General features: G+C 43.6%; 2 protein-coding genes across 6 annotated transcripts; one reads left to right on the top strand and one right to left on the bottom strand.

Annotated features, from left to right (window-relative positions):
- Nucleotides 1-381: 381 nt before the first annotated feature.
- On the bottom strand, nucleotides 382-35,290 carry smchd1 (structural maintenance of chromosomes flexible hinge domain containing 1). The gene is made up of 48 exons (XM_035413817.1): nucleotides 34,870-35,290; nucleotides 33,773-33,848; nucleotides 32,256-32,414; nucleotides 32,035-32,117; nucleotides 31,805-31,938; nucleotides 31,245-31,359; nucleotides 30,677-30,796; nucleotides 30,173-30,339; nucleotides 29,414-29,507; nucleotides 28,705-28,915; nucleotides 28,440-28,557; nucleotides 28,170-28,353; nucleotides 26,376-26,573; nucleotides 26,138-26,251; nucleotides 25,738-25,844; nucleotides 23,411-23,493; nucleotides 23,078-23,191; nucleotides 22,577-22,654; nucleotides 22,319-22,438; nucleotides 20,278-20,422; nucleotides 19,785-19,884; nucleotides 18,883-18,955; nucleotides 17,435-17,574; nucleotides 15,850-15,984; nucleotides 14,548-14,775; nucleotides 14,084-14,232; nucleotides 13,145-13,233; nucleotides 12,570-12,688; nucleotides 12,036-12,197; nucleotides 11,538-11,666; nucleotides 11,003-11,082; nucleotides 10,650-10,807; nucleotides 10,265-10,380; nucleotides 9,953-10,014; nucleotides 8,727-8,814; nucleotides 8,292-8,423; nucleotides 7,857-8,006; nucleotides 7,504-7,636; nucleotides 7,210-7,329; nucleotides 7,007-7,092; nucleotides 6,726-6,848; nucleotides 4,121-4,302; nucleotides 3,569-3,678; nucleotides 3,020-3,090; nucleotides 1,808-1,982; nucleotides 1,243-1,401; nucleotides 921-1,035; nucleotides 382-787 (listed from the first exon to the last, which is right to left on the bottom strand). The coding sequence occupies exons 1-48, from the start codon at nucleotides 35,056-35,058 to the stop codon at nucleotides 736-738; spliced, it is 6,045 nt and encodes a 2,014-aa protein (XP_035269708.1). The 5' UTR covers nucleotides 35,059-35,290; the 3' UTR covers nucleotides 382-735.
- An 86-nt stretch (nucleotides 35,291-35,376) lies between these two features.
- mettl4 (methyltransferase like 4) lies at nucleotides 35,377-46,516 on the top strand. 5 transcript variants are annotated; one of them, XR_004764826.1, is made up of 9 exons: nucleotides 35,377-36,218; nucleotides 36,432-36,497; nucleotides 36,611-36,971; nucleotides 38,091-38,160; nucleotides 38,839-39,013; nucleotides 39,208-39,314; nucleotides 39,427-39,518; nucleotides 45,446-45,687; nucleotides 45,968-46,514. XR_004764826.1 is itself a non-coding variant. In XM_035413819.1 (8 exons), exons 1-8 carry the CDS (start codon nucleotides 35,913-35,915, stop codon nucleotides 45,631-45,633), a joined length of 1,353 nt encoding a protein of 450 aa, XP_035269710.1. In that variant the 5' UTR covers nucleotides 35,377-35,912; the 3' UTR covers nucleotides 45,634-46,514. The 5 variants fall into 5 exon arrangements, 3 of the variants coding, with proteins under 3 accessions (XP_035269710.1, XP_035269709.1, XP_035269711.1); XR_004764825.1 differs by having other exon boundaries at nucleotides 45,446-45,757; XM_035413819.1 differs by having other exon boundaries at nucleotides 35,377-36,206; nucleotides 45,446-46,514.
- Nucleotides 46,517-60,948: the final 14,432 nt, after the last annotated feature.

The raw sequence follows: 60,948 nt of genomic DNA, 5'->3' as shown, positions 1-60,948 counted from the left end.
TTTCAGTGATTAAAAGTGATGTATACATTGGGAATACAGGGGATCTTGTATGCACAAGATCCCCAAACAAAGCAGTGCGTGCTGCACAAAGCACATGAAATAATAATAATAAAACAACAGCTTGCCTGCATGGGTAGCCAGTCAGGCGAGCAGAGTGCATGCACACCCATGCTTACGGAAATGAAAATGTAAGGAAATCAGAGAAGCGTCTTCCTGCAGTGGAAACCACTGCTGTTTTCCTAGGGCCGTCTCAGAGGACCAACTCAAGCCAGACGAATGAGGCTAAAAGCTAAAGGAGAGAAATGGTCTTACAGCATAGGTAAAAATGTGTTGTCCACCAAAAATCACACCATCTTAAAATAACTTTGCTGACACAAACCATAAAATAAAAATAATTTTATTACAAAAGAATTTCAATAGAAAAGTGTACAAAGTATTAAAAGTGCCGCAGTTACAGGGACCACTTCAGGACTAAACAAGGAAAATACACTTCCAGTGTGTGTAAATTCTTTCCATATTTCATTTAAACATGAAACAAAAAAGCGCATATGCCAAAAAGGACAATGTCAGTAGGCAACTTAAAATATTTACAAAAAAAGAACATATGACCTCTGTCTGGAAAGTATTAGAAACGGAATTTTAACACAATGTTTCAGAAGCGTTTGCCAATATTGTTTGAATTTAAAATGAAAAACTTTAAGAAAACATGAAATTAATATGCATATTCATATGCCATTATGGTGTCCTGTTCCTTGTCACCCTTCCAGGAGTTACTGCATTTTCCAAGCTGCAAAAAAGAAGAAAAATTTTACACTACATATATCATATACATACATCACAGCATACATCAGGATTCTCTAGAACAAACCATTTCAGTACAGCTGGGATGCTCTTGCCAAGGCTGAGTATTAGATACGTACGCTGAAGCCCTCTCCCCACGACGGGCTCTTTTTGAATTGATTCCGGAAGGTTCTCCAGACTCCACCGCAGGGCGCTTCACCGCAGAGCCACTCCCCCTTCTCGTAGGGCTCATGCCTGAAAACACAAGCCATGCTGAAATCTGCCGTTTTTCAACCGCCAAAATAAAAGCTTTTGATTTAGCCGCCGATAAACATTTTGGCCTTCCCCGCCTTGTGTGAAATGGAGGCGCGCGGTGCTCGGTACTGTCCCGTAACGTGATCTTGCGATCGGCGGTTGAGAAGCGAACGCGCGAAGGCCTGACTAAAAGGGTTTCAGCCTCACCGAGCTCGTGCTCGATGCCTTTGAGCTGCGCCTCCTGCGCCCTCATCTCTCCCTCCTTCGCCACCATTTCCGGAGACTGCATGTACTGCATGTGCACCTCGTAGTCCTCCCTCACTTGTTTGCACTTCGCCACGGCAACACGGTACTGCTGCAACAGCTCTGCGTCCAGCAACAGAAATGAAAGCATGGGAGATGAGAGAGATATAGCAGTATAATAGAGCCTACCAGAGGCCTATTTCTGATTGGTCAATTGCATCACGTGGATTATGGACGTTAAAACCATTCTTAACAGAGCACAAGAAAAATAAAACTGAGCTGGCTAGTCAGGATTGCCTGTATCCATCTAGAGGTACATATGTTAGCTAGCACCCTGCAGCACTTCACAAACATGGGCCTAACGTCATACAAACCCCGGGAAACCTGCTAGCTCTCTTTGACATTACCTCAAGACTTGATAATGCAAACACACACTGCACAGAAAGCATCTTTCTCTTGAACATGTGCCAAAGAGGCCACATCAGTTTAATGTAAGTGGAAGCACAGGTGTTCCCGGAAACGCACTGACCGATTTGCCTGTGGAGCGTGTAATACTGTTCCGGCAAGGGCGCGCCGAACACCTGCCCTCGCAGCTTCTCAATGGACGGAGCCTTGTTCTGCAAGCCTCCGAACTTCCCATTGCTGCGAACCCGCTCGCCTTGTCTGGTCAGCAGAGTGGGGCACGGCGTCTTATTCTGCACCACCTGCAGGAGGACATTTCACAATGTGAACCAGACAAAAAAAGCAGCAAATTATAAAATGGTACAAGGACAAAAGCAAAGAAAAGACGCCATCGTTTGTCTTTCAATCCCGGCGCCAAACACCGCATAATCTGTGAGCTATGGCATCTGAAGACAAGGAAATGTTTCCAAAACATTCTCAGGCACCGAAACTATCAACAAACGAAAAGAACAACTTGAAAATTGTGAAGAATGAACATCTGATATTACAGTTGGCCCAGAACTACTAATTAATGTTCAGGAATCTAAACAAAACAGAGAACAGTAACTGTGCTTGTACAGTTAGGTGCTCTCACAGTCATAAACAAAGCACTGAGAACTGATAATTTCAGAAATAACAAAGAAAGCCATTTAAGATGTGATCTCATCCTCCTCTTATTTTGAGGTCTCCGGCCCAGGCCAGTAATCCACATTGGAAAACATGTTATTCCATATAATAACAGAAAAGCTAACTGGCTGGTATGCAGGGCTTTCTAAAACAAGAAAATGTCCTTTGTTGCATGGAGAGACCAGTTTGATGGAACACCGGCCCAGGTCAAAGTTCAACATATTTGAATTCTCAACAGTCATTCTGGCAGAGCAGAGTGCAAACTGAGTGTACACTGTCCCATTAGAGGATGGGCTGTAAACTTTTACCTAGGTGGTTGTGAAACGGTTTCACAACAGAACCAGAACTACCCAATCTCATTTGTAACCCAGTACAGCCTGGCTTCAGAATGCCATACATAAGTAAACTAGCTACGCTGGCTAAATAACAACCACATTAACAGCAGTTATATTCCAAATGACACATTAGGTAATGTCAAAACAGGTTTTTATAGTTCTACAGCCACGCAGCTAGTTAGCTAATCTAGCCAAAGGAAGGCCACAGAACAGCATTGAATCAACTGCAAGTTAGGTTAATATGTATGTGTGCAGCATGCTCAGAATTACAGTATAAAAAAAGAGAAAGACTCCAAGCTTGCAGGCTGATACAGAGGCACACAATGCAGCCCACTCACCCCCTTGCGATAATGGTTAGCAGCATCCAAGTTGTCCACCAAAATGGTATCCCCCAGAAGATTTCCAAAGACTGAAACACAGCAGCAGGAAACAAGCAGCCATTAAGTAAAAACACCACTGTGAGTCAACAGAAATGCCGCAGCAGCCATTGGGTCTGGAGTTAGTCAAAGCATTACAAAGGACAAGACCGCCAAAAACACAGAAGGCATGTTGATAATGAGAACAAAACATTCACAGCAAACCATAGACAATTACATCTCATTTACTTTAAGGACACAACTGGTAACAGACCACTCTCATGATCGTTGGGAGCAGCCACATGGGGACAAGCTCATTAGAGGCCGAGGGGAGGCGGGAAGGAGAACCCAGTCTGGAACCATTTACACTAAGGCCTGAGCACACGGCCCAGAGAACAGCACGAGGACGTTCCCCAACCACAACAAGGGCAAGAACACGAGAGGGACGAGGACAACGGCACTAAGCGGATTTCGTCAAAAGGCCCACAGCTCATTTATCCCTGAAAAATCGCACCGCTGGTGTGCACTCACCGATCCGGCAGCTTTCGGCGTGTTCTGGGAAAATGAGAAGATCACGGACAAACACGGGGTTTCCAACCGGCGCAAAGCTGTTCTGCCCGTTCCTTATGTGAGGCAGGGGCCTGCGTTGCGAGAGAAACACTTACACACTGGGTCTACATACCAAAAACCCAATAATCACCTCGATGTTGACCAAGTGTGACCTCTGGCGATATGGGGTCTGTGGCTCGTCACACGCAAATGGAAAAGCAGTACATAACGGAGGCAGTAGCACGCTTTTTGAAGAGAACGGGAGAAAAAAAATGAAGTCATATATCCATAAGTACTTACAGCACCATGGTGCTGACTGACACAGTCTAAACAATTGTCTAGAGTGGGGAACATTTGAGGGGGGGAACTGCTCAGACAGGGAGGTGGAGGTGGGGGTGGGGGGGTGGATAACCTAGTTTCACATGGAAACAAATTCACCAACCAGTAGAACCCCATAAAGGTCAAAGCAGAAATAAAGATGGTGGGAGATCGGTCACATTCATTGAAGAAGTCGGCTGAAGAGTCAGGACCCACCTGTTGCTGCTCCTCCAGAAGACCGAGTCCAGAGGCATCACCTGCTGGCGGCCCTGGGTGTCCTCGTAGATCTGCCGGGCGGCGGCCGTCGTCAGCGTCACCACGCAGTCCATGTCCCCGGACAGGTGCCAGGAGATGACCTTCGCCACGTCATTGTCCTCCACCCGCGCTAGGTGGGCAACCTGAGTGTACAACCATGGCCTTTCCATTACCAGCAACTGATGGCCATTTTCAGGCACTATACTGCACCACTACTACTTAAGACCGTAGAATTATACTAAGACCTTAGCAAAACGTTCTGCTTATTAAAACATTCAGCTATAAAATAAAATAAAATAAAAAAAAACATTTACCGCTACAAATACATTATTTTCCACTGTGACAGAGTATACTGTTGGAGGACTGAGTTCAATAGTTGGATACAACATTGTATTATTGTATTAATGTTACCTGCCTAGGGACAACAGGGTAAATTTAGCTTGATAGTGGTGCCCAGCGCTTGCAATATGCAGAAGGAAACAGTATGGACGTACATAATACTGCAGGACTGCCAACTCTTACGCTTTTGAGACGCACGCTTTCAGGTCAGGCGTCACACTCTCACGCTACCGAAACACATTTCACGCCAAATAAGAAGACTACAAAGCCGCTTCCTGATTAAACAAATAACATATTCGCTTGCAGGACAAAGTAAGGTTGGTTCATACACAGCAGAGAGAGACTGTCGATTGGCTACCTATCTTTGACAGAGCCCCGCCCCCCGGTCTTCAATCTCTCCACCCCCACCCTGTAATGAAATAAATCTGATTCTGGCCAGCTGAGCGAAGCTGGCAGCCGTACCAGTGCGGCGGTGTGGAATTCTGGCTCGGGGCTCGAGAGTGCTGGGTTGCCGCCTCACATCCCAGGTGAGGCACTGCTGTTGTAGCCTCGGGCGAGACACTTAACCTCAGCGCTCTCTGGGAGATTCGTGTTGTATGAAGGCTAGCGTGCAAAAGGTAAACCGTCAAAATCACCTGGGATAAAGGCTTGTGCTAGCATATCCATCAATAGTGAAAATTACAATTTCTTGCTTTAAATCACAAACTCGCGCTAGCCCAGCTTCCCCCACCAGCCATTACAAAGCCTGCAGGTCAGCAGAAACTTCTGTGAGTACGTAACGTGTCCTTAATTGCACACAGCCAATCCACAACAGACAGCAAAACTGAAATAATATAAAAACTCGAGAAAATGAACTCTCGCTTCAGCAGTAATGATGGCGCATAAATAATGAATAATTGTCAAACGAGAGGGAAGAACATCTGGGGGAAAAGGCAGAAATGTGGCAACAGGCCAGGAGCTCCAGCAGTATCAGAGGAAACGCTTGGCCGTTGAGCTCAAATACACTGTCCAATACACTTGAGATATGCAGCATTTCTGGGCCGTTCTGCACGTAGCTTTAAAGAATAAGTACTAGGAGGGTCTCCTGGTCTGCATATACGAAAAGGCTCTCTTCTTTGCTTTGGCCCTTTCTCTTTTTCAGTTATTAGTAATCAATCTTCTGCAGGGGCTAGGGGAGAGGAAGGAGGTGGGGGGCGCCCAGTATTTTCTGGGTCACTTAAAAAAGATTACTCTCTATTCGGGCCTGAAGCATAGGTCATACGCTAGCATTTACCTCGCCGCTTTGGCTAATTTCACCAAGATGCACAACACCTCTAATTATTTCATGGCCTGAGACTCTGTAGATGTAAAAAGACGTACGGAACCACAGGTAGCTCTTAAAATAACATTTCTGCCTTCCAGGGTTTTTGCTAAATGCATATTCCATTGGCTGAGCATGCTGGCTTAATTAGGTCCCAAAATGCCCCCTTAATTCGGTAATTAGGTCCCAAAATAAGTCCCATAACTTCTTTGACAATAAATTACATTATAATAACAACAGTCGAAGTACACACATTTGAACATATTCACAGCCAGTGGTTATTAGATTAGAGCGGTTATACAGATTTCCCCTCTAAAGAAAGCCCATGTCTTGATTTATTTTCCATCCATGTCCTCCTCTCTGCTTGTGGATCTCAGAAGGTGCAGAGTGAGATCGAGCAGCTCTCCGGTATGCCTTGTGATGTGTTGGGGGGGAACAGATGTTTCACTGCTAAGGAGTAGCTGCTATTCTTTGACCTTAGGCATTGAAAACTTTGGCTTGGGATGCGTTCCAAAGGTCATGCTAGAGTTTAGTAAGCGGGCTAGCCAGCCTGTAATTGAAGCGTCTTCAAGTGACTGATTTGCGGCGCGGGTGTGAACATTAGTGAAATAACCATGTCATGCAGCTGCTGCTCCTATGTAATTATGTCCTATAAGGGTATGAGGAACATCACCCACGGCCCCTAAGGAGCAGCCAGAACACCCCAACGCACTCCATCAAAGACCCACATTTCCCAAAGTACTCTACCAAAAAGTCAAGCATCCCAAATGTACTCTATCAAAGAGTCACAGCAGAGATGCATAGTGTTCTTGTGTCTCCAGTGCAAGATAATTAACATTTGCCCTCTGACTTTTTAACTCTGCATTTGGTGTCTTTCACACATTCATGGCTTAAGCATGGAGATCGAGGGAAGTGTTCCGGCATTACCTTTCCCAGGACGTCTGGGTTGCTTCTGAAGATGTCGGGGATCGTGCATGTTCTTCGCGGCTGCCTCCGTATCCTCTCCTGCTCCGCCACCTTCTCCCTGACTAGCGCATCGATCTCTTCCATCTGCAGTGAGAAACATGTCAATACCGCTGCAGCCGCTAGCGACAGGACGACCAGCAGAAAGAGAAGTGCAAAAGCACAAGAGCACACTGCCGATTCAGCTGCGTCTGTTACATTTTTCATCAGACATTTACAGGCAGAACATGGCATGCAACACTCACAGTTCCCAGCTGTGTCATATTTATATGCATTTTCCTGAGGTCAGATTTCAGATGAGCCTCTTTGTTGGTAGCATCCTGAAGCTGATCTAGATCAGAAAAGGCAATCAGAGTGACATTAACCAACACGTTAATTCTGAACTCTTAGGAAACTAATGACTGTATTAGAAAAACAAAGCATGTGTTTTCTCAAAAAGAAAACCTACCTTTCATCTCGGAGATCAACTGATTGTTTGTGTCAAACAAACTTCTGTACACAATGAGTGACTGGGAGAGTCGGTCCTTTTTTTTGGTCAAGGTCGCCATTTGCTCTTGGTTCTTGGAATCTGTTAGGCAGAAAACAGTTAAACTGTTGTATAGCAATGTTAAGACAGACAGTCACAATCTTAACTTATGCTAACAGTACACCAGCATGCATGGGAACCAACAGGCGTTGCTACATACACATCTTATGAGATAATCTTTTCCCTTGGCTCATGCTATGGAATTCCACTGCTCACCATTATAAAACAGGAAGGGAAGCTCAAACGGTTTCAAATCATTTTCTGATTTGAAACCAGGAATGACGGGCTGGAAGTGCAGGATGTACTCTGTCCCATCAGTGCCAGGACAGTTCTCCATGATGATAAGATTCTGCAGAGAGGAGGGACGAGCATTAATGCTGAAAACATTCTAAAATGAAAGAGAGTCAGATGCAACATTCACTTGAATAACAGAAAAAAACATTTTATTACACAAATTACACATAAAAATGTGAACATACATGCTAGCGCTTTTAGTGGTTCTGTTTGCATTTATCTTACTTTAGAACTGAGGGTATTATGGAGCAGACTATGGAGAGGGAGCAACCCACCTTGATGTGGGCCACGCCCTTGCAGAGGGGGAAGAGCGCGGTTTTGCACTTCCCCTTAAACAGGGGGAGCTCCTCGATGTCGTCGGAGCTCTTGATGGAGACCAGCACTGACCCGTCCAAGTCGCAGCCTGCCGGGTTATCGTACTCGTCCTGCCACGAATCACAAAATGCCTCACGTCGAACGTGCAGAACCGCACGAAGGATGCACAGCACATCTACCAAATTTAAGGATTCTTTGCAGAACACGAACAATTCTAAACCAGCATACGAACAGATACACCATAGCCTCCAGAAGGATCATTTCATGGATCCACAATGTGCATTAAACAGAGGCACAAACCTAGTCAAATTACACAGGATGCCATGGGACAGCCCAGGCCAGAGATGGGGGGAGTGGAACAGGTCACGGGGAGTGGAGGGCCACACACTGCTCACCATGATCTTCAGACACATGCTCTCAATCAGGGTCCGACTGGCCACTGCTTGGATATTAGAAACCAACGGAGTCGCCGGCTGGGAATCCGTCATCAGTTTCATTGGAGCGTTTGCCACCACATTGATTACGTACTGAGAGAGGAGCAGAAAGAGGGAAAAGGATCACTGCATGCGCTGAACAGGGGGCGGAGCTAATGAGCTAATACTGTGCCTGAACACGTCAAAACTCTGTGAATCTCTCAAATGTTTACCACAGTTAACCAGTTCATCATTATTTACACCATATGTAAATATTGCTGCACAAGTAAACCAAATAAATCTGCCCAGGGTAAACTATGGTGCTTTATTCAAACAGGATATGTATACTAGATGGCATCTTATAAACATTTAATTAAACCAGTATAAAAACATTTTCTATAAATATTTTTTACAAACCTGATTGCTCCACAGGCATTTATTTTTCTCGATACACATTACAAACTGAATTGTGTACTTCCCAACGCGGTCAGGGATTATTTTGTCTCTGATGAACAAACAAAAAGACAAAGAAAACAATTACATGCTTAATTAAGTCCTAAAAAAATGAATGCCCAAAACAATCTCCAGTAGAATTATATAAATGGATACACGTGTTAGGATGCTAACATTTTTAACATAAAACTTTACATTCACAATAATGTTGGAGATTAAATAAGATGCAAAGTGAATAATAGTGTTCTGCCAATATGAAAATATTTTACATAAGTCTTCAGTTAAGAAAGTGGATACCTACCGGAATGAAAAGAACAGAATAGGAAACATGAATGTAACATTCAGAACATCATGCATAAATGCTCAATCCACGTGAATGAAATAAAAGTGGCTAGTGAGCGACTTATGGCTCTACTAGCATTCAGGAAGTTGACAACATATACAGTCATCTCGTGTGCGAAGGCCTTTTAAGAATGCACGATGGATACGTATGGAGATTAGTTGAATCGCAAATGCACGCTATTAATAAGTCATAAGAAACCTAAACTAATTGGGAGATTTATCATAAGCTGCCGCGGCCTCGACATCAGACCATTCTTTCTAGGGTTGTGGGGAAACGTGAGGAGAATATCAGACCAGGCCTTCATGGAAATGCTCACTGAACTGGCCCAGTGAGAGGAGAGAGAGAGAGCCATGGAAAGACTGAAGGCCAGCAGTACACAAGGACAACCGGGCAACCCGAAAATATAATGCCCCATTTGACTCCCATCCACAGGGAGCAAGCCGAGGCAGCCATAAACGGCCTGAAATACTGTGTACGTTCACGCGGCTCGTAACGCACCGCTCGATTGATGACTCCAAAATGGAATTTGAAAGCAAATATCCACTGACTGACGGGGAAAATAAAAACTAACAGCGGGACGGAGCTCCTCGGCAGGCCGAGGACGGTAAAAAGGTGGAGATCTCTTTCACCCTCCGCGTTTCGCCATGGCGTCGGTGATTTACGGCCTGCCCCGCCGGCGGCCGGTTTGGGACCCAGTGAAAGCACGCTCGCCCGTGCGAGGCCCCTGCCTCCGCTGCACCCGCAGTATTCACATCGAGCACAGAAGCAGAGGCCCCGTCTGCAAGAGCCAGGCCGGCCACCGCCATTTCTCCCCACGTCACTAACAGGCCACGGGCTGAAAGTGTACCTGAAGTAGAAACAGTCGTGCTTCTCAGTGTCCTTGGGCTTACTGCACTTGAGGGTGGCAGCCTAAAAATACATGAGACGGGGAAACAATGAGAGTTCAGACATAATGCCGACCAAAAAAACAGACACAGTTACACTGAACTATTTTGCAGTGGGAAAAAATAAGTAGACTGATATCAGACACTCTGCATTACTCGTTTCAAGCATGCTCTAACTATATATATTTAAAAAAAACAAGCCAAATGTTGTCCTTTTCAAATGTACAAAATGGTGGAGAGCATGTTTCCTGAAGGGCGCTCTGAGAGTTACTCACGCCCGGAGGAGGCCTGGGGCCAGAGGACTCGCCCTTCCACATCAGCATGGACATGGAGGCGGGGCTCAGATTCGCTATGGCGCCCCCATCCTCAGCCACCACCGTCACTGCAAAAACTGCCCAATACACAGGGAAAACAGATACACACACACACATAGACAACACGTTTTTATTCACTGTGGGATAGAAAACACATGATATTACAAATGCATATTTAAAATGACTAAAGTTCAGATAAATAATGAAATTAAATTAAAAAATACATTGAAAGTTTTTTTTTTTTTCAATATTCAAAAATATTAAAGAGATGAATAAATAAATACTGTAAATGTATGAAGCAGTCTAAAGCAATGCAGCTGAACTCAATTTTGAGGGTAAGACGTACCAGTTAGGAACCCCCCAGCAGGAAACACAGAGTTGGTATCGTAGCTGACTGACAGCTTGACTGGTTTGTTAGGATCCGGCACCACTTTCAGTTTCACCGTGGGTCCTGGTATACTCTTCTTATTGAACATGGCTTTAAACTCGATGCCATATTCTCCCCTACAGCACAGAGAGAGGATAAAGAATGCTGTCCAAACCAACTAACCACGGCCACACAGAGTCAGCCATTCATGGCACACTACTGTACTGCCCCCAGCTAAAACACTCTAATGTACGCAGAAGAGAGACGCATCACAGTGGGTTTCTCAAATGGCCATTCCTCATTTCTGTCCGTTTCTGCAGGGCGACACTCACTTGGGCGCCATCACTTGGCTCAAGGTGAAGCTCGCCTTCCCATCGGCATCCACCGGCTGCGATGCCGGTGAATGTTTCATCTGGAAAGGCAGACAATGAGAAAAGTGTTATCTAGAGCAGACACTTAAAAACATTACACACTGTGAGCTGTGGGCTAGGCCAACATTATCCAGTGTAAATGTTGAAGCCTCTTCAGTCATTTTCACTAGAATGACAACACTCTGACTGTTGCCATTCCCACGTAGGTGTTTAACACTTTTAAAATCACCCCACTAAAAACAAATAGACGTGCAATTTAAAAATACTGCTTGTACTTCCTCTCACGTTTAAGCATGCATTGTGCATTGAAAAAAGGCTGCAAAATGTGCACAGGCTATTCATTTTTAATGCTCTCCGGCAAACACGTAACCTAGAATAGCATATCCTGGCAGAACGGCCATTTAATAATTGATAGAATGAGTAAAATGAGTTTACGTGCAAAACCAAAACGGAAAGCGAATCTGTGTGAAAACATGGGAGGGCTGCGCATGGCCACCTTTAGCTCCGTGGCTGAGGGTCTGAGAGAAATGACGACTCGCTGGTCAGGTGACGGGTTGCCCCACTCGTCCTGCAGCTGTACAGTGAAAGGCTTCTCCATGCCCTTCCCGTTGATGACCTGCAAAGGCTGTGCGCGCACAAAAGAGGTTTGTTCTTCTCCGTTTCCGGAAAAATCCGCCACATCGATATCCAAGGCCAAAAGGGTTGAAAACAGACTGCAGAGGAATTCCACTCCCAGCCTTTCCACATTTCCTCATCTCCTGCATTTTCCTTAAGCTAAGTTTCAGACTTCGAATTGCGGGGGAGTTTTCCCATATCAAGTGCTCCACAGATACTGACCGAAAAATGTTCGGACTGTGCGGACAAAGATAAAGCTTTTGAATAAGAAAACTCACACCCATCTTCTAACGGTGAGGAGATCCCACCAAACTCAGGTAACCCTCTCTCACACCTGCCATTCCCCCAGGCGAAATGAAGAAGGATGAAAGGCGGCTACCTCCTCAGGCCCGTCCAGGAGCCGGAGCTTGACCGGAGGGCCGGCCGTGATGGTTATGCGCACGTACTCCACGAAGTCTCTCCAGGCGAAGCACAGCTCTCTGGATCCCAGGACGCCGCTGAAGAACTTCACTCCTTGGACCATGATCACCTCCATTTTCTCCTGGGTGAGAGAGGCGGAGCGACACATCGCCCGTGAGCAATACAGCGGCAACACGAACCGAGGTCCGAAACGCTTTCAAACGTCAACATTCAAAAGCAACAGAATGTGTGCCCTGTAATTACTCTGAAGAATGACCAGTAAAACCAGTTCTACATTCTTATTTCAAAAATAACAACAAGCACCCCAAAAAGCAGATGATGAGGATAAATGCCTCCAACTTAAAGGCTGTTGGTTTCTAATAACTTCTTGAGACAGGATCGGAATACGGTGAAACGGTGAGACATCAGGGGCACACAGTGCAGACAGAGGGGAGCAGCTGCAGCACAAAGGCTCACTTGAAGCAGAGAGGACCAGAGGGCTTTCACACCATACCTGCCACGAGATGTTCAAGCTTGATTTATCGAGGCCTTCCGCCGACACCCCGAATGAACTCACGCAAGCTGACGTCAAGGCTTGCGTTTTATTACCAAACTGGTCCACCACCTCCAAATCTAAGGAGCAAACGGGTTAGACATGGAGCCAGCGGAAAACCAAGCGTTGTAACCTCAGAAAGACGAAGGGACCACTGATGCGACTAACTGGTAACCAGAGATCCACAAACAAATAAAAGTGCCATAAAGAACAAAACAAAATAGCCACGAAAACCAAAGCACTCATTTCAGTACGACAGTTAAAAAATGGCCGCCAGCACTTTCCAATATGCTTTTTAACCTTCTCCTATTAATTGAGTCCCTTGATACTTTCAACCTTTTGTTAGGTCATTCATTCAGACCATGGCTCTAAGTTAACTTTTTTTTTTTTTTACAAGTCTTTACATCATTACGCTTTTAAAAAAGCAAATACAAATTCCGACAGTTTTCCCCCTCACTATTCAACGCGCAGTGCCTGAGGACTGTCCCTCGGGAAAGCGACAGAAGAGCGGCGGGCATTTGGGCGAGCCGACTCACAGATCGCCCCGGGCAGCTCCTCTCCCATCCTCACGGACGTCCCGCACTTGAGCGTGGCCTTCATGCGCTTGGGCTCGTCCGGACGGGGCCTGCAACCACAACCAGGGGCTCAGAAAAACGGGGAGGGGCCTGGAGCCATCCCGCTGCCATTGAAAATGGCTGACTATTGCACAATGAATTCATACAGTTATTAAACACACACACCTGAACACAATTAGGTCATCCAAAGCCAGCATAAATCCATTAACTCCAGCATAAAAACACTTTAACTTTCCATACTGGTGAAGTAAAATGCAACCCAGGTCCTATTTTCCTATTTTGTGTAGTATTACAGTTTGTCAATTAAACTCAAGCAGTTTCCAAGGAGTGTGCCTTCAACAGGCAATAGCACCTTTCCTTTCAGCCCTTTAGGGACAACAAGGCCTTGAATCCCCGATAATCAACCTTCTGCAATACTCCTACTGAGAGAAATCAATCATTTATCAAGAGGACATAGTGATTTCTGCAATGCTAGCAGCCTCAATAGTCCAGAATGCAACAGCGTGGCTTCACGGGGGCTTTGGGGCATGACCACGACTTTGCTTTTAGTCTTTTAGCAAGCTAGCTAACGTTAATGCCAACGTAGCTAGCTGTGTTATCACAAAGGGGGGTGGTGCAAGTAGTTCTGGGTAATGTAGGAAAATAACATACTGGAGCGAATCTGACAGAAGCCTGACAGGATAGCAACTGAAAAATTGGACATTTTACAAATATCAGATAATAAACCCTAGAATTAATTTCATCAGTGCTACACGGTTACTAATGGTGTAAGTGTTTTAGCCTGGAATTTTCATTTAAAAAAGACCTACTAAAAGACGAGCAATCAACTGCACCAGGGACATGCTTCCAGAAGCTAATAAAAAAATGGAAAATAAAAGATTTAAATGGTATTGAACATACTTGATGGTAAAGGAACACTCCACGGACGCATTTTCATCCTGAAATGAAACCTGGTAGAAATGTTCATCTTTCACCAAATTGGGAATGAGCAGGGTGGGTAGATTTCCTTCCTGCAGGTCCTCAATGTTTAAATCTGCCCTCCAATTCACCTGCAACGTGTCGACATGTAAGAAGCAGTCATTCGCCTTTGCTTTGACATGCTGAAGATTTACTACATTTGCTTTTGAAACAGCAGGAACTACACTGCTTAGACTGCTGTTTATTTCCCACCATTCCCCACCATTCTGCATTGTGGGATGTAAATATCAATTTGCGAGTCCTCTCTCAACCCAACGTATGTTTCGTTTTTCAATATTTCCACCACACTCGGGTTATTGAGAAATTATAAAATGGACCCAAAGGCAGTCACTAGTAAATACCATCAATGAAGATGAAAGAAAGAAAAAAAAAAACACTTCTCCCACCTTGATCTTCTGTGCTATAGATGCTGTAATGGGGACACTGCGGTTCCCTTCATCGAACAGTCGATAGTGGAGATTTTCCAGGACGTCTCCTGCGGTCCAGCCAACGTTTTCCTTGTCTCCAAAAATCATGATATTTCCGTCCTCCTCACAGAATATCTCCAACTTGGCCACACAATGACCAGGTGTGATCTTCAGTGTCCTCTCCACTACTTCAATGTTTTTGAGACTCTTAAAACGCACAAGAATAGAAAAACACATTTATTCTTTTATGACTGTACTGCACAAAGGGCAATGCTAAACACATCCTTTTAAAGGAGTACCATGGTGATTTTCACACTTTCTCGGTTTTATGTGCTATTTGCACAAGAGGCATTGAAGAAACACAATGAGCAAAGTATTAAATATGTCCGTTCTGTATTTTTGGAGAAATATGCGTTTTAAATTCATCGTCCTATTTTCAACCGGTTGAGAAAGTTGTCATTTTGCTACGTCACTAATACAGTAACTACTCCCATTTCCACGCCCCATAAACAAATCTGACAGCACACATCGTCCTGCTGTTCAGACAATGCAAATATTTGACTAACGTTAGGTTCACTTAAATTAGAGTGCCTTTAGATTATTTCTGGTTATATTCATTTAGCTAGCTAGCTAACGTTAGCTAGCTAGGAGGTTTGCTTTCATAAGACAATGTTATCGATAACGTTAGCTTGCTAGTTTGCTTTTATGAGGACGTTATAGTTGTGCTTTTATCTTAACTTGGCTAGCTAGATATCAAAAATTATAACTGGATATAAGTCAACGTCCTTACCTTAGCTATCTACCGATACTTGATATACTAGCCCTACTAAGCTAGCTAGCTTGTGAAAATTCAGTCTCCCAAAGAGAGCGCGTATCATGGGGGTAGCTATGGAAACGGGGCACGGTCTGTCAATCATAGCTAACTGACAGTTATCATTACCACGCCCAGACGGTTCGGGTGAATTTTTATCGTGGGAAATTTAGGCTTAGAAAAATACGTTTTAAAGTGTATTAAAATGACTGAAGAATTAAAAAATTATGCACATTTGTTTTGTTGTTGCCTGAAGACAACTGGGAAGTGTCACGTTCACCCACCATGGTACTCCTTTAAAATATAAAACCGTTACATGCTGCATTTTAGCAGTTTAGAGGACGACTTATAATATAATTATAATTCAGCTTTCACTTCAAACAAACAATAGCCATTTATAAATAGGAAAGAAAAAAAAACTTCCTCAAGCAGCAGAGTAACTGAACATGGAATATGAAGCAATGACTTACTGGGACATCAAATTTTGCCTTTATGACCTGATCTTTCTGGATGTTTTTAATGTGTAATGGCTTGTCCAATAGCAGCCCAGTTCCCGAGTTACTGCAATCAACAGCGGCCATGGGCAAGTTGGGAGCACCTTGCAACTGCAAAAGAACACATGGTTGCACATTACCGGAGAGTGAACGCAGCCCCGCGCCACAGGCATGGGCAAGCGCTCAGGCGGCACAGCGAAACCTCGTCTGAAACACGGTTTTCCCCCACAAACAAAAGCGATGTGGGAGGCTACCCGTGCTCCTCTCTGATTGGACTGCTCCGACCTCTGCCTGGCTTTATATAGCTCAAAGAAAAAGGTGACGGCACATTTGGATTGGGCCGGTCCACGGAGAGCATCGGCCGTGGCGCAGATATGATTTGTCAGCAGTGACCCCGGTTTCACGGGGAGGGGACGGGGGAAAGCTGGAGGGCTTCCAGCTACGCTCTCAGGTTCCAAGTGTGCAGGGACTACTGTACCGGGAGGGAGGGAGGCAGATTCTGAGGAAAGCTTTCTGGAGAGCGCGTTTCTCTAGACCTTCTGAAGAGCTGTACATTACAGGACAGTGCTTAATGAAGCAGGCACCCGATGAAGATTTGACCATCATATAAATAACATAAATTAGCCCAACTACACAAAATACCAGTCCTGTCACAGTCCAGAAGCAATACATCCTAGCCAAGATTTTCACATCAGAACCATTGTATATCCACTTTTGTTTTCAGTTTCATTTTAACTTGGCACTTATTTAGATGATAAAGACTGAAAAACACTGCACTCTCACTACTTAAAGCAGGAATTAGAAATGATACAGGTTTATTTGAGACAATGGAAGATTGAGCTGACTGCACAAGAAGCTTTCCCCATTCTGAGAAGCAGCGTTCGCTGTCGGCCTGTAGGGGGCGTTGGGGGGGGGGGGGGGGGGGGGGCAGCGCAGGGGGGCGTGCGTTCTGCACGCGCCCCTCGCGCGGCGCTGGGGTCTGCGGGGAGGGCCCCGGGCGCAGCGGGAGCAGCGGGCTTCCACAGGCCAGGGCCGCAAATCTGTCACAGAGGGGCCCCGGGCGCTCGCGCCGCCGCCGCGCACTGGAAAAGCGCTCACACGTGACGCCCGTTTCTTCCACGCCCAGAGAAATGCCCCGTGCAGGGGTGGGGGGGGGGGGGGGGGAGTCCGGCTCCAGCGCGGCAGCGCAAAGTGCTCCTCTGGAAAACAAAATGTCACCCGCCCCCCCCCACCCCCTCCTCGCTCTCCTACCGCCAGCCTCTGATTGAGCTGATGTTTTCCATTAGGCTGCCGAAAGCAGCTCGGCCCAAAAAAAAAACCGAGCGGCCAAGTATGAGCGCATGCTGGAGAGCCGGTTTAACACGGCCGTGGTAGCGTTCCAGCACGTAATCCTCCATCGTAATCCATTTCACATTTCTCAAGTCTGATTTCAGGTATAAAAAACCGTATCCTGTTCATTTTTGTCGTGGGTGTAACTGTACTGTACAGTCTGAGCACTGAGGACACCAGGAGCGTAGGGAGCTCATTTAGAGACCCCCAAGTGGCATCGCGGGCTCGTTACCTGGCACTGCACGATGAGTTTGGGGTGAGTGGTGACGTTCCCTGCTTCGTCCTTCACCTCCACCTGGAACATGGGGGCTTTTCCGTTCTCCAGCGGTGTTTCCTCAGAGTCCGGTTTGACGCTCAGAGAATGAGGGAGACCTGGAAAACCAGGGGAACGGGTCTGAAGATTCACACAATGCCACAGCTACAGAACCTGGACCGAATGGTTCCCCTTCCCACCATGCAACGGGAAACGGCACGGCGCAAATCTCAGCTGCCTCGACATTTTGTTAATTAGATTTAACCCCGCGCAGTACCCTCACAGAAGGACAGATGCAGACTTTAATCAGCACAGGTAAGTGCAGCTCTGTAGACAGACTTCCACCCGACTTAACAATGCACCAGTGATAATGATCAGAGATCTCAGACAGCTGGCCGGCATCTGGGCTTCAGTCACAACAAACAGCTCATTAAAAAGATCCCATCACAGCGTGCCTGCAGAAACCTCCTACTCCCGGACATTTCGTCTGAGATGAAATGGACCCGCGGGGCTGGCTTTGAGTTTGTGCAATGAGACCGACTGCACGAGGAGACAGAAGCTAGATCATTTTGTAAGTAAGAATGATTTACCTGAAAAAAAACAAGTCAACTGGAGAAAATGGCTACAAATCTGGTTAAAGCTGTAAGGTATAATAATGTAGCATTGCAGTAAACCACACGGGAAATACCCCCCTCTAAAACAAATAGACAGTCTTTTGCAAACAGAAGGCAAGGCGATAAACTCTAATGTAGACACTTATTGTCCTGAAGCAAAGTGAAGAGAAAAAAAGGAAAACCAATCCAAAGCAACAAAATCGGACAGATCTATCCATGTGCTCCCAAAAATATGCAACCATAACTGTTAGATGTACCGTATGGTAACATTCTGTAATACTCACTACAGTCATTTTATGCATTTTTCTTAATCAAAAGCACATGAAGTCCCCGATGACATTTCATGCAACATAAAACTCAAGTCTTGACCCAGAGATCTTTTGCATCTGTGCGTGTGCGTGTGCATGTGCGTGTGTGTATGTGACAGTGTGTGTGTGTGTGTGTGTGTGTGTGTGGAATGCTTGTTGAACCTACATAATGGAATAAACTGCACACACAGGAAAAGGCTCAGAAGCCATGAGGCAAAGCAAGGCCTAAGCACAACATACTGCTGAGTAAAATGCATCCCATCACTGTAAATCAACATGAACTGTATACACGGGGACATTCTCAGTATTGAGCCTTCCTCAAATTTGTCTCTGACACACTGACTGGATTTAATAAATAAAAAAACAAAAATAAAAACAATTGCGTCTGAAAATAGGAAATGTTAAAACATGATACACGCTATTGTGACTTTGGAGGATCCACATTCCAGCCAGTGAAAAAATGAACGGGTTCATTTTCAGTGTAGAAGTGAACGCAAGGTCTTACCAGGGAGGAGGCTTATTTTCAGGGTCTGAGAGTTCCGTTTCAGACCCGGCAAGGTGATCTTCACATTAAAGGCCTGCAGAGACACCAATAACAATGCCTGAGTAATGCACCTTTAAATGGAAATCCTAGCTCAAGCGCGTGGCTTAAGTCAAAGCTGAGCTTTTCATTAAATGTCCTATTTTAATACGGGCCGCTAAATCCTTCTCCTTGATTGCATGCCTCGCGTCCGAGCAGGGAAATGGAATTCTAAATCACGCTCGGACAGATTAAAGAAACTGGAGACGGACATTTCTGTGAGGCCAGCCCTTTCATTAGGCCCATTTCTATGAAAAATTAATCAAGTGTTTCCGCAGAGGTAATTTCTAAAGTGAACCCCTTCCCTCGCTCGCCCTCTCTCCCTTTCAATTTTTTTTTAATCACCCACTGCACAATACTACTGAATCACAGCATTGGGCCAAATCTATAGGCTTCATCCACTAGCCACATTTTCCATTAGTTTTATTTTCCACCGCAGGTGAGGTTTCAGAGTGCATCGGTGAGGTCACTTCAGGTAAAACATATTTGAACATGTTTGCCATTCAAGTGTGCTGTTGATACTACTAGGTTTCAATTGCATTCTTTCAAGATCCTTACCCGTAAGAGAAAGATTATTTAATACAGTACAGAGTTATACGGAATTCTGTAGACATAACGTCAGATTCCACAAGTACTGAATTTAGAATTTACTACACAATTCCACAAATAGTTTGGAAAAGTGGTAAAGAATGCGTAATAAAGCTGAGAGAATTATAGCTGAACCACGACCCTGAAAACGCGGTTGAAAGGGGCCACAGTAACACATCCACACCACGCAGCGAGTTAGCCGGTTTCCCCAGGAGTCTACTGTTCGGCATGCCACTGACCTTCCCCAGGCAGGTCTTCACACGGCCTCTGGCTCGAACTCCTTTAATGGAGAAAGTGGTTCCACTTGCTTTGGTCTCCTCGTAACTCAACTCCAGGTTGCTGAAATCACATCGACGGGCTCCCGCGTTATTTGACGAAGTTTACACAAACTTACAGGTGACAGTACGTACTGTAAAACAGCTAGATCTCCCCTGTGGTATTTGATTTAATTAAGTCCTTAATCTCAGACGAATTAACCAAACAAAATCACACTCTCAAAGGGATGAGCCAGACTCATAGCACTTTGATAAAAGCTATCAAAGGGAAAGAAGATATCCAGGTTGGAATATGAAATGTTGGTGAAGCTATACCGAGAATTAACATTTAAATAAATAGTAAATAAATAAATTAAAATGAATTAATTTAAATTAAATAAATTAAATGTATTACTGTTGGGTGAGCAGCACTGTGCCCAAACTGATTTATAGTCAGAGGACCTCCTGATTTACCCACCTGCACTCCAGGACAGGCGTCAGGTCAGCAGTAGGCCGAGTGGGGTTCCCAAAAGCGTCCAGCAGCTCCAGTGAGATGCTGAAGGGCTCGCACACTCTGTAAGGGGTGCAAACTGCCCCCACCACAAACCTTTCAGGACATCCCTCTGTGGGGTAAAGGGAAAATGACTTACTGAGTGCCTTTGCTACATGATGATTGTGTACGTCAACAGGTGAATGTTTTGGTACTGTATTAAGGAGGTGGTTTGGGTGTGCCTAACTGCGGAGGGAATGCTAACCCACAGACCCACAGTAATATTCACAACCCTGAAAGATACACTATATGGCCTAAAGTATGTGGGCACCCCTTCTAATTAGTGGTTTAGGCTACTTCAGCCCCACCCATTGCTAACAGGTACATAAAATCAAGCATACAGCCATGCAATCTCCATTAACAAACATTGGCAGTAGAATAGGTCGTACTGAAGAGCTCAGTGACTTTCAAAGTGGCACTGTCATAGCATGCCACCTTTCCAAAAAGTCAGTTCATCACATTTCTGCCTGGCTAGAGCTGCCCCAGTGAACTGTAAGTGCTGTTATTGAGAAGTGGAAATGTCTAGCAGCAACAACAGCTCAGCTGCGAAGTGGTAGGTCACACGACCTCACAGAACAGGACCGTCGAGTGCTGAAGCAAGTAGCTTGTAAAAATCATCTGTCCTCGTCTGCAACACTCACTACCGAGTTCCAGACTGCCTCTGGAAGCAATGTCAGCGCAAGGACTGTTTGTCGGGAGCTTCAGGAAATGGATTTTCCAGGCCGAGCAGCCACACACAAGCCTGATATCCCCACACACAATGCCAAGCGTCGGCTGGAGTGGTCTAAAGCACACCCACATTGGACTCTGGAGCGTTCTCTGGAGTAATGAATCACACTTCACTATCTGGAAGTCTGATGGACGAATCTGGGTTTGGCAGAATGCATAGTGCCAACTGTACTGGCCCAAATAGTGCCAACAGTAAAGTTTGGCAGAAGAGGAATAATGGTCAGGGGCTGTTTTTTATGGTTTGGGCTAGGCCCCTTTTTTCCCAGAGAAGGGAAATCTTAATGCCACACCATACAATGACATTCTAGAGCAGGGATCAGCAACTCACGGTCCTCGAGGGCCGAGACCTGCTGGTTTTCCACCCTCCCTGTGCCTGGGAGTCAGGTGTGAAGACAGTCCGGCCTATCCGTAGAACTAATTACCCGGGAGAAAAGAAAACAAGGGCTGGATTTGGATTTGAGGGCCAGAGTTGATGATCCCTGTTCTAGAGAATTGTGTGCTTCCAACTTTGTGGCAAGAGCTCAGGGAAGGCCCTTTCCTGTTTCAGCATGACAATGCCCCATGCACAAAGCAAGGTCCATAAAGAAATGGTCTGCTGAGTTTGGTGAGGAAGAACTTGACTGGCGTGCACAGAGCCCTGACCTCAACCCCATCAAAAAAAATCTTGAGCAAGGGACCATCCATCTATCGATTACATTACATGACAGGCATTTAGCAGACGCTCATATCCAGAACTTACACAACTTTTAACAAAGCATTTTCATTGCATCCATTTATACAGCTGGATATATACAGTGTTCTACCCAGCAATCGAACTTATGACCTTTCGGTTAGCAGCCCAGTTCCTTACCCACTATGCTACACTGCCGCCCCATTCATTATCTATACCCGTTTATTCCTGGGCAGACTTGCAGGGGCGTTGGAGCCTATCCCAGCATGCATTGGGCGAGAGGCAGGAATACAGGTCGCCATGCTATCTCAGTTCACAGACACCATTCACTCTCACACTCACAACTATGGCCAATTTAGAGTATCCAATTAGCCTACCTGCATGTCTTTGGACTGTGGGAGGAAACCGGAGTAGCAAGGGACCAAAACTAAGTAAATAAATCACCTGAGATCAAACTGACAGGAGGTGCAGCCATTGCTTTGTGCTTAAGATCAAAACTTGGCAGCGAGCAACGGACTTACAAATGCATGGCAGCACGTAAGAACTGCTCATGGTGGCAGGAATATTTACCACATATGGAGAAGTCCAGCTTCCAGGACGGCAGCTGCTCTCCGGCACAAACGCTGGCGTTGCTCTCGTTCAGCACCGTCTGCAGGTACAGGGTGTATTTCCCAAGCTTGCTGAGGTTCTCTGCGTGGGAGAACAGCACATTCACCTTTAACCCCAGAGTACGCAGGTGCGCAAAGGGAGCAGCAGCGTTCACAGAAAACACATCTACAATAGAGACACGGTGAAACCACACAGGAACACGTCAAGAGGAAGAGTTACCCATGGTTTTAAACCAATACGCCCATTTCCCGCCGTGCTGGCAGATGTGAGAGTTTGTTTCAACATCGCCAGCAGGAGCTGTGTGAATAAACCATAAACAAACAGGGTTTTATTATTTTATGTTTTACTTTCTCGCAATATGAAAATCAGAATTCAGAATAAAAACTATTGCTTGCAACATAAAAAAAATTGTTAACTTGATGCATACAGCCTTTGTGTACTGTGACCAGTAACTTTTATTCAAAGTGGCATACTGCTAACACTTGTCTAATGTATTGTCGGGACTTTTGGGAAAAAATTTTTATTTATAGTTGCTTTATCATCCAACATTAAATCTTAACCTGGGAATTATTTTCTCTGCCAACTATCCTCTGTAACTTTTAAAGTTTCAAATGCAGTTTGATTTAAAAAATAATAATCTCGGAGATCTATAGATTTAAATGCTCCTACCTGTACTAATCACCCCTCTTTTATTCATCATTCACACTGACACATACTTACAATGCCAAATAACCGTTAATTCAATCAGAAGTTTCTTTGATGCACTGAAGTTGGGTCCAGGCATCCGCGCCATTGACTCTCCTTTTTTGTTCAGGATCTCAACATGGATCGGGCCTTTATGGGAACATAAAAACCGAACAGCACTGCACGGGCGACCAAGCACAAATGTGCACAAACTGCTGCACATAAAAGCAATTCCGCCTGTCCTGCTCACAAGGAAATGTATTTGTACATCTCGGTTTACACAAGCAAAACCTCAAGGCACAAATCGTTAGAGCCTAGCCAGGATATAATCAGATTAGAGTGAAACACAGGTGGCGGGGCATAAGTTACCAAACACAGTCCCAGCTGGACGAACATCCCTCTGGCTCCACTCGTTTCCCTCTGGCCAGGTCACTCTCAGTCGGTCTGGAAGCCTGTGGAGGAAGCAGGAAGCAGAATGTTAGCAGCTTTACCACTCAGATCGCATCACTGCTTACAGTGATATTTGTCACACTGAATGGTTTCAGACCTTCAGACAAAATGTAATATTAGACAAAGGGAACCTGAGTAAACACAAAACACATTTTTTAAATGGTTATTTAATTATTACCCCTTTGCGCACATGTCAAATGTGGCCAATCCTTGTCCATTTATGAGGTACCCTATTTAAAGCTTTATAACTGCAGATGTGAGCATCACAGAGACTTGAAAAATGGCTTAAACGGATTGTTCAAGTCAATATATGACCACTCAGTCTCGGAAGGGACATCTCTACGCGTAAAACCAATGGTGAGGTTGTATATTTATTCCATATTTAATTGCAGATATTGACAGTAGAATGACATGGTATAATTTTTTTTTTTTAATTCTCATTTATTTCAGTGTTCAGTGAGCAGCGTTTTTCACAGCTGTACTGGCGTACCTTCGGCTATTGTTGGCTTTATCTTGTTGTTACGACGAAATACAAATTCAAGCAATTCACATGTGGATAAAGTGCACACTTTATATATAGCACCCCTACTGCTAGTGTTGATTCAAGGCTTCTGACAGCCCTTGGAGTCTGTTGTTGGTATTTGTCAACATGAGGACCAGAGTTGCACCAAGGAAGCCATTATGAGGTTGAGAAACAAGAGAAATCAGTCAAAGACATAGGCCAAACCTTAAGCTTACCAAATTCAACTGTTCGGAACATCATTAAGTAGAAAGAGAGCCCTGGTGAGCTCAGTAATCCCAAAGGGCCTGGCAGGCCAAAGAAGGCCTCTACAGTTGATGAACGAAGAATTCTCACCATAATGAAGAAAAACCCCCAAACACCTGTCCAACAGATCAGAAATACTCTCCAGGATGCAAGTGCGGATGTGTCAGTGACTACTGTCTGTAGATGACTTTACAAACAGACCTACAGAGACTACACTGCAAGATGCAAACAGGATAGGCAGGTTACAGTTTGCTAAGTACCCAAAATAGCCTGCAGAATTCTGGAAAGAGGTATTGTGGAAAGATGAGACCAAGATTCACATGTATGAGAGTGATGGAAAGACCAAAGTGTGGAGACCAAAAGGAACTTCTCAAGATCCCAAGCATTTCCCCTCACATGTGAAACATGGTGGGGGGGTGTTATGGCCGGACATGTTTGGCTACCACAGATACTGGCTCACTGGTTTTCATTGATGGTGTAACTGATGATAGCAACAGCAGAATGAATTCTGCCATGTGTAGAAACATCTTCTCCACTGAAGTCCAACCAAATGCTTCCAAACTCATGGGGCAGTCCTTCATCCAACAGAAAGACAATGATGCCAAACAACAAAGGAGCAACAATGCTTTTTCAAAGCCAAAAACGAACATTTTTGACTGGCCAAGTCATTCACCCGATCTGAATCCAATTGAACAATATGTGTTTAATATGCTGAAGAAAAAACTTAAGGTAACTAGCCCCTGAAACAAGCAGGAGCTATGGCTGCTGTACCACAGTGTATCCCAAGAGAAGATACTCAGCACCTGCTGAGGTCCATGGGTCACAGACTTCATCATTGCATGCAGATATGACTATTTTTATTTATAAAACATTAATATGTCCCAAACATAATGATGTCCTGAAAATGTGGTGCGATGTAAAGTGCTGTAATTTCTACATGTTGAAACCAACGTGCATATAAAAATACCCTTAAATTAAAGCAGAGAATGTACATGTTAACCACATGAGAATTGTTTGATTACAAAACTAAAATTGTGGAGTACACAGCCAACTCAAGCTAAAGTATGCCGTTGTCCCAAACACTGAGCTCATCGTATATATAATTTTAAAAAAGCATGTGCCTGCCATCTAATTCCCTGTCAGCATTAAAAGACTAAAGTAACCCTGAAGTCAGTAAAGCACCGCTTGAACACAGAACTGGAAACCCCAGCTTCCCTCACCCAATCTCAAGCCCTCCTTTAAAAAACACTGTTTTCCATTTCCAGAGACACCCTTGCGTGGTGGTAAAGTGGAAAAGGCCCTGGGACACAGCAAAGAATTTGTATACATTTAGATATTACAGCTTCTACAGTGGGTCGAATTACTCTCCGAACACGTTCATTATTATCGATCGGACAACAGCGGCGGAAGCCCTGCTTTAAATTGCCCACTTCCTGAATGGGAATTCCGCGGCAGGAGGAACAGAATGCCACCAACTCACTTTGCTAATTCATCATCAATGTACTTCCTAATGGCAGTCAGAGTGGCTCCTCTGTCAATCTTTGAGATGGGAATGGTCCTCACTTCACCAAAAATTGCCTTGGGCTCCTGCCGAAACAAGGTGCAAAACAGCACACCTGACATGACAGTGCTGGAAACTGCAGCAGTACGGCATTAGAATTTCAGAGATAACTAATAATAATAATAATAGAAGTATCTGTAATTGAATGCAAAGCCACACATTTACACTGCTGACAAAGGGTGTCAGCATCAGAAGGTCCTCCTAGCCTTTCCAGCAGTAAATTAATTTGTGTTCATGCACATGCTATGTGGAGATGTACATTATGAATAAATCTAAAGGCCTAGCAGAAATGAGAATGTGTTTGTTTTCTTTTTCATACCATAGCCACCTGGACCTGACCCCCAGTTGAGTGCACATCCCCATCATGATCGCCATACAGGAGGAACTGCACAATTGTGCCAAATAAAATGGGATGGGTTTTCACAGATTTCACCTGCAGCAGGGAGAAAAGGACTCATGGTTAATATTAAATATTCATGCTAAATAACATATTTCTTTTCTCAAGTGTTGATGCCATCATTAGTGCATGATTTAAAAACAGGAGAAGAGAGACTCACATATTGACCAGCTTTGTACGTTTTCCCATCCCACTCGATGGATGTAAACCTTGCCCATGGTGTCTGCATTTTTTTTGTGGTGACGTCCGTCCGTGTCATGGTGCCATTAAACCCGGAAAACTTAATTTGCTTGTCCCACTTCTCATGACAGTCCTTCAGCCACTGAGTGAACTCTTTGTGAATCTTCACTCTCTGTTCCTGCAGTAGACAGAATGAAGCGTTTCTAAAGTTTTGAAGAAAGTACAGGACACGCGAGGGCAATAATCAATCCTTTGTACTGAAACAACGTACTATACAGGCATAGGAAAGCCTATGGAACCCCGCATCAGGTTAAGCTATTTTTACATAATACAACATCACCTGTGTTTATCTGACCTTTTCCAGCAACGTAGAACTTCTTTTAAATTAACCGACAAAAACCAAGACAAAACTACAGAAGCCAAACTGATTTGCTCATTTTTCATTTTGTTTATTGTTTTAAATGTATATATGTTATATTTGCTTTTATGTTTTTGGATTGCTGTTTTCTTTTAATTATGATCTAATGCCTGGCTGCAACCAAATTTCCTTCGGGACAATAATAAAGTTGAAGCTGAAGTTGAAAACCTAAATTAATAGCGCTGACTGCAGATGATGTGCAATGGAGTCGTGAGAGGGACACCAATCAGCTCCTTGTGACGGCCCTGGCCGTCTGCCCGCCCTGTTTCTCTAGAACTTCCTGTTTGTAACTCCCTGACCTTTAAGGTCCTGTGCCATAGGAGCCAGTTTGAGCGACTGGCTCCGCCCTTGATTAGCTGTACCTATGGGGGAGAAGGCATAAAAGGCCTGCTTGTAGCTGGCTAGGCCCTCTCCCGATTCTCTGGCCAGCTGGTGCCTGGGCTTCTCCATTTTGTTTGGTTTTTCTTTGTTTGTTGCACCCTTCAACACCTACACACACCATACTGTTTTCATTGCATCCACACATGCATACGCTTCCAGATTACTGATTCCACACTCCATTTCTTGATTTTTCATTTAGTTTAATAAACTTTTGTTAAGAAAACTGTTGCTACCGTGTGGACCTCCCCTTCTTTGTTATGGCCTAACCGAGCCGGGCATAACATCCTACCCAGGCAAGGTTCTAAGCTTCCTAAAGTCACATGACCATTTTTATAAAGTCACTTAAGAGCTTACTGAGAAGCTAATTTAGTAAAGATACTCCAGTTATAATCAATGAGAGATCAGTGTGGTTCTCATCCACTTGGTGTTACCCCTCCTGTAACATGCTGAGCATTTGAAACTAGGCTCAGGGAGGAGAATAAGCGTAGTTCAGCAGCGGTGCTCTCAACCATGTCATCACCACCCTTCCTGTACACTGCTGCTGCCTTCCTGTCACCAGCTGTCTACTACCCTGTGACTACTCTGTATAGCGCCTTTCAGATTATTACATTACATTACATTACAGGCATTTAGCAGACGCTCTTATCCAGAGCGACTTACACAACTTTCACATAGCTTTTTTTTTTTTACATTGTATCCATTTATACAGCTGGATATATACTCTAGCAATTCCGGTTAAGTACCTTGCTCAAGGGTACAACGGCAGTGTCCTTACCCGGGAATCGAACCTGCGACCTTTCGGTTACAAGCCCAGTTCCTTACCCACTGTGCTACACTCCGTTTATTAAAAACAGTTTACGAGTATAACTGATTATCATCACTAATACAGCATAGTAACAGACAATAACAAATCAGGAGAACACACAGGTAGAGTCAGCTTAAAGCAGAAGTAATGCCTGCAGGTGCGTGACGTACCTGTCCGTTGACGATGCGTGTGAAGATGGTCTCCTTGTCCTTGAGCCGGAGCTCCAGGTCCATGAAGGTCAGCTTGTTGGTGCTGACCTGGAACTTGTCGTTGGCAAAGAGGACGCCCGAGATGCGGTTGAAGCACTCGGCCGGCACGGGTCCCGACTTCTTGGGCCGCGCGCACCAGTCGAACCTGAAAGGACAGGCCAGGGGAGTCAGGACGGGAGCGAGGGGCCCCGCTGGAGCCCATGCGTTCTAACCGCCACGGGGGCCCCTTACTCTGCCACAGTGGTGTACGGTATCAGCCGCCCGTTCCAGAAGCACTCAAATAGGGGCTTCTTCCCTCGGCCTTCTTGGTTAGAGATGATGCAGTCTTCATCATCTTCCATCGGCACGGCTAGTCAAAAGGAGAAGGGCCTTTTCGTCATCGCAGCAACTGACTCCATATTAACAGACACCGAGCCCGCATGCGCACACTCACGCACTTAAGCACACATGGATACAATAAGCTCTGCTCCTATGGATGTGAAACGTTTTAGCTCACTTGGCATGGCGTACGGATCCTCCGGGTAGGTTTCTCTGTCATAAAGGAATGGATGATACCGAAGAACGCCTTCCACAGTGCCATCCTCTTCCACCTGAGCCTTGAACTCAAATGTGTCCACTGAAGACTTGACATACAGAGTCTGCATGTCAGTATTGATCTCTCTAAGGTTCACAACCCTTGGCACCTTCAGCTTTTCGAACAAGCAGATCTGGGAGAGACAATACAAGAAACGCACCACTGTCAGTACAATGTCATTACCCTGCAATTGACAACTTTGTTATAAAACAGCAGACGGGTAAAAGAGTTTAAAAAATGCAATGGAAACAATAAACAAAGCATGAAGAGCCAAATTGACACCTTTGCATATGTAAACATAGAAAATAACAGACTAGCAACTACATCGCTGAGGCTCTGGTACCATAATCTGTAAAATGATCAGGAAAATATACCAGGAATCACACTGCACTGCAAACTGAAAACAAAAACATGACAGCAAAGGAACAGAGATTTTGCATGTTGGAAATGCAAGAGATTTTTTTCAACTAAATTCCAGAAATTCTGTGTGCCACAATGCAATACTCTGTGACCTCTGATTCAGTAGATAATTTTGTGTCAAATGATTAAAGTAGCTGTCATTTGCAAACTACTGTAGGATAGAATACTCCTCAGTCCTATCCATAAATTCACTTTAAAAACTCTCCCTTACCTGAATATCAATGTTGCCTGAGGTATCAGTGTCAACCTTAGAAGGCCGGGTGTCGTTTCCATGGATACCATGAACGTAATAATGATACACATGCCTGAAACAAAGATTCTAAATGAACAAAACCAACAATTTTAATGCAAACAACCAAAGCATTTCCCATGTTTATGAAGACAGCAGTCATGGTTGATACTCAAATGATGGCTAGAGTATTATCAGGAAAATCTTTTACCCCACAGCAGGGCTGCCAGGTGAAACTCCCAGGCCCGGAACAAAATGATATTGTTAGAATATAATATTTACCACAAATTCATGGACCACTGCCCGCCCCCCACTGATAGCAGCCCTGCCCCGCAGGGAGAAGCTTGGACACTATGCTAAACTGGCTCAGTCAAAACAGTGACTTCATAAACAGGGCGATTCATTTATCTCCTGGTTAGAGAGAAAGTCTGCAGACAAGCCTGAGCCCACAGCTTCGCTAGCTGAACAGCCCCTGGTCTAAGTGGACTCAGACCCTGGTCTAGCTGGACTCAGACCCTGGTCTAGGTGGACATCGCCCCTGGTCTAGGTGGACGTGGCCCCTGGTCTAGCTGGACTCAGAACCTGGTCTAGCAGGACTCAGAACCTGGTCTAGGTGGACGTCGCCCCTGGTCTAGCTGGACTCAGGCCCTGGTCTCGCTGGACTCAGGTGGACGCGGCCCCAGGTCTAGGTGGACATGGCCCCAGGTCTAGGCGGACGCAGTCCCCAGGATGCACACTCACGCCAGCTCTCTGGTCCACAGGTGGAAGTCGGCTCTCAGGTAGGCGATGTGCTCTGGCTGGACTCCAGTCAGAACCACAGCAGTAAAACTGTCCTGCCCTGCCTCCTCAGCGATGAGACTGTGCAAGAACCGCTCATCCTCATTGGTAATGTGGGTGGAGTCACCTGGCTGGAAAGGTCAGTACAAGCAACACATAGGGTATACACGCTATAACCCATTATTACACCAGATATTTTTAAGAGACGTAAAAATTAAAATAAAAACATCTATTAATTTTAAAAAAATGTACTTTTAAAATTTTCAATTACATTTTTTTTCTAAAGGTTTTACAATCTGGTGGTGAGTACCACTATTTGTAGTGATTAAATAAGAGGTAACCGAATGAACAAAGTTATTTTACCGCACTGTGGTATCAGAAGTGAAACATTATTACATAAAATATATGCTTCACCAAAGTTAACATAGCTGCTCAAGCTTAATTTAGACTTTTCAAAATAACATTTACCTTTCTGTTTAGAATGTAACCCTTGTAAATATCTTCTTTATTTTTCTCCTTTTTTTCAAACTCGTCTTTTGAGAGAAGCAACTCGTGAACATCCATCGATCCTGCTGGCTTGGTGATCATCTTACAAAACACAAATGAACAGTTTTGTGTAAACAAACAATATAAGGATAGCAGGTCAGTTAAAATAAACAGTAATATAAAATGCATAGTGCATTACCATGCAATAAATTACACCAACGGATCATAATCAAATTCAGGCCACAGAAATGAGAACCGCAAAATACGAACACCACATAACACAAACAATTCAAAAATCACAGCTAAAAAGAAGTACTGTAATATACAGCTTTGCAAATGCAAATACAAAAAAAAAAACACATTTTCACTCACGACCACAAAGCTATGAAAGAGAAAGATCTAATTCCGTCCAAGGAAAGCTCAAGCAACAGAAGAGGCTTTGTATTTGGACAGTGGAGAGGACAGAAGCAATGTGAGTAATACTTAGCATCAAAATGGTTAAAACTCTAAGGATTAGGTCATTCTAAGCAGACAGTGGTAATGCACCTACCCTGGCTGACTGCGCGATGTAGAAAGCAGCCTGCTTTCCTCCAACTCCAAAGTAAGATATATCACTGTTTAGGCTGCGAGGAACTGGAGCAGGTCGAACATAGCCCGTATGATCGCTGCATTTAAGTGGAGAAACAAAGCACAAGGTCATGCAAGGTAATAGCGAATGTTTATCACCTATCAATTCCTATCCTGGATGCATTGCTTGCTGGGTACATTAACTTGATTAGGAAAAAATTCCTCCAAAATAAAACGTTTTTGGAGATGAATAATTTTTTTCTTTCTTACATATATGAGAAAAAAGAATAGTAAATTTAATGGGAAAATTGTATTCATATTAGCTCTCTGAAGATGGCTAGGCATTTGAGGTCAGAAATAATCTGACGGCGATGTTCTCTCTCAAAACTCACTGAAATGTGTGAAACAAGTTCTCAGAACTCCAAATTTGGCCCCCAGACCCCTGCCTTAAGAGCCACTGCTCCAGGAGAACAAAAAAAAACACTTGGAAGGGAAACGCCGATCTTTAATTTCAGAAAAATACAGAAACTTAATCAAACAAACCTCTCAAATTCACTGCTTTCCCTAGTAAATTTGGACAGCCTGTAGACAGCCCAGTTATTGAGCTGCTTTGATGTCATTCCAGAGCCGTTGTCCAAGACGACCACTGCGGGCTTACCCTGAGACTCATCAAACATCTGAGGGGGAAAAATTGAGCATCAAAGTTTAAAATGCTCAATAAATACTCAGACTTGCTTTAAACAAGGAAAGAAAAAAATATCTACGCTACTCACCAATCGAATGTGTATTTTCCTGACCCCAACATTGTTTGAAGTTGCCGACAAGGCATTGTCAATAAGTTCAGCAAAGGCATAAGCTGCAGACACAAGGAAATCACATTCATTACAAACAGCAAAGACAGCTGTCAATGCAGGTCTGGCTAAGTCTGGATCTTGACTGCAGTGCCAATCTATCTGGAAGAAATGGGGCATGGGGGGTATCTGGCATTACTTACGTAATGATTTCTGCCCCTCGCTGGCATAGTACTCGTACATGCCACTTTTGATAAGCGTGTCATAATGCGGGAGAAACAGGATGCGTTCCTTTGTTGACACTGACAAGACTTGATCAACGGACCGAAGAAGGTGTAAAGTATTTCCATCCTTCAGCTCCGCTACAGAAGAGTGAATAAAAAGTAGAGCATTGAAAAGTTAGCATGTTTTATTCATTCATATATTTATTATTATACAGGTGATATAACATGAATAAAAAATAGTCCGCTATTCAACCTTTCTTGATATTTTTTTATCCGATACAGGCTGACTGAGCAACTCTAAGTCAGGTGTCAATATATGACTGACGGTTGCCTATCCTCAACTCCTACACACCTTGAGCAAAAAAACAAAAAAGAGCACGCAGCTGGAAAATGTGAGAATGAGTTCTACTTCTCTAGCTAATGAAGTGGCTGTCCTTGACACTGACACCCAGAGCCTCCCCCGGAGGGTATAAAAGATCGTTGCATATAATGTTTTTCTATTTTTTATTTATTTATTGTCGACAGACCTACTCTTTCTGCAGAAATAAAGGCCCTCATAAATGAAACTGGTGTGAAGTGTTTTCCAGCCTCTTTACTGCAAGACAAGGGTGGATTTTTCCATCTCAATGCAACAGCATACTGCACTTCTCCATATATAGCTGATGCACAATAAGATGCTGCAACTGCAATACTTCAGTGGAATTTCATTTGCATCCAGGTAATGCCTAAAAAGGTGGAAGCGCCAATAGGTCACCATTAAAAAGAAGCTGGGGCACCACATGGAGCCAGCACAGCTTGTATTCACTGTGACACAATCGACCAGAGTATGGAATTCTGCAGGAAGGATTCTTCCACAAGAAAGTTTTTAACTCATGTGGGCGGAGGTGGAAAAATGACATCTTGGACACCATTGTAGAATCTCCCATAAATACTCAACTGGGTTCAGATCAGGTGCCTAAGAAGGCCAAGGCATATGGATAACATTGCTGCCACCACTGGGTGACCACACCTGCTGTGTGGATAGGGGCATTATCATCACCAGGAAGGAAAGAAACCCCACACAGTGGGATATAGAAGCTCACTCACAATCATAAGTGGTGATCTGCACTGACCTTGACTTCTAAGAGAATGAGTGCACCCAAACAATGCCGGCAAAACCCTCCCCCCACAACCCTTCACTGGTGGACTAGGGCTGGGTATTGAAAACCAATACTTTTATGGTACTGATAGAATTTACGCCACATCTACAAGAGTAATATTAGTGTTGTTTTTTTTCCTGAATGCCTAAGACGCGCAAGTTAGACAGCCAAACACCAGCCTTGATCTCAGAACAAGCACGCGTATTGGCTCACTGACACTGATTAGATGAATTACTTAAAAAACTACTTAATTATCAAAACTTTTTTTAAGGCATCAAAACATGAAAAAGCTTGTCTTTCTGTATCAGAATGGGGATCCCAAAGAATATTTCTGATTTCAGGACATGAAATACTTACGAAATCGGTCCGCATTAATTTCCTTCCTGTCTGTGGTCAACAGGACAAATGGTTCTTCTGAAGATATGGAAAACTCCTAAAATAAATAAAATTTTAAAATGATGAGAACCCACTGGTGGTGCTGTATGCAACAATCCTGCCAAGTATTTAAATTTTTTGACACAGCCACAGGAACTTGCATGCCAAATTCAAAAGAGAAAGTGTCTAAAATCCAAAAAGCTTCATTAAATATAGGTTAGATATGTTGCTCAATATTACCGTGTCAAACGACATTGTTGGTTGTCTGTAGGCAGTCTTCAATCTCCAAAATACTCTACCGCTAGATTATTTTATAAGATAATAAGCACTCGACGTGCACCTAGTGATAGCTGCATTTCGAACAGAACTGTATGTTTGTTTTAGAAAATAACTGCCGTTTTTTTCTGTATTTGACCATCATGTCATCTTTGACAGCTGAAGGCCATGTGGTAAAGGCTGTCCAAACATTGAGGATGTAAAAGTTTATATTCTTGAATTAGGGAACAATTCACAATTTTCTTTCACCCACTTTGGCTTAAATGCCATCTCTTCTTAATAATTTGGAATATAAGCACTGTATAACAACCTTAATGTTAAGACTGATTAGAAATATGGCAGGCATCATCAAAGCGGAAATCAGCCATATTATGAGACGCTGTCAAAATCTATAAGCACTAGCTGCAGAATGTTGGGGAGGCAAAACTTTATGGTTACCGTTTTTTCTTCATTACAGAAAGTTTGTCAGTTTGAGTGAGGATCAGGCGAAGTGCATTTGAACTGTTCCAAAGTCTAGCAGCCCGGTAAAGGATAACTATCTACGATAAGATTTCTTGTGTTAGGTCTTATGTGTCAATGTAAATTCCGCATGAACAACAGGCAAACTTCCTGTTACAACCAAATAACCCCATGCATTACTCAAAACCCGAAAAGTTGCCGGACGGAAAATAACTTATTGGTAGCTACTAGTTAGCCAACTGGTTAGCCTCCTAACAAGCATTATCATTGGGCTTGATGACGTAAAAATAAAACGTGCGGTCCTCGCGCGTTATCACCAGCAAAAGCATAACACCTTGCGTTACCTTTGCGACAGTCCTCAGAAATGCACTGAACTCCATGCCCTGGATATCCAGTACTTTCTCGGTGGCGTCTCCGTTTTCTAGACGACGGTCAAATACCACTACTTTTCGTGGAATTGTTTCAGGTGTTTGTGCAACATTTTTCTCTAAAGGTCCGGGGCAACCAGTGCTCAAAATAATGGAGTCGGCCATGTTCTTGGGGCTCGAATAGAGATGCTCATAAAAAATATAAACAAAACGTCGTGTAGCGAGGTATCCACTCTAGCTAGGCTTGTTGTTGTGACCCGCATAAAAACGGAACAACACGTTTACCTATACATTTTCATAGCAATTATAACTGTCTTTTCTCTTAAAAAAACAAATCAGGAATAGCAGACCTACTTTACCCGCCGCTACACTCAACCAAATATTTCCGCCTAATACGTCACGACTAATGTACCACGTGCATTCGAATGTTTTGGGTCCACAGGTTCTTGGTTGCATCGTGCAAGGTTGCCAGTGCGCTGAAATAATAGCTTATGCTTAGAACACATGAAGAGAGTATTTGCGACGATTGTCATGCAATGTTGCGAATCGTGATATGCAGGCGATAATTTGCGTATATTTTGTGATTGTGGGTTTTGTTCGTTTTTTATGTCTTGGTAAAAACAACATTTCCAGAGTGCAATACTGAATTTCGCGGTACGATGTAAGATGTGTAATTGATGTGCCATCCAGTTTAGAAATAGATTTTGGCAACCTCATGCAACGTGCGCATGTGAATGAGTGCGCAGGCGTACAATAAACCCAACATGGCTGCTTCCTCTCTGTAGTGCAATGCTGAGCTACATCCCGGGTTATGCTAACCTGGGAGTACATAATGTATTTTAAGACCGTAATAACGTTTTTACGATTTTAGAGAATGCTCGAATGCTCGCAGATGCTGTTGTAATTTGATGTTGTGATGGTTTCACAACGACTAGTGTATTGTTCTTTGTTTATCAGAAGCGAATTGGCTAATTTAACATACCATACTAGTAACGTTATGATATAGATTGCTGCAGAAAATGTCTGTACTGTTCAGAGATACCAAAGGGTGGCTGCTGGATCAGTGTTCGTATATTAACGAAGGTTACCAACATTGCCTTGGACTTGGAGAAACGGAACAAAAACAATACTTTAGAGGTTGCTTCAAGAAAGATTATTTCGAAATCGTCAAGCCCCATATTATTCTCAAACCGGATGCCGCTTCTGATGGTATACCTGCCCATAGTGTACGGATTGTTGAGAATAATACAAATGAAGTGGTTGAGGAATTGCAGTTAGATGATAAACAATCGAGAAAAACCACGGATAAAAGGGCAAGTTCAAAAGTGAGCTATAATTTTCAACCACTAATGGTCGTGTTTCACGTATCATCAATTTCATTTAGACTGTTCGTCGTGTACTTTTAAACTTAAAATGGCCATAGCTGCTTTTGAGAACCCCATACCACAATTATTAATATTCTATTAAACAATAATATAAGTGGCGTTGTAGTTGACTTGAACATCAATACTAACTTTATTATGAATGTCAATTTCCAGAAGCGGAAACGTAGACACAAGGAGCTGAACCAAGGAGAAATTGATTCGCAGGTTCACCATGAAAAGGTGTGGCTTCGATATACTGGAATAGTGCGTTTCCATCCCATTAATATGTTTAGTTATTTATGGATATTTGGAATATTGATCACACTATTTATTTATTTGTCTTGTACATGTAGGTAAGGCGAATCATTTTGGAGGGAACTGCACTCATTGTAGCAGAGGGTCGTTCTTGCGGCTTCTTGTGTCAAGTTGAAAATGATGGCGAACTGCACATTCCGATTGAGGATGGTCGTCTGGCGGACTTGTGCGACATGGCAAAACAAATTCCTGTAGTGGAGGACAGTCAGCAAAAACCTGCGCAGGTTATTGGTGGTGATGATGAGTGTCCAATGGAGCAACTGGATTTGTTCACACGGGTAACAGAAAACCAACTACACCATGCAAGAGAAGTTTTGCTGATGGGAGAGAGATATCTACTTCCACCACGTTGCAGCTTCTTGCTTTCTGACATTACCAGAATGCAGCCCCTCCTGCAATGTGAGTCACATTTTTAGATTGTGTTTCTGAACTGCAGGGCTTGCACCCTGTAGCCGTTTAATTGAATGGTACATTGTTGTGTTAACTCCTGTAAATGTCACAGAGTAGCTGTTCCCAAAATTAGTTCAAGTGGCACCATTGGGGTTTTTGGGCCCTGTGAAAAGAACTCAAATTGAGCCCCACCACCCCCGAAAATCATGTTCTATTTTTTGTGTGCCTCTATCCGTCAGGACTCTTGGAAATGCCCATCACTGTGTTAATGTGGAAAGTGTTTGAGTCACAAAATGATCTTTATTAACGTAGTGCTGGGCACTTCCAAATTTGAACTTGTGTGAATGGAATGCATATTGTTTGGTGTAAGGGTCTCACATCCATTGAGGTTCCCCATAAGAGGTTGTTTCAAAAAGTTAAAGAACCACATTGTGACGTTGTTTACTGGTTTAGCCATTTCCCTTGTCCTGGGTGACTTATGTGGCTTAGATCTATTTGTACAGCTGGTCTGTGAAAGCAGTTCAAGTGAAGTGCCATGATTACCAGCTGTCCTCAGCTGGAAATCAAACTAACAACTTTCCGATTACAAGCCAAGCTCTATGACCACAACACCACGCTGCTGTCCCAGTGTATGAGACACCTGATATTCTCACATTTTAAATAATTTGTGTTTAAAAAAAGGGATATTATTCATACAAGCTTGATGAAATGATACATAGCCTAATTGATGGATGTGATAAGAGTGTATCGTATGTACATTTGACATGTATGCAAGAAATATTTAATTTCCTGAGAATTTCTGCCATCTAGTGTTAGACTTTGGGAAATATATTTGTGCTGATGCTATCGGACACCCTTTTGTAAGTCTTAGAATTTGTTTTGCTCACAATTAAGAAATTTCAGTTTTAGAATTATAATTCATTTTAAAGTCTTGATGTTTGCATTCCACCAATATGAATAAATATAAGTACAAGTATAGTTATTTGAAACTAATGACGTCTGAGATCCAATCTAAAGGAGCACTGAAAATTAGAAATAGCTTTGCACAACTTAGGCATGTCTGTCTTACTCTGAGAATATTGGTACTTCACAGTGCCCTGATTGTCTGTCTTAACGTTTTAATTTCAGATGGAAAAAAATTTGAAGCCATTGTTCTAGATCCGCCGTGGGAAAACAAATCTGTCAAAAGAAGCAACAGGTTAGCAGAATCGTCTTGCTCTTTTCCATCATAATTTGCACAAATTCAAGTATAGCATGAGAGTGTGTGTGTTGGAGCCAGAAGGGACTCATTGCCGCAGGCTGTATTGTAGATTTGCAGTGACATTTATTCGGTATGGCATGTTAAAAGTGGCACCCTGTAATAACATTAGACTAACTATGTAGAGCACAGCAAATTAACATTATTGACATGGTATACTATCATATAATGGTGTAGTCTACTTTTTAATGTCAAGATAGATATATTCAAAGATATGTCAAAGATATATTCCTGGTGATTTGTTTAGTTAATGTGACAATTTATAATTAATTTCTTATGTTATCTTATGTTAGTATGTATGCAGCATTGGTACTCAAAATGTTTGAGGTACAAAAAATAAGAGAACTGTCCTCTCAAAAATATGATAAATTAAACACGCAGATCACTGTACTCCTGTAAAATTAGCAGAATGCGGTTTCTGCAGCCGTCAGGTCTCTATTTAGTGAATAATGGTTTAAAATCCAAACCGCGCCTTTCAGACGTACAGTGAAATACAGTAGAGCGCAAGGCTCAGAAGGATGCTGCGATCATTCACATTAGCATGCGGTGCAGCCAGTGGAACAGTATTGACTGAAACATGGCTGCCCCTCCTCGCCGGGCCCTGACTGTCATCCGTAGGTACAGCTTCCTGCCCTCGTCGCGGCTCAAACAGCTTCCTGTCCCGCTCTTGAGCGCCCCGGGCTGCGTGGTAGCCACCTGGGTGACCAATCGCCAGAAGCACCTGCGTTTCGTCAGGGAGGAGCTGTACCCGCACTGGGGCGTGGAGGTGCTGGCCGAATGGCTTTGGGTCAAGGTGAGACACCCTACAGAAGAAGAGGCGGCGGTTGGGCCTGGCCGATTCAGTGTAGCTGTGTACTGCATTTAATTTTACATAAATGAACCTAAGCTAACCTCTAGGAGCCCTTTTTGACCCGATGCTGGGCTGTTAGCTTTGTATTCTGTCTTTGTCAGCAAGGCGCTGCATCACCGTGTTCATCCCGTCCCTAGGTAACCAGGTCTGGAGAGTTTGTGTTTCCTCTGGACTCTCCACATAAGAAGCCTTATGAAATGTTGGTGCTGGGGAGATTTCGCGGGAACACCGTGCAGAAATGCAGGTAAAAAACCTCACTCGGACTTCAGCACAGGCTCAGACATGTTGAAGTGTGGATATGTTTCTGTCAGACAGTCTGGGTAACACTGTCGCTGGTCTTTGTTTAATTTGACCAGCTCTTTGGAAGCATCAGAACCCGTTCTGCCAGACCACAGACTGATTGTCAGCGTTCCTTCAGTACTTCACTCTCACAAGCCTTCCATCGCAGGTACACACCCCGCCCCAAATTATGTCACTTCACTTTGGATTAAATGGAGAACTTGGAGAATGATCAGAAGTGGTAATATCAAATGTTTACGGGGGCTCAGTCAGGTTTAATTGCAGTGTTCTGATTCCTTTCATCATTCTCTAAATGAAAACCGTCCTTTAAAGCTACTCTGTAAAGCATCTCTGACAGTTCTGTGTAAAAAAAGCCATGTACACATAAAATTGATTTGATTTGGTTTAAATCAATAATGTCATAAAATACAGCATATAAAAAAGCATTAAGGGCAAAAATTGCCTTTGTTGGTAAGAGGTGCACACATCTGCATTCCTTGTCGGCCTTTGGTCAGTGCGTGTGTAATATTCTGGTGGACTGAAAAAGCTTATCAAATCCAGTGGTACAGTCACACAATGTCTCTGGCAGCTCTGATAATCACGTCTGTATGTAATCCATCCCACGCTCAGCAATTGAATTATCATAATCAGCCCAGAAGATTATAATAATTCAAGAACACTAAATATGATGCCAAATAGAGTATGGAGATCGTCAAGTGAAAACTCAATCTCTGCAGAGGAGGAATACTCTACAGTTAAAGAATTCAGTGTGTGCTTTTCTGAACTGCAGTTGCTCTCCTGTTCATTCATAGTGGATAGATCTCTTATTAGTTCCTTGAATAAGTAAGATAATGTATTGAGTATGATGGCCTGTGCGTCATATTCAATACTTTGTAAGGACACAACTGTGTAGGTTGCGATGCATTAAACTAAGCTGAATGCAAGAATATTGATATGGAAAAATCGAATAGCCTTGATAAATAGTTTATGGGAAAGTGATTATGGAAGTAAAAAAAAAAAAGAAAAAAAAACAGTTGACAGGTACTGTATGCAGCTTAGTTCCACCAGTAGAGGGCAGTGCAGCAACATGAAAGTCTGCAAAGTTGCTATGGTTTTCTCAGTCACTTTACTGATTCGTGCACGGTCCTGTGGCGAGCAGAATAAATAATTGTATTATTAAAACATAGAATATGAACAACAGATTGCCTTCATTCTCTCGTCTCGTCTGGTCACGTTACTGTAAATAACTGCAATCTGCTCATATGGACTGCGTCAAAGCTAATTCCTGTGTTGTTAAACCCACACTTCATTTACTTGAAACGTCACATTAAGACCTTACAGTCTCATACCTCGAATCAAAATATAACCTTTGTGTGCTATTTTCAATGAATAACAAAATAACAACAACCCATGAGCAGTGTTTCTCTTAAGTGGCAAAAGAATGTCAGCTTCTTGCACTGAGGAAGAAATATTCATTGCTTCATTAATTGGATGAAAAGAGGATACATTCTCCGCCCTGTTTTAAAATCAAATAATTCATTTGTCTAACAGAGTGACATCACAAGAGAGCTGTACTGTGAATTTTTTTTTTTAATTTTCCCTTTTTTTATTCTTTTTATTTGCCATCAGTTACTGTATCCCTGTGGGAAATGCCTCCACTTACTTACTTTGTCTGTACCAAGAGTGCCCAAAGATTCCTGGAGGGTGCCCAGTGCAGGCAGTAGGGCTCTCATTCTATCCAATTGCTTTGCTTTAATTGGTCCAATGAGTTAGCAAGCATATTCAGTATCCACCTCTTCTGTTATCCTGCTATGCATTGGTTCTTGAATACAAGGCACACAATTTAAGCTCTGGTTTACCCGTTTGCATTAAAATAATGATGTTTTGTTGTTTAATTAGAGCTTGGTTTAGCAACTCTCAGCCTAGACAGCTGGAAGCTCGCCCATTCTGATCCCCCTAAAATGGTGTCCAGCCTTAAAGACAAGCGCCTGCCTGTCCTTTATGAGCGCTGTCCGGCACTGCGTGTAACAGCGCTCATTAGTCTGTCCGTGGCTCCTGATAGAGGAGAGCGTGCCACTGCAGAGACCAGTGAGAGCAGTGAGCAGCACTGCGCCCGCACCTACTGAACGAGTCTGTGTGTACGGAGCCCCGCAACAACTGAGCACAGTGTGACGACAAGGCTTAGAGAACGCCGCGCACTTTAGACTGAACTACAAAGCGCACAGCTCTTTTTGCATGAAGGGTGCCAAGTCCCCCCTGAAAGAGAGACATCTGTCTCAATGGGGTTTTCCCTGGATAGGTAAAGGATACATAAAAGTGAATCTATTTGACTGAACCATTTCCACGTTTGGTCCCACATGGCAGGTTTTGCGTGAGCGCGCATGCGTGCACGCACACACACACACACACAGCCACACAGACAGACGTACAGACACATACACACACGCACTCATACACTCCCACACTTTCACAAAGCAGTGGATGCCCCAATGGAGCGACTTGCTTTGAGAGATTTCGTGTTTTTAGTTCTGAACATGTCCACAGTCGTCACATGACATTCTCAATCACCCACAGAAGCCGCTGCATGCGCACGTGCTGTAGAAACGTGTCTTAATGGATGAATTGATGTCATTTATGAGAGCCGCACCGCCGCGCAGCGTGAACGGTCTTGCCTCCTGAATCCCCGGTTTATACCGCTAACCTTTGTAAGGGAGACGCCTCGGCAGAGGAGGGCTCGGGAAAATGGAGTGGCGGAGCTTAAATGTCAGGCGGGGATTGTCAGGGCCTCCTGCGGAATGACCCGGGGAAGATGCCACCACACATTACCCGCTGGAGAGCAGGCAGCCGCTCTTGCCTTTCACATAACTGCAATTTAGGCTGCTAAGAAGCCATATGCTTCCAGCGGAGTGTGAACAGGACACGACAACTGTTGACAGGTCAGCTGGAGACCGAGCGAGACGCACGTACTGCTCTTACATACTGCACTTACTGTAGCACACTTTCAAGCACACATACTGCCCTTACAGTACACCACAGACACTGTTTTACATACTACTCTAACAGTACCACACCTACAAGCACACACACACAGCTCTTTCAGTACCACACCTTCAAGCACACACACACAGCTCTTTCAGTACCACACCTTCAAGCACACACACACAGCTCTCACAGTACCACACCTTCAAGCACACGCACACAGCTCTTACAGTACCACACCTTCAAGCACACGCACACAACTCTTACAGTACCACACCTTCAAGCACAGACATACAGCTCTTACATTACCACACCTTCAAGCACACACACACACAGCTGTTACAGCAACATACCTTCAAGCACACACACACAGCTGTTACAGTACCACACCTTCAAGCACACACACTGCTCTTACAGTACCACACCTTCAAGCACACACGCACAGCTCTTACAGTACCACACCTCTAAGCACACACACAGCTCTTACAGTACCGCACCTCTAAGCACACACACACAGCTCTTATAGTACCACACCTCTAAGCACACACACACAGCTCTTACAGTACCACACCTCTAAGCACACACACAGCTCTTACTGTACCACACCCTTAAGCACACACGCAGCTCTTACAGTCCCACACCTCTGAGCACACACACACAGTTCTTACAGTACCACACCTGTAAGCACACACACAGCTCTTACAGTACCACACCTCTTCAAACACACACACAGAAAAGGCAGGAATGATTTTTCCTCCCCTCAGCGTGAGGTGCTGCACTCTGCGCGTGGCGTGCGGCTGTCGGTGTCCTGCGAGCGGGAGGGGCCGCCGCCGCGTTAGGAGCGGCCCGAGGGCCAGGCGGGCGCTCGCGCCCCCCCCCCCCCCCCCCACCACGAGCGCTGACGCCGTGCTAAGTCTGCGCTCACCTCCGGGCCCGTGGCGTGAATGTGAAATGAGTTGAGTCACCCTCGAGGCGGAGAGCGTGAGCGCGTGAGACGGTGACTCCTGCGCCCTCGCTGCCAATCATTTAGTCTGGAGGCCCCGGCGGCCGCCGCGCCGCCGTAACCGAGGGATACGCACGTTCTGTCCTACACGCTCCGTTTTTACTCCCTTTCCACTTTCCGCCAGAAAGGAACGGTGCGCTACAGGGCATGTTCGTGATGTTTTAATTGGGCTAACTAAATTACTTCAGAAATAGGGTGTGTAGGTGTTCTGTTCAGTATTATGCTGTAATGTGTCTCTAATTGGCATTACACTCCTTTTTACTTCGTGATTTTCGAAGATTTGAGATTCCATTCTGACAGACAAAAAAAGATGAATAGTTAGCACTGCAGTGTTTAATATGACCAGTGCCGGCTGTTTATCTGTCAACACTTGTTACAGAATGTTTGTGATGTGTAATTTAGTGGATGTGTGTGTTATACGGTCATAAGCAGCTTCATTCATGAATTGTTAATTGGGCTGTTGGCAGGCTACACACATCACATGCTAATGAGTCCAAATTGTACATGGATAAGGATGTTGTGTGAATAAGCCTCATGTGGATGTGCCCTATAAGGTTTATATGCTTTATAAAGGGAGACGCCCCAGTGCCAGTGCCAAACTGGAGGTGGCTCTGCGTCAGGCAGAAGTAATGGCTTTCAATCTTTAAGTGCTACAAATGATCCAGATGAGTTATGGGTGAACAATGGTCTGCGTTGTGCGACGTGCGTTTTGGAAAGTGCACACCATCATACAGTAAAGCGGAGTGCTCCTGGATTTTACCTCCTTGCAATAAGTGCTCCCTTCTGCAGTTCTTACGCCGGGGCCACCTTTTTACCGCGGAGCTCTGTCTCGCCCGTATTTCTCCACGCGCTCGGCGTACTGTTTTATGGACACCGGAGATATCGCGCGGCCAGTCCACGGGCACCTGCGCCAGAACCGCCGCGACCTCGCAGTCAAGTCTCGGCTTCCGATTTGGAAAAAGTTACACTCTCCGTCACGACATCTTTTTTTTTTCCTCCCCGTCTCTCCGGATTCTCTCCGGATTACCGCGCGAACGGCGCGTCCCTCGGGGCGCGTGCGCGGCTCCTTTCCTGTCAGTTGGGTTTAGCAGACCGTTAAATCTTCTTCAGAAATTCTTTCACTCAAACTTTTGGGAGTTGAGTCACTGCTCAGCGCTCAGACGTCCTCTCTGAGGCCCGTGCCGTTTGGCCTTTCCCTCCTTCCGTCATGCGGCCTGCCGAAAGGGCGGAGAAGTTGACGTGCGAGGAGAGAGGGAGAGAGAGAGGGAGGGAGAGGAGAGGAGAGGAGAGGAGAGGTGTGGAGGAGAGTGTGGCAGGGGAGGGGGCGGGCTCATTAAAGCATAAGGCAGCTGCAGATATTTAGGATGGTATGTGCGAGCGGGATGTGTGTGTGTGTGTGCGAGCGGGATGTGTGTGTGTGTGTGCGAGCGGGATATGTGTGTGTGTGTGCGAGCGGGATGTGTGTGTGCGAGCGGGATGTGTGTGTGTGCGAGCGGGATGTGTGTGTGTGTGTGTGTGAGCGGGATATGTGTGTGTGTGCGAGTGGGATGTGTGTTTGTGTGTGTGTGTGTGTGTGTGCGAGCGGGATATGTTTGTGTGTGCGAGTGGGATGTGTGTTTGTGTGTGTGTGTGTGTGTGTGTGCGAGCGGGATATGTTTGTGTGTGCGAGTGGGATGTGTGTTTGTGTGTGTGTGTGTGCGAGCGGGATATGTGTGTGTGTGCACGGGATGTGTGCGTGTGCGCATGGGATGTGTGTGTGTGCGCATGGGATGTGTGCGAGTGAGCGCGCGTGTGAGGTGGTGAAAAGGCAGGCGTGGGTGGCCAGGTCTCCGCTCCTGGCCTCTGAAAGAAAGCGATCCGTCAGCGCAGCCCCAGCCCCTGAATGGATTGTTCCTCTCCTCAAGGGCATTCCGTCCTCCTCCTCCTCCTCCTCCTCCTCCGACCATGCTGATTAGGAAGAAACAAAGTGAAAACCGTCCGTGTCCAAGATTCTCGGGAATTAATTTTCTGTAATTATGTTTTTAATTTATTTTTCTTTCTTTCGTGCCCCATTCATAGTGCTGACCGTGGATGCGTCTGTGGCTTTTCTTTTCTCTCTTTCTTCCCCGCTGTAGAGGTGCTGAAGGAGTATCTCGCTCCTGACCCTGCGTGTCTGGAGCTGTTTGCTCGCAACCTTCAGCCGGGCTGGACCAGCTGGGGAAATGAAGTCATCAAGTTCCAGCATCTGAGTTACTTCCATGTGGAGTCAGCGAGCTGTCTCTCCCCTCCCTGTGCCCGGCCTGCACTTGCGCATTCGCTCTGAAGCCTGTCTGAAAGGCCACTCTGCCTGGGGCTAATGAACAGAGTCCAGCTACAGGTTTTAACCACTCTGAAGCCTGTCCCAAAGTCCACTCTGCCTGGGGCTTATGAACAGAGTTCAGCTACAGGTGTAAACCACTCTGAAGCCTGTCCCAAAGTCCACTGTATTACAGGATAATGAACAGAGTTCAGCTACAGGTTTAAACCGCTCTGAAGCCTGTCCCAAAGTCCACTGTGCTACAGGATTATGAACAGAGTTCAGCTACAGGTTTAAACCGCTCTGAAGCCTGTCCCAAAGTCCACTGTGCTACAGGATAATGAACAGAGTCCAGCTACAGGTTTAAACCGCTCTGAAGCTTGTTCTGCCGAGACTATAATGACACACACAGGTTTAAACCATGTAAGATAAAGGTGTTTGATATGAAAATCCTGGTTTGTTTTTATGAAGTTTAAAGAGCATGGTAAATCTCTCTTTTCTTGGTCCCTCTATGTGTGTGTGTATATATTATTAACCTGTGGCAGACCATGGAGATCTGGGGAAACAGACGGGATGAAAGACAGCACCAAGTAGAGATGTTTGGTCAGAGGCCTTGTTTTATATCCATAAGAGGCCCTAGTTACCAGGCTGTGTTTAACTGTAGAACAAGGGTAGAACTTGCGTGATTGTTTTAATATGCAAGTTTATGATACTTTCCACATTGAGTACTAGACAAATGTGTCATCACTGAATTAGTCATCAATATACTGTGGAACTAAAACTGCATATTTTAAAAATATCTATATTGGAATATTCAGATTGTATTGGTTAACTGAACCATTTACTTATTATAGATTTGTAACATTTTCTATCTTTTTAGATCATGCCTAATAAAGAAATCTAAGCTATATTGTGTATTGCGTAAATAAAAGGCTGGCAATTTGTCAAATTCCAGGAAACCTTTGACAAGAATCACTAGGTAATTGCATGCAGTCTGAAGCCTAATACGGTTAGAGAAGGCGAAGACATTTAACTTAAATTGGTGAAGGTATGTAAGTAGGCACTTTTCCCATTATGTGTCATAATCATCTGCACTAATTGGCTATATAAAAAGAACAGGAAGACTACACAACATGTATGATACAAAACTCGTGACGGTGTGGGTACAGACTGCTGCAGCTAATGTTCTCTCACTTAACACTGGAAGAATGTTACATTCTCTTCGTTGTCTTTATCTCCAGTATCCCGTTCTGAAGCTTGAAGTTGGACCCCATTTTGACATGCAGTACAACAAAAAATAGGGGACTATGTATAAACTGAAAGGGATGCTATATGCTCCAGGAATGACTGAATTAGCATTTTTTTCTGTGTGTTTTTCTGTTTCATTTGTATCATTTAATGTCTGTAAATGGGCACTGGCAACCTGCTATTGGAATACCGGTAGCTGCCAGGCCGCCGCAGTCTCATTCCGCCCTGTGTGTACCTGGCCGGTGCTTATGCGGTTGTGCGCTGGTGAAGTGCTAAAGGAGTGATTCACGCGCCGTACTTCACACCGCATGTGACGGGAAGGGTCCTGAAGGAAGGGACGCCGAGGGAGCGGGGCGAGGGGGGGGTCAGAGTGCGTCAGCCTCTAAGGGACCAGCGTTCCCAGTGACGCGCGAGCGAAGGAGCAAACGCGTGCTACGTGTCCCCTTGCGCTGCTGGCTGTTCCCAGGAGCCGTGCTCACCTCATCTCCTCCACGCCTTTTTAAATGCCAGTGGTCACAGATAGACAAACAATTTGGTGTGCTTTTAAATGGCCCCTGATGAAGCAGATAAACAATTCTGCAGGCACCCCCCCTCCCCTTACCCCCCTCCCACAGTGTCCACCCTCCCTCCTTTTCTCCTCACTCAACCCCTCCCCCCACCCCCCTTCCCCATGTCTGCCTCTTCTCATCTAATGAGAATTTCATGACTCTCTCAGGAAAGATGTCACAAAGCTCTATGAGAATGAATTACATTCACTGCAGAGCAATCTCAAATTAGTGAGTCCGGGACAGGGGGCTGCTGGGTAATTCAGCGTTAAACATTGAAGGTGTGTCTCACCAGTCTTGTCTTGCCAAATTTAAGAAGTCACTTCGGGAACAAAAAAATAAAAATAATTTAATGAAGCAAAAAAATAAAAAGAGGAGCTTCATTTGTTGTAATGTGTTTTTTTATGTTTGTGTAAGCAGGCTGAATTCTGTTAGGTGCTGAACTGCTCATCTCATTAAAAATCAGAGACCAGTTCTCTATCTTTGATTAGACCTCTCTCCAGGTGGAGTATAATTGATTTATTCGCCGTTACCAGAGAGAGGCCTAATTGCAGGGAACTCTGGAAATCTCCTGGGAGGGAAAAGCAAATGCAGTATATTCGAAAGCCAAACCCCCATTCCAACCAAAAAACCCAACCCAACATCACATCACATCACATTACATCACATTACATTAAATCACACCACACACACATGGAAGTGCACACGAATGTACAATGAAGGTGTCTTGAATGATATACACCATTTGCTATTCAGTAACTCAGCTGTGTATGGTAAGGTATGATGTGAATGATGCAAGAGCTTTAGGTTAATGGATGTGGTATGTAACAGTAGTGTTATCCAGTATGTCTGATGCAATCTATTCATTTAGAGGCTCAACAATCCATATTCATTTGTATGAAAGTGAGGGGTTCGTAAAGGATCACTGGAAACATCAGTTCTAATTCACATTGCAGCAGCAAAGACCTTTAAATGCCATGAATGGAAGTTACAGGCTAGTGCCTCTGTTTCCAAAATGTTAATGCACGCTAAATTCGAGATTCAAGATGGTGTATGACAAAACAGGAATTGATAAAAACACATCTTGGCTCAGCCATGTGAATAGTGCAACCCGAATGACTGAATTTCAGTCTCAAAAACCATTAATGGGTTTCCTCATTAAGTTCTCCAACCAATGCTGAAGTTTCAGGAAGTTCACATTCTGATTCCAGGAAGTGCAGGCAATTTCAGCCATTAGAAATATAGATCAAATGCATTGATAAGCAATTTATTTGATATATAGTTATTGCATGACAAAGAAAAAGTTTATATAAAATAGCATTAGTTATCTTAAGTACGTTTACATTTAATCCATTTATAAATTCAGTTCACAACCAGTAATTTTGTCCTGAAAGTCTACTTGCACTGTATTTAATTATGGGATTTCTTTAGACTTTACTGGACTACCGGCTAGATCTGTGGTATTACTCTGCCTTACAAAGAAACAGGCCATAAGTAGGGTCATTATAAAACATAGTGTGTCATAATGTAATCGTGGGCATCAGTAATATACTTGCTAAAGCCTTTGTGGCGTTGCCGGGCTTTGATATACGCTGCATGTACAGTAATCGGCAAACCTTGGTGCTTCATAAATCCTTCTGATGGTTTGTCATGGGCGGCAATCAGAGAAAAAAGATGCTCTGCTGTGGTGTCCACACGAGCCTTTAACAAAGGCCTGCTGCTGTCTGACGAGCTTCTCGGCCACATTAAAGGGTCATTTATGATCCTGGAGACACTGATTAGAAAGGTTGCATCAATAATGGATGTTTGGGTCTAATTTAATATGGAGACAGTAACCGTTTATATAAGACCTGGTTGGGCATTTGTACTTGTTGAAAAAGAAGGAGAAGTTAAACAACCTTTTTTTTTCAAGGCTACAATTACGTTTCATTTTTTTATGTTTTAATAGTGATCCTACAGTATCTGTCATCTATAAGAATGGCATTTCAAGCAAAGAGGAAAAGGAAACCAGATCTTGCTGTAGCAGGTGCTGACTGGATAGCCCCCTTCTATTACAGGGTATCTGGAGAAGTGTTTGAAAGTAGTTGCCCATTGCAGTGCAGTGGGAAGATGCCTGCCTCATACATTTTCCAAATGAGCCTCATACTAGAGAAACTGGTTAAACAAGTAAGCTATGATAATAATACATTATAAGAACACAATTTGCGAGATAGGTGCTTTCATGCAGAGTGTGTATATACATACAAATCTGTGCTGCAACCTACCAGAGAATGTTGGAATTGGTTTCGCTGACATCAAAAGCCACCAAAGAACAGAAGTATAAGAGGCACATAAAACCATTACAGTTCTCACACACTAAGAATACATAATTCTGTTGTTGCCATAATGCTTCAGGAATCGACTTAGCCAGCGATCGGCCCTAAATACGATAAGTGTTGAGTTATTCCGGAAATGGCCGCAGACTGCAGTGACAGTACCCAGTGGGACCGTTCGTCTTTCTGCTGGAGTGTGTTTAATGTGTTCCTCGCATTACTGTAAGCAGAGCTTGGGTTGCTCAAAAAAATGTCTGATGATCCAATTAAATGGTGAGTGAAGCAAATGGCCATTTCCCATCTCCTTATTCATTCCCAGATCAGGGTCGTTATTGTGCATCTCCATAGATAACTGTGAGTAATCGCTGTAGCTGGGGGGGCAGATTATGTGTGCACACCTGCACGTCATCACATAACCTCAATTTGCAGATGAAAGCATTTTGCACAACGCAAGCACATTAACTGATGCCTGTTGATGTCAACTCCCTAGACTTGTTGATTTTTTACTGACAGTGAATGTTTTAATGGCAAAAGTTAGTTGGTGGTCTTGTAATGGCAGAAGACAAAAGTAGTTATAATAATAAAGGCATACCCACATCCAAAATTAGGCGCAGGTGCCTGGTAAAAGAGAAGAATAATGCAAAATAAGAACATACTACCAGCACACTGCTATAATGCTCCCAAGTGATTTTTATTTAACTAAAATCCGTGAGCAGTGACAACGTTCCGACCATTTCGGAAGACAAAAGTAGTTTAAAAAAAAGACAAAATAACTCTTGTTAAACGAAAGATGTGCATCTTGTATTTTCCTCAGCTAGCTCATCAGTATGAACCAGCCAATCAGTCAGAAATTGCTCCCCTTAGCAGATTTTAGGCAGTGATCTCCACGGGAGTCAGTCTCTTGCAAGAAGACAATAAAGGGGTGAGCCTTACAGGTGCCGGCCAGCCAAGCAACTGTTCTCCCCCAAACGGCTGCCTGACCCTCCCTTCTGTTTATCCCGGCATCTGGGATCTGCCAGCCAGCATCTCGTTGATGAGCCAATCATTAAAATGCTCATCTCCAGCCCCGGAGAGCAGACAGACCGCAGTGCTAAAGCCCACCGGCTCAGCTCTACCGCACATCCCTTAAGGGCTCAATAAACCACCCTCGCCGTTTCCCTTATGATCCTACTGAGTCTGTGCCCTAGACATGTTGGGCTCATGCAATATTCATGTAAACTTTAAATTGCCGGGGATTATTTGCTGTTATGTTTGGTCTCCACACGCTAGATCTTCCAGAGTGGTTCTGTTGACGACATTGCCATCCTTTGTCTTATGAATGTCATGCTCTTTATTAGACTTTTCATGAGATATCTTGTTCTGCTAAGTTGCCATTATGAGTATAGCTGTGATTCATAAGGGTAATGCATGATTTCTACTGAGCGCTGTATTGATTTGACTCGGTATAGCGGCAATGTTGGAATCCGCTGCTTCCTTTGTATAAAGACGCAGTAGATTTGAGACCATACTACGCACGATAAAGTGCTCTGCTATGTGACAAAAGCAAGCTGTGCAACCAAGGATTTCTTCACTGTTGCTGAGCCAGGCATTGTACATGTTGGTTTTTAAAAAAAAGGTGTTCCCACGGAAACGCAGATAAAGCCAGCCATTGAAGTGCTCCTTGCTCAGCCTTGACTTTTTCAGACACCTTTCATAGGAAAATGCTCACTCAAATGTGTTCCAACAAAAGCATGCATTAAATCGGTGATTGGCATCAGGTTAATAGGCATTCATTTATGTTTCACACTTCTACTTTCTGCCTACCTTTTCAAACACTTTTCCATGGGCAAACACGCATAGAGACAGTTTCATATAAGGGGAATAACTCCACAATTACCCCACATTAAATTTGCAATTTTCTAGCATTATTTGTTTCAAACATTTTGTACACCTCAAGTGTTTTATTGGCAAGGTAGAAAATGATATCCTGAAAATGCACATTTGAAAGAGACCATCACGGTAGCTGGTTAAAAAACAGAACCTGGTAATAAAGCAGTGTCTTCTTTCTCTGAGGCTGCTATATAAGGCAAGTGTCACTGCAACTGGCTGGCATTCAGAAATAATCTCCACCGGAATAGTTTTCACGAGCATGCAACAGAACTAGTTCTCTATCGAATGCTTTGAGCATGGAGCCTGACAAATGTTACACTTGCACATGAGGCATTGCTTAAATATTACTCAATCTGTAATTTCAGACACCAAAATGAAAGTAATTTTTTATACATTTACTAACTAGTTTATTTATTTATTTATTTATTTATTTATATTTTTTACCATACTCTCCAGTCAGATTTGTATCATCCAAATCACTGCAGTTAACTTTTATTACACCCCAATATTACGTGTTCTCAATTTTGATTACATGGATATCATGGTGATGACATTACAGCCCACAACATTTTTTCAGATCGCAGAAAGAACTGTGTGGTTGTTTTGGGAAATAACACTCTGATGTTTTTATTTTGTTATATGAACATTCAACCAACTTTTTAACATGTTGCCAATAAGTTCCTCTACCACAAATAACTTTGAGCCAAGCAATCTGTTAGCTAAACTACACCCACGGTTAGAAGAGAAGACATGGATGAGTACACCACCCACAGGTCCCTGCTATTTCTAGAAATTTCTATATCTAGCATTGTTTCCTGCCCTGGAGGAAAAAGAAACCAAGGATACTTGAGCCTCAGTATAAAACACTAAATATAATTTTAATTACATACAAGCTGCTTCACCCTTACATAGACACTAAATATGACTTGACTAATTATATGAGAATATATATACATCACATAAAAAATATATGTTAATATTATATAGGCAGAAACTTAAAAAAGCTTAAAACAGAAATGCAGGATTTAAAAAAGTTGAAAAGATAAGTCTTAATAAAGAGAATAAGACACAAATGTCACAATTGCATTTTAACAGATTTTACTAAATGGGCCTCTGTTGCGTCCTTCTGGGGACAGCCAGCCAATAGCAGGCTGAACAATCGCACACTGGGCTACTGTAGACTTACAGTATACGTGCTGATGCGACGCACAAAGATTGCTGCCTGCCAGATGCGTTAGGGCACCGCACGGCTGACCAAACGGGAGGTGCGTGTGGGCAGACGCATTAAGGCTGGGAAACAAGCGGGCAAACTGATGCAGATGCTTTCACAGAAAAGGGCTGATGAAAGTCTCCCGGACTCCAAGCCTTCTCCCTTCTGCGGAGGAAAAAAAAAAGTAGTGGAAAAAGAAAGGATTAAAGAAAGAGAAGATTACTCATCCTTTCTCTTCCTGTGGTCTGAGGCTGCTCATTAACGGGAGTAAAGAGCACTGGGCTGTCTCTCGTTCTCTGTCATGTCCGTGTCACTCCCTCGACTCCTCCGCCTCCGCCCAGCCCGCCCCGTAGCTGTGGCGGCATGCTTTTCCTCAGCCCAGCGCCCAATTTACTGCCTTCCCTGATGTCACCGCAGCAATTAAGCCTTTCTGCCATGTTCTGCGCAGCTCAAATGGACGGTCAGCCCCTGTGACCGGTCCTCCGTGCCCCAGAACGGAGCTTCAGGCTCCCGCAGACGGTGTCTGCCCTCCTGCCCGTCCCGCGCAGAGCGCCAGTCTGCCTGCTGACGGGGAGGAGCTCCGAGGCTCCTCCGCTCTGTGCCAACCACATCTCGCTCAGAATGAATGGTGGCAGACCCAGCATGCTGCCAATGGGGAAGACAGCACAGGGTAGAATACAGAGCTTTTTTAGGTGTCTCCAAAATGGCACCAGCACATGTACACACGCGCACACACAATGGAACATATGTTAAGGATAGGTGCAAGTCTCTTTACATTCTCTTTTCTTTTATGAAACCATTTGTGGATATATTTACCATTGAGATTATGTTAATATGCAGTTAATAAGTGCAGCTAGTTTGGGTCAGCAAGCCTTGGTTACAGGGTGGGGCTTGACCTCTGGCTTTTCACTTCCTGGAGCTGAACATTGCTAGTGATACTTCGGAGGTGTTGAAGCTAAGAGGATCAAAGTCCTGAGCATTGTTGACCCTTTCTGAAGCCCGACAATGCCTATTACTGCTTCAAACGAGGCCTCTCTGTAATGTTTGGTTTTGATGTAAAGAGTGCATTCAGTATCTAGCCTCAACCATAGTTGACAAAAGGGCTTCAAGCTAAAACACTTTCAGAAGACTGAAAAATGGCTGTAAAAGTTCATTTAATCTGCAAAAAGGACTGCAAATAATTCACTAAAACACCAAAAGGTTTTACTTATATCTCATGTTTTTTTTCCTCCTTCTTCAGTTACCCCTGTGATCAAAGTGTTTCACATATTCACATATTTTTCACTTTACAGTGGCACAGCTGTTTCTTAAATCCATCAGAGAATGACTGGTAATGGACTGGCAGTATGCCCCTCCTGTAGAAACCGACACAAGGGAGAAATATGTTTCATATATATTTTCAAACTCTCTAGTTGAAAAATGGTCACATCATAGAACATGAGTGAGTGCTTAACTATATTAATTTACTGTGAGTAGGGTTTTATATTCAGTTTGGGCATCTAATGTGCTCTCCAATCAAGAGGTTTGTACTAAACAGTAGTTAATGTGATGGTAACAGCGTGAGCAGGTCAGATGCCTGTTTCTTGCATAAGTACCTGTCAGCTCGTTAAGCTTTCCTAACGGCATCCAAGAGCTCAGTCACTGCAACGCCCAGCTGTACATGAATTACTAGGCAATTCAGAGAAGCCGAGAGAAGATTTTACATTTGTATTGGTTTAGTTAAAGTACCTACAGTATATTATACAGTTGCATTGTTTTTTTTCTGTTATTAGAATGGGGAACAAGCGGGTTTGGGGTTGATGCACACTACTCCCTGCAAAGACATGCATGCATATAAGCCCATCATGAACAGAGCAAGGACTCCCAAGCTGCATTGCTGTCAATGAAAGATTGCCTTTTGGGAGACCGTGCCGTGCAGCCTGTAGGGTGGCCGACTCTCTGCCGAATCCCCCCCCCCCCATGGCGACAGGGTTCGGTTTGATTCTCCACCATGGCACTTTCTCTACTTTCTATACCTGTTGGGAATGATGTAAAAAAAGGAGGGGCAGACTGTCTCCACTCCTTAAAAGACAAACAAATGAATAAATAACTGAATAATCTCTCACCAGATAAACTGTATCATCTTACCTGTGACCTCCATTTCTAGAGCTTTCTGCTAGTGTGTGTTTTGACAAATGCAGCAAGGACATTAGGAAGTCCACCGCTTGGTTAAATGTGAGTTAAATTACCTTTAGAAATCATCGCTCGGTTGTGTCAATAAACTCCGCCAAATAACTTTAATGACTACTGTAATTTTCTTTAATCTTTTTTCCTGGAAGCACTTCAAAATCTCTAACTTTAAATGCCACTTATTTTGTTTGCACTGAAGGAAATGTTTTAAAACCCATTAAAAGGCCTAATCGTTGTCACATTCATATACTTTCATTTAATGCCTGCGAAAAATCCATTTTATTGGTACTTAGAAGCATAGCTCAAATGAGAGAATATTTCCCATGACGATGTGAGAAAATTTAGAGATGAGATTTACTTTTGAAAAAATTTCTTAAAGGACTAGAAGCAATCTTGATGTGTGTGGGTGTGTGTTGGCGTGGATGTGTGTGCTTGTGTGAGTGTGTGTGTGTGTGTGTGTGTGTGCGTATGTGAGGCGTGGGTGCATGTGTGGGTGTGTGTTTGTGTTGCAGGGCCAGGCACAGACTTTTTGGGGGGCATATGCTCAAAATAAAAAGGGCAAAACAAATAAAATAAATAAAAGATTGCTGCTCCTGAAATACTTTTGCTGTCTCTGTCAGGGCAGGGATCATATGCTTCGGCATACACTCAGTGGCCACTTTATTAGGTACACTTATCTTGTACCTGGTAGAACCCCCTTTGGCCTCCAGAACAGCCTGAATTCTTTTCGGCATGGATTGAAGTTACTGGAATCATTGTTTAGGGATCTGGGTCCATGGTGATGCGATACCATTGCAATAGCATTCCTGCAGATTTTTTCAGCCACATATTCATTTTGTGATCCTCCCACTCAACCATGTCCCAAAGGTGCCCTATAGGATACAGATCTGGGGACTGTGCAGGCCATTGGAGTAAACCGAAGTCACTTTCATGTTTTTGGAACCAGCTTGTGATGATGCATGCTTTTTTGGTACATTATCCTGCTCTGCTGGAAATATCAATTGGAAACGGGTAGACAGTGGCCATAAAGGGATGCACAAGGTCAACAACAATGCCAAGGTGTGTTGTGGCATTCAAATGATGCTCAAATGTTATTAAGGGTCCTAATGTGTGCCAAGAAAACATTCTCCACACCAGTACAACATCAGCAGCAGCCTGTACCATTGACAAGGCAGGATGGATCCATGGATTGATTCCTGTTGTTTTTGTCAATTTCTGATGCTACATCTGCATATTACAGCAGAAATCAAGTTCATTAGGCAACCAGGCAACATCTTCTATCATCCAGTTTTGGTGATCATATGCCCACGGTCGCCTTGTCTTCCTGTTCTTTGCAGACAGGACTGAAACCTGGCATGGTCTTTTGTTGTTGTAGCCCATCCACTCCCATGTTTGACCGGTTGCGCTTTTAGAGATGTTTTTTTGCACAGAACTGTTGTAAACAGCTGCAATCCAAGCATGTGTGGCTTTTCGGTTAGCTTGATGGAGTCTGCCCATTCTCTTCTGATCTCTATCATTAAAAAGGTGTTTTCAGCCACAGGCCTGCCCCTCAGTGGCTGTTTTTTTGTTTATCGCACCATGCTTTGTAAACTCTGCTTTGTAAACAGGCTGTAGTGCATAGAAATGACCAGGAGGGCAGCTGCTTCTGAGATCCTGAAACCACCATGTCTGGCAAAATAAATGACTGTGTACCACAGTCATATTTGCTCATATCATGCCCCTTGCAAAATTCTTACGTTTGGTCAATCCACAACTAAATGTCTTCATCATATATGTTTTATATATTAAGTTGCAGCCACGTGATTGGCTGTTTGGAGGAGCTGTCTATTTGCATTAATGAGCAGGTTTACCTAATAAAGTGCGACAGAGTGGGACTCACACTGTTAATGTAATGCTCTAAGAATAAAGATTCAATCCAGCACAGTGTTAATGTGTTGGCTTGCAAGCCGTCATAAGAGCATATGCATGCGCTGTTAGTCCATTAGTCCATTTAAAAGGCTAGTGGTAGGGTGTTTGACTGGCAACTGTAGAATTGCTGGTTTGACCCCCTTGTGAGAATATGGGTTGGGGTGCTGACTTTCTATCTGGAGAGATGAAGTTGGGTCCCTACAAGAAAGAACTCTGCCATTTAGCTCTTGAGCAAGGCACTTAACCCAACCAACTGCTCCAGGGACTTTACCCCCTTCTTTCTCTCTGGCTCCCCACTGGCAACTGTTCTATCTGGTCTTTCTCCCAGGATGTCCTTGAAAAAGAAAGGAAAGACGGGAGCTCGCACTCTTAATGAATAGATATAGATTATGAATGTCTACGCAACAAAATCATTTTCATTTTTATTCCTATTTGGACAAAGAGACAGACGTGTTTCGGCCTAAGCCTGTCCACGAAAAAGAGAAACATGTTCTCAGTGGACCTTCCCTGAATGAATAAAGGATATGCAAGCTGTCACATGTGACCTGACCATAGGCTATATTCTGTATGGGAAATGCCTCTCAAGAAAATATGGGAATTTAAACATAAAAAAAACATTGTGTGACCTCCTTCTGTTCCCAATAAAGTGGCCACTGAGGGTATGTTGGTGTCCATCTGTGCACGAGCCAGATATGTTGACGCTTTGAGGTTTGGACACAGGCAGGGAGAGGAGTTGCATGACTGGAGAGGTGAATGAAGCTGTAGCGTGCGGCCATTGATCTATGGTTGGAGGAAGAATGCCGAAGGGAGAAAACGTGCCGTCTTCTCTCAAAAGGCGCCTGGTGACGATCCGCAGCTCTCTGCCTGAGTGTTGCGTGAGTGAGGACGAGCTTGTGATGCCAGCGTCGCTCAAGGTCTTCATTGAATTTTGACGTCCGCGGGTCTGCCACATTCTGGCGGGAGCTGCATGCAATCAAATTGAGGCCTCGGAAATTGGAGGGGTGCTTCGAGAGTTATTAATGGCTTGTCGCAGAAAGTTACGGGGAACCTGTTTAACACTGAGCCCTGGGAGACAGAGGTGGCCTCGGGACCCTCTGCAAGTTGATTACCACAAAGCAGTCACCAATTTCAGTTCATTACGGGAATGAGCTCCTCCATTGTTTGTGAAATTCGATTACTAGAACTAGAGTGATGAATAGATTAGTTGGTAAGACGAATCAACAAACCCATTCATCAGCCATCGGTATTTTGGATATTATCTGTCTGTAAATTTCATTTATTTTTCATAATTATGTCAATTAAAAAGTTAGAAACCAACAATCAATTTTAAAGTGGTATTATATGTGTATATATATATATATGTGTGTATTTATTTTTTTAAATTTATTTATTTATTTATTCATTTATTTATTTATTTAAGTAGATAGACAAAAGGCATGTGACAAGACTGATAAAGTACTGAAATGTTTGGCTTTGCCCAGAATCAATGGTTCTATGGGAAGGAAAAGAAAATGTTAAAGGGTAAAAAGAAAGGCTAAATGGCCTTAGATACATAGATAAATCAGATCCTTAATCAGAAATCTCACAAACCTTTTTATGTTTTTTTTTTTTTGTGGCTTGCCAATTTTTGTTTGTCCAAGAAATGTTTCAACACTGTCAAGAGTCACTGTAGGACAAAATAAACATGATTATGTCACCATTTATTAGGCAAAGATATATGCAGAGGCTAGAACCTTGCAGGGTGACTGAAAGGCAAACTTGGAATTCATTAACATAATAATTACACAGCAAGGGTTCCGAGAAGAATATGCTCTTAAATGTTATGAAAATACGTAGGTTTGCTGCATATGGCTAAGGCGGCTGTTTTAAAGTGTAAGTGATGTGTCCTGTCCCAGAGCCCAGATCGAGTCCAGATCTTACAAGTGCCGGCTGAGCCAGGGAGTGCAGCAGGGGCGATGCTCAGGTAGGCAGAGAGCTTCAGTCGACAGAGTAAGCCCCATCTCACCATTCCCTAGGGCCTCTGCTGGCTGCTCCGATTACTGCAGTCTGCCCGTGAGATTCCTGAATCTGCACAGACTTTTTAAGGTTGCTGATCGCATGGCCTTGTGCCTTTCCAGAGTGAAAAAAAAACCAATTATCTGACTTCTCTAATCAGAAATAAGTGCGTGTTAGTCCTCAGCCTCCAGAATTGAATGGGGGTGTTTCAAATGAGACAGTTCTGCAACTGCAGTTGGGTATTTCTAATAAAAAGTGTGGGAAAACGTGTGAAGGATCTAGATTATTATTATTCAGGCTTTATACCTTTATGCTCAGTGGTCATGCCAAAATCACTGATCCTGTTTACACAAGTAAAAATGTTTGTTGATTGCAATTTTTGGGATCTGTGTTTGATTTCCCCCAGGATCAGTAATTATAAATGTAAATATTTGGATAGATTACATGATGTGTTACAGAAGTACATTCTGTTAATCAAATAGATCAAAAGCAGATTGATAATCAGTTCCTGAAAAGAAACAGCTGCTTGACATGACTTTTAATTTACCTATTACCTATAACATATGGCAAAATTGAATTACCAGATATGCCAGAATTTTATACACCATGTCATGAAGTGTCAGCATTTCAAAATAGTACACAGGCAATGTGTCTACCCACTTGTGAACCTGCATACACTATAACAAAAGGACCTCTTCAATTTGATAGTATCTATGTCTAATAAATAATTGAATATGTTGGAAAGTGAAACTGGAGAGGCTCACCAACATTTCTGTAAGTGTAGCCTAAAGAATAGAAAAGAAAAGGGATCTTTAGAGCAGCTTTATTTTAATCAGGAAGATTTTCCAAAAAAAAAAAGCTTTCAGTTCATCTTGCTGTAAATTTAATGGCCAAATTTAATTTAGCTTGTGGGCAACTGAACAAAGGTTAGTCTGTCAACTACTGTATGTCTAAGGGTAGCTGTTATGTTCAACTTTGGATGATGTAAACACTTAGACATGCATCCCTAATTTGTGATAGCAGATCTAAATTTTGATGAGCCTTCTTCTATACACTTTGGGCTTAATTTAGTTGTATTGTCTGCACAAGCACATAATTCTAGCAATTGAATTTTAAATTCTTGCATACAATCCTGAGGTCAGTGGTTTCTTGAAAAAGTCTATGAAGACGAATGCTTAATCAGATTCACTACATAAAATGAAGGTACTGTATATTTCCCCCTAAACCATTATTTAGTACTGACTGACTGGTGATATTACATTATCTTTGAGAGTATTTCCCAGATCCACAGGGATAGAAACAAATGGGTTTTGCTTGAATTATAAAGGGAATGTTTTCCAGGTACATACAGTAGCTCAAAGAAAATTGGCATAGAAGTTAAAGACAGCACTAACCATGTCCTTTGTGTTGAGCCAGTGGAACATTGACACAACCTGCAGATCTAGAGCTTACTTAAGTTACTGTTGCCAAGGAAACAGGTTTAGGAAACAATCTAATCATCTATAACAAAATCTTGTGCATTTAATGAAAAGGTCTTGTGGAAGACTGGGATGAAATTAACAAACAATTGGAAAAGCACTCTTAGATACAGAAAGAATAAAAATTACAGAAAGTTGACGGTAATGAGAAAGATTAGGGGAATATTTGTGGTTACAGCACAAGGAAATACATTTGTCTGGAAATTACTGTCCATCATTACTGATCATCACAAGATGCCCGGATAGTGCTGATGCTGTTAATGGGACAGTGCAAATTAAACAAAAACTCAAAATTAACCAGCAATCCTTGGGGTCTGGTACAAAACTGCACTTTGGGAAAGTGAAATTACTATATATCTCCTGAAACAGAGAAGGAAATTGAAGGGTATGATGAGCTCTACTTGAAGGTGGAAACTCAAAGCCTTTGTTCTGAAAAACGTCAGCAAATAAGTAACCACAGGCTATTTCCCAGGTGAGCTGGGGGGAAGAAGATGAAATAAAAAATAATTATTCCCTCTAATCTATAGCTCTACACTGTGCTCCTGTCATTTTTGCTGGTATCCTATCCCTATTAACAAGCGGAGTCATTCCAACTGTGCCGATGAGAA

The sequence above is a fragment of the Anguilla anguilla genome, chromosome 4, assembly GCF_013347855.1.
Source record: "Anguilla anguilla isolate fAngAng1 chromosome 4, fAngAng1.pri, whole genome shotgun sequence".
Lineage (NCBI taxonomy): Eukaryota > Metazoa > Chordata > Actinopteri > Anguilliformes > Anguillidae > Anguilla > Anguilla anguilla.
The sequence above is the reverse complement of the archived record's forward strand: the minus strand, read 5'-3'. Positions and strand labels throughout refer to the sequence as shown.

Bases quoted from the DNA above. Each gene is read 5' to 3' on its own strand.
- smchd1 (XM_035413817.1), bottom strand. From the start codon at position 35,058: ATGGCCGACTCCATTATTTTGAGCACTGGTTGCCCCGGACCTTTAGAG. The intron at 31,360-31,804 runs GTTTGTTTGATT...ACTTAAATGCAG, and splicing joins GAAAGCAGTGAATTTGAGAG to CGATCATACGGGCTATGTTC. The intron at 28,916-29,413 runs GTAAGGGAGAGT...TGTCTCTCCCAG, and splicing joins CAGGCAACATTGATATTCAG to ATCTGCTTGTTCGAAAAGCT.
- mettl4 (XM_035413818.1), top strand. From the start codon at position 35,913: ATGTCTGTACTGTTCAGAGATACCAAAGGGTGGCTGCTGGATCAGTGT. The intron at 36,498-36,610 runs GTGTGGCTTCGA...TTGTACATGTAG, and splicing joins CGCAGGTTCACCATGAAAAG to GTAAGGCGAATCATTTTGGA. The intron at 38,161-38,838 runs GTTAGCAGAATC...TGTCATCCGTAG, and splicing joins TCTGTCAAAAGAAGCAACAG to GTACAGCTTCCTGCCCTCGT.